Source organism: Pelodiscus sinensis, chromosome 14 (genome assembly GCF_049634645.1).
Source record: "Pelodiscus sinensis isolate JC-2024 chromosome 14, ASM4963464v1, whole genome shotgun sequence".
NCBI lineage: Eukaryota > Metazoa > Chordata > Testudines > Trionychidae > Pelodiscus > Pelodiscus sinensis.
This window is the reverse complement of record NC_134724.1, coordinates 27,374,435-27,435,382: the sequence shown is the minus strand read 5'-3', so window position 1 is coordinate 27,435,382 and position 60,948 is coordinate 27,374,435. Positions and strand designations below refer to the sequence as shown.

Below are 60,948 nucleotides of genomic sequence, written 5' to 3'. Positions count from 1 at the left end.
TTTCACTACCATAGTTTACTTTTGGTAAAAATATTGTACTGCAAAGTCTTTGGTGGCTTCCATGGTTTAAATAGCCTAGATTATAGACTTGGCCAACAAAGCCTGCAACAGACAGGGAATGTTAATTCACAGTGATGGTAAAGGCCTGACTGGTCCTGCACAAGCGAATTCGCCAGACCAAGGGAGGTCCCCTGCCAATCCCAGCAAACTGGCCTTCCAGCTTGCTTCCCCTCCCTGTTGCTGGTTCCTTCTGACTTGGGCTCTGGCCCCAGTGCCACTGCCACAGGCCTGGCCAGGGCTCCCTGGAGCCAGAGCTCCCCAGCCATTTCTGGCCCTGCTAGGTTCCTGGCTGCACCGTGAGGTTCCTGGCCACACCATCAGCCAGACTGAGGGAAGGGCCTGGAATTTCTTAACCTGTGCACATGGCAGAAAAGAACACAGACCGTCTTAAAAATAGGGAATGTCTCTTAGTTGGGGGGGGGGAGTACATACATGCAAGAAAACTGGGCTGAAGAGATCAGGCAGGAGGAACTCAGCCTTGTCCCCTCCATGGGTGCCTGAAGGACTGCAAAAGTGACGAGGAGTGTTGAATCCCATGTTTTAAGGAAGGGCTGAGCCTGGGAGTCTGCTTTAGAGCCCTAGAGATAGGAAGAGTGACTAGACTCAGCAGATGGACTTAGAAGCAGTAGGACCCAACATTTAAGACTACCTACAACATAAAGGTGACCATCCAGAAGGGGGATTGGGCCAGGCTGTAATATACACGTTAGATAATAGCATACTGAGCCATCAGTTTTAAAGCAGAACTCACTTTTGACCATAATGGGGTGTTCTACTTAAAAATCAACAAGCCGCCTGTTATTTCAAAATATTTTTTGAAATAGCGGCCGTGCTATTTCGGCATCCCTGTAACCCTCATTCCCCAAGGGTTAAGGGATGTCTCAAAATAGCGTGTTATTTCGAAATTTGGTGCTGTATAGACGCACCAAATTTCAAAATAAGCTATTTTGAAATAGAATCAAAATAAGTGCAAATAGTTTATCTTATTTTGAGTTTAGGGGGCTGTATAGACACACCCTAAGGTGCCACAGGACTACTCAGTGTTTTTAGTTGTATAATAAAGCACCAAGATTGTACAGATAAGGTGAAGGGAAACATGTGGCACAGAGAAGTGATTTGCTTGAAGTTTCAGAGTATATCAATGGTAGATTTAAAAATGTAACATTATAGTTGTGATTCTTGGGTTCTGAGTCTAAGGGTACATCTAAACTCCATCCTTCTTTAGAAAGAGGGATGTAAACGAGACATCGAAATTGCAAATGAAGCCAGGTTTTGAATTTCCTGTGCTTCATTTGCATAATCGCGTCACGGCATTCTGTTGAAAAACGCTATTTCTAAAGTGAAACTGCGGTCTAGACACAGTTCTTTCAAAAGCGCTTTTCCAAAGAACCGCGTCTAGACCGTGGTTTCCCTTTGGAAATAGCATTTTTTGACAGAACACTGTGATACGATTATGCAAATGAAGTGCGGGAAATTCAAATCACAGCTTCATTTGCAATTTTGATATGTCTAATTTACATCCCTCTTTCGAAACAGGGATGTAGTCTAGACATACCCTAAGAGCTACATATAGTCCTTCTCTTGGCATTATACTGAATTTTTGAATTTAGGGATATTTTCTATTTTACTCAATTTTTCACATTTAAAACAGAAATTTGCAAACACAGTGGCTGTGTCTACATTGGCACCCTTTTCCAGAAAAGGGATGCTAATGAGACACTTCGGAATTGCAAATGCCGCGGGGGATTTAAATATCCCCTGCGGCATTTGCATGAACATGGCTGCCGCTTTTTTCCGGCTCGGGGTTTTGCCGGAGAAAAGCGCCAGTCTAGACGGGATCTTGCAGAAAATAAGCCCTTTTCCGGAAGATCCCAAGTACTTGAAAGGGAATAAGGGATCTTCCAGAAAAGGGTTTATTTTCCGCAAGATCCTGTCTAGACTGGCGCTTTTCTCCGGCAAAACCCCGAGCCGGAAAAAAGCGGCAGCCATGTTGTAAATGCCGTGGGGGATATTTAAATCCCCTGCGGAATTTGCAATTCCGAAGTGTCTCATTAGTATCCCTTTTCCGGAAAAGGGTGCCAATGTAGACACAGTCAGTGAGAATATGTAAAAGCTTCTTTTTGTGGCCTTGATCCATTCTAGATCAGCTAGCTGTGCTTAAAGGAAATAAGGGTCAATCATGTGAAAAAGTGAGGACAAAGCTTATTTTTAGAAATCCGTAGAATGATTTCTTTCTGCATTCTTTGGGAACTAGTCCTGTGTGGAGCAGCCTGAGCTGTTCCCAGCCTTTATCAATACAATTCTCTATTGCAAGGACAGACAGGAGAGAGTGGTTTCATATAATGGAGTAAAATAAGTGAGCAAGCTGCTGACAGTAAGCCTGGCTAGTGGGTAAATGTATTACGTGTTCCTTTGTATTCCTGCTCTTGTAAACACTAGTCAGAGCATGATTTTTTTTGTTTGTTTGTTTTTTAATTATTTGGATGTTACTGCACTAGTCAGCCACCAGGTGGAACTGTCTTAGATGTGAAGCATGTTTTCAGATCTGAAATTGCAAATATATTTGGATGAGAAGAAAATCCTTCTGCCCCAATTTCTCATTTGGGGTTAATAGTCTGTAGCCAGACACGAACCCCATCTTGTTTCCCTCCCCCTGCCCCGAGAGCAAGAGAAAGGCAGTCAGCCTTTGATGCCCTGGGAATGCAGGTGTGGTGCCTGTCCCTGACTATCATAAACAGAAACCAGACAGTAATTGGGCTAGCTGACGACTGGGAGGCCTCCCGTCGCCCTGATGGCTAGTATCAGTAATTGACATGCCTGTACTGTCTCAGGAGAGGAATCTTCGCCCATCACATACCAGAGATGCCCATTGTCTGCATTTTTCCCAGGTGTGAATAATGCTTTGCACCCTTTGTGGGAAACTTGGCATTCAAAGCCATTTTTCCTAATTGGCCACTTGAGATCAGGAAGAAGCCTATGTGACCCAAGGGGTATAAAGAGGGGTTTAGTAGCCCACCCCCTTTGAGCTCCAATCACCTACACCTGCTGGCAGGTATTGATTGTCTCCTGAGGTCCGTGGGACGCCCAACCTTGCCCTACTTCTTCCCGAGGGATTGAGAGAAAGACGCTGGCCGTGCCAAGTCTGGAACGCAGGGGTGAGAATTGTACCTGCAATGTGTTTTCTTTATGTGTACACTTTAATTGTCACTCTGTTGTAAGTTTAGTTACTTTATTATAGTTTTCTTAAGTCAAGCTGCTTCATTTCTATTGTAAACTGCCTTTGGTAAGGTGATTTAGCTTTAAACTTTGGGAATAAGTGGGGTGCTCTCATTCACTTATAAACATATATATACTGAACCAAGTTCTTTATTTCTTTTCTCTTTCTTTCTCCTATAAATAAGCCAGTGCGTGTCAAGCTTCTGACTTGAACCCGTGCTGCTGTACCCGAACTGAACACAAACAAAAGAACTTCAGCCGGTCAGAAGGAACAGGTATAGGAAGAGCTTGGGCGTTTTGGATCGTGTCGCTTCCAGGGGACAGATCCGTTGGGGCACCTCTCAGCCTCCCCAGGCTGCCTGCTGCGAAGGGATTTCTGTATCCTAGCAGCTAAAATCTGAGGTGTAATAAGCTCTTCCTATAAACTCAGGGCATCTGAGAGCCTGTTGGCTACCCTCTGCGACGGGACCCCGGTCCTAGCAGTAAAGTCACAGACGTTAAACTATTTTTTGGGGCGCCCTCCAGCCTCCTAGGCTGCCCACTGCAATGAGACTTTGTATCTCAGCAGTTGAAGACTTGGGTGTAACACACATGCACACACTGCCCTGACCATTTCGGCTGACATAGTCCATGCATGCAAAATAAGATGTGTTGATAGCAATTATAACTGATGCCCTCCTTCAATTTTTACATGAGACTGAACCATTGCATTTTTTCCAAAAGGTTTTGCCGTGACATGGACTTACTCTGCAAGCTAATGGCGATCTTCCAACCCCCAAAAGTAGTGTTTTTAAACACCAGCACAGATCTGTAGTGCGGAAGAATGGCCTTGACAGTTCAGAGAGTTTGTGGCAGTGGTAGACTTTCTGGCATGTGTACCAACATGTATGAAGGTTACTATCTCTTGTTTATGCCAGACAGTGTGGTACTCTCCTGAGCTATGTTAAAATTACAGCCAATACCAACACATTCTCATGATTATGATCTTCTATAAGAAACAACTTCACAGGTATGAGAGAGTCTTCTGTCTCTGGAACTACTGTAATTAAGAGCAACCAGGGTTTGATGGTTCAGCATGGTACATATGACCAGAGGACTTCCTTCTGCAGTATGTCATCCCAGAGTATAGATCTTGGATGATACAGTGACATCCCAAACAACACCATCTGATTACTACCAGTACTGTCCAGCATGGAAAGCTAATGTGCAGATTAAACAAGTTTCAGCTCCTGTATGCTTAAGAAGACTGGAGCATGTAGGGAATTTGTATAAAGACTGACATCCTACATCTTCTGACAGATGAGGGGTAAACAAGAAAGCAATAATAATACCGACCTGAGTAAACTGGGGGTATTAAACATGTGTGGTAATTTAAAACTATGGGCAGCTATGCTGTGTACAGCAAACCTTTGGAGAGAAAGCAACATTTAGGGAACTGTGCAACCTGGCAAGTGAGGGAGCAAGATGCAGGTCTCCACCCAAGAGCAGGGATGGCCGAGGAGCTGAGTCTAAAAGTGGGTGTCCCTGATGGACCACAGGGAAATAAGATGCAGTTTTCAAATGATGCCAACCTCCACAATTGCTTTGCCAGAGCAAATCTATTTCAGAGCACAGTTATCTCAGTGGGATGAAAGGGAAGGGGGAGTTTCATGTAGTGAGGAAGCTCCCAAGGTAAGACAGTCTTTAATGTTTCCTGTTAAGTATGGCAGTGGTCACTGCCAAAGCAGTAGTAGATAAAATCCCTGGTGCAGATGCAGCCATTAGCTCTCAGGAGGAGATACAGACCCCTATTTGCTTTATCACAGGGTACACAACACGTGGCCCATAGGCCGTATGCAGCCCTTGGCCTGTTTATTAGCAGCTCACAGTGCGGTTTGGGTTTACGCAGGGCTCAACATGTGGACCTCAGGTGGGATCCTTTGAACATGGCCTCCACTGGGAACACATTCCACAACAGTGAGTCAATATAATGGTCTTCTGTTGATACACATTTTAGTAGTTAAATTCTTGGACTGTCAAAAGTGCTGTCATATGGGTGGAAATTGGGTAAATATTGCATTTTATTCATATCAGCGGAACTAACTTAAATGGGGCCTGCTTGTTGCATAGTCTTGCCTTAATCTTTGTATTCATGCCTGACAGTGTGACAGAAGCTATTTGCATATGTATGCAACCACACTTAAGTTGCAGCCTTCGGCATGTGCTGTGAGTGTCATTGTGGCCTCTGGGTTCTTCCAAAGTTGAGTAGCCCTGCTTTTACCAGTTTACTTTCTAACATTTTTTGTGTTTTGATTTAAAGAGTGTGTTTCTTTTATTTGTTGCAGTGCATGATTAAAAGGGGCAGTGTGGTTGGACTATGTTGCTGTGTGTCACCTGTGAGGAGTTCAATTATTGTTGCATCTTTGCACCTTGTTTTTTACACAACATTATGAATCTGAGGAAAAACTGGGTTCCAAATAGGGTTGCCAACTCTCCCGGACAGTATGGACTGGATGCCATTGCAAATGATGTCTAGTCTGTCTGGTTGGAAGAGCTGGAAACCCTAGTTCCAAATAACTGTTCTAATAACAACATACAAACATAGAGAAATTAGCTACTTCCATACAGTGCTGCTCTGTTAGGATTCCCATGGCTTCTGCAATAGAAAGGATTTTAAAACTATTAAGGGGATATTATAAAATTCCTACACACAATCACTTTATAAAATTCAGCTCTGGAAAGCTTGTGTTTGAAATGTGTTTCTTTTAACATCATGACTACTATTTGTTGGATATGCAAATAAAGTGACATTTGTTTATATATTTCTTGATGTATTTTTTATTACAGAAGCAATTTATTTCCTCTTATATCCTGAGTGTGTCCTATTTAGTGAGTTCCCCCCAACCAGACATACAGGATAATGGCTTCTCCTGCCAAAGGAAGTAAACTTTTGTTATACTTGTAATATCGGGAATCCAGTTAATATACAATTCTTGTTTATCTTCAACTAAAAGTTTTCATGTAGATTGCAGTAACTCCTAATTATTGTTGGCTATATTATTGGTCACTAAACCTACCATGGCTTACAGTTTTGTATAATTACTCTAAATGTGATAAAACTGTGTATTACCAACACAGTGTCCTTATCACCTCATAAACCATTATTTTTGTGGTCGGTAGCTGACAGTAACTAGCAGACACAACACTCTTGAGAGAGAGAGAAATGTATTTGGGTCAGAACTGATTGACAGACCTCACAATCAGTTACCAGAGAGGCCAAATCATATGCAGCACCTCATTCTGTCCCAGTGGAAATTACAATGTTTTGTAGCGCAAGCAATCCCTTCCATAATAGGTTGTCCTGGGGTAGGAGACAAAACTCCATGAGGGTCTCCCTGTGGAGCTACCTCAGGTCATTCCAGGACCAAGGAAAGGTCTTGCCACACTCTACTTTTCCTTTGCTATGGAATAAGCCACCACTCCATCCCAAAAATCTAGTGGATCTCGGGATGTGCAGGAGGAAAGGACCACACCAGTAAAATGCCGGTATTAAGAGCTCTGCCCCCAAACATGGAATGGTTCTGTAAAAGAAAGCAGTATAGTTTGGAAACTTATTACATTCCCTACTGATCTGTTCCAGGATGGTGGAGAACTATTACCTTTCCTTGGGCAGATTCTGTGGTAGTATGAATTGTGTAATTACTACTGCTATTTGGAGTCCTGTTGATTTCAAGGAAGGACCAGAAGGAACAGACTTACAGGTCTGGCTGTAGACAGCTTGTGGAACTGGAGGTCTTGATTTAAAAAAAAATTAATGAGATGTTAATTTTATCATTTGTTAAATGGTAAAAATCACATTTACAACATTTTCTCACAGGTTTATTAAGCTAAAACTGCATCTCAATTGTTTTGTTGCATTTAAAAAAGGCAGCTGCTTGTTTTAAACTTGTTTTGGCCCTGATCCTACACAGCCTTAAACATGTCAAAGGGGCTATACATGCTTTCCATGATTAGGGCTTTAGACATTATCAATAATCATCACCCTCAATCATCTTAATTACACTAGTGGCAAGGAACCAACCATAATGCTAGGTGCTGAATAAACCCAGAGCAGAAAACAGTTTGTCCCAAATAATTTGCAAACAACATTTTGTTATATTTTATGCCATTAACAGGATTTTTATTTTAGACAGCTAAATTAACCGTTTAATGATTTTAAAAGAGCTCCCTTCTCACTGATGTAGAGGGCAATTCTGTGAATTAAAACAAAGTTAGACCCCGTTCCTTGGTATGTTTGGACAAAGAAATGCAGAGCTAGCACAGAGAATGCCTGATTTCCATTCCACCAGCGCTTGCTGCTTTTCCCTCCACATGCTCCTGCCCTCCTGTCTTTGCTCCGCCGTTGCCCTTTCCTTTTTTTTGCTTGTTTGTGATTAATTTTGTGTTAATTTTCATAAAAGACCCCTTGTACCTTTCATCCCCTTTGATTTTCCATGGCTGGTAACTGATTCCAGTGTGCACTGGACTGAGCCATGGGGCTGGAGGGAGTGTCAGAGCAAGCTGACTGCATTACTCACACAGGCTGCAGAGGGCGCCGTGAGCAGTTCACGTCGCTCTCCCTCAGGGAGGCGACGCTCTATCTAGCAAGGACGCTGTACTTCCGGCCAGGTGCGCGCGATCACTTCCTGCGGCGCGGCGTGGCGAGGCGGCTGGGTGCCGCGAGGGATCAGTCCCCGCCAAGATGCGCATTGAGAAATGTTACTTCTGCTCCGGGCCCATCTATCCGGGCCATGGGCTCATGTTCGTGCGGAACGACTGCAAGGTAGGGGCGGGGCCGCGCTCGCGCTGAGGGGACTCAGGGGGGCCGGGCGCAGCGGCAGGCCCGAGGGGCGGCGCCTCGTCGCACCGGGTGGATCCAGGACCGGCCTGCGTTGGGGCCTGTAGCCTGGCGGCGCGGCTGGAGAGGTCGGCCCGGCCCGGGGTGTCTACGGACCGACTCTGTTCTGGCGACGGGGTCGGGAGACCCGGTTCCAGCGGGTTAAGGGCGGCGCACTCTGACGCCGGCGGGAGCCTCGCTGCCGGCGGGCCGGGGCCGCGGTGTTGGGCGTGTTTCCCCCCATTTCCCGCGGGACTGACGGGAGCTGCCAGGCGCGTAGATATCGGGGGAGCAGCGGGGCCGGGGCTTTACCCTCGGGCTGTCAACTTTTTTCGTTTGCAGACCCCTAAACGTTTCAACTAGCAGCGCGACCCCCTTGGAAATCTGAGACCTAGTCTGTACCTCCCACAGGTTGAAAACCACCGGTTTAGCCATGCCTGGTACTCGCAGGGTCCAGGGCGTTAGTGCTAGGCATGGCTAAACCCTGCTGTCACTGCCTGGGCCACCAGGACTATTGGGGTGTGTCTAGACTACAGGGTTTTGTTGACAAAAGTGGATTTTTGTCGACAAAACTATCCCTGCATCTGCACTGCCACTGAGTTCTGTCAACATAACTTCGACAGAGCTCAGCAGTTTTGCTGACGGCTGTAAACCTCATTCTACAAGGAATAACACCTCTGAAAGCGTTATTGCATCTACACTGTCCTTTGCGTCTACACTGTCATGTCGACAAAGCCCCTTTGTCGACAGAACTGGATGTAGTCTAGATGCTCTTGAAGCTTTGTTGACAGTATCTGTCAACAAAACTTCTGTCAACAAAAGCCTGTAGTCTAGCTGTACCCTTAGTAATTGTGTTAGTTCTTGCCAAGAATCACATAGCCCTTGCTCCTATTGCAGGTGTCGTCCAAAAGTCATCAAAGCAACATCTTTTCTGCTCAACCAAAACTGAAAGTGTTTGTAGCAAAATGTAAATATCAGAATTTACTCCAGTGTAAAAATCATTCTTAGACTAAATATGCTGATTCAGCAAAGTGTGTGTGTGTGTGTGTGTGTGTGTATACACACACACACACACTCTGAACTGGGGCTTTAAAGTTAAAATCCAAGTTCCTTCTTAAAAGTAGTTGTTGAGTATCTTTGTATCTTGCAGAACTTGATGATTTTTATGTGCAGTTAGACTTTAAGACAAGTGCTAGATCTAGGTGACAGATATCGAAAATTCATAGAATAGTGTTAAGGTTTTGTAGTTGCTTTTCTAAGTTGCAATTTAATAATTTTGTCCTGCAGTTTCTTGATTGTTAAATTGTTTAAGGTAATTGCTCTGTAGATGCATGCATGTTCTTGCAGACTGAAGATATTGTGAGAACAGAGTAACATGATTTTTGAAAGTAAAACAAAGCAATAATGATCTAACACTCACAAAAACTATTACAGTAACAATAATACCATCATTGCAGAGTATTATATCTGGTATTGTATCATCTACAAATAGTAGATCAAAGTTTAGATAAAAAATGAAGTTTGTTTATTTATTTTTCAAAATTATGAAGAGAATACTCTGTGAAGCTTAATAATTATATTTAAGTTGAAATTACCCAAACATCCCAGGGCTGTAACACTGAAAATGCAACACCCCACCTCAGGGGTGTGGGTGGTGGCAGGACAGACAGGCTTTGTCTAGGCAGGTGGGAAACAATGATAGTGGCTTTTCTTAAGAATCCTCCTCTTGAGAGGAGCAAGTGCATGGTGATGACCCAGAAGCATCATCTGAACTGATAGGTGGGCCTATGTTGCCTAGGTAAGCCATGGACATCTGCCCAGCCATGAACCGCCTTGTGCCTCCTTTTATGCTCTGATTGTCAATTCCTACCTCTGGCATTAGCAAAGAACCTTTTTATTTGGCCTGGTGTGGTATTGTGCCACCAGGAAGGAATTTTTCCCTTACTGTGAGATTGGCCAGCCTGGAGTGTTTCGTTTTGTGTGTTTTTTGTTTTTTGTTTTTTTTTTCTTGTGGTTGCCAGGCAATGTGTTAGCAGCTGCAGGCAAGGTGTGAGCCCTTTAAATAGAAGCAGTTGAAAGGGCTCACACTTCCCTTTCCACTGCTAACACTTGTTTGGAAACTGCCTTTCAACTTCTGCTATTTAAAGGCCCTGTCCCTTCCATCTGAAGCCCCACCCCTTCTGGGGATGCCTGCAACACCTTCTCAAACTTTTCGAGTGCCCCCCCTTCAAAAATTATTGCTCATTCCTGATTTAGTGGGTCTGGTGAAGACATTCTGAATTGATCTCCTGTTGATTTTGTGTACTCTACTTCCCTGAGAAGTATAAGGGAAGTTTATGGGAGAGATTCTTCTATTCACACAATGCTGTATAGCCAGTGTGGTAAGTGAATCTAACAATGTTGAGTTCAGTTACGTTACACGCTTAAGTTGCACAAATTAGATCAATTTACTGTGGTAGTATAGCCCAGCACTAATGCTCATTGACTGTTTGGTGTGATGCAACTTCCATGAAAACTAAAAATTCTCTCCTAAACATCCTTCATAACTTTAGTTGGTTGGTACTTTTCATTTTAAGGAAAAAATAGTGGGAATGGTGGTAATCTTTTAAATTGACAGCGAATAGTGCCAGTAGAGTAAAAACACTAAGCTTAGCATCAGACTTATTTTGAATGGAGTGGGCAAGAACAAACATCCTTTGTTTACAGACATTTGTATTTAATCTTTCTTTAGATGTTTAGATTCTGCAGATCAAAATGCCATAAAAACTTTAAAAAGAAACGAAATCCCAGAAAGGTCAGATGGACCAAAGCCTTCCGAAAAGCAGCTGGTAAAGAACTGACAGTGGTAAGTAATTGGTATTATTCTATGATATTAAATTACTGCTGCTACTAGTGAATTTAAGTCCTGGCCCAGGATAAAAACAAAATATGAACGTAACACATGCAGTACTCCAAGTTCCATAGCCAGGCAAGACATGGTATACTAAGTGGTTCTGTGATTCTAGAACAGGAGTGGCCAACCTAAACCTGTGAGAAGGAGTTAGAATTTACCAATGCACATTGCCAAAGAGCCACAGTTCTATGTCACCAGCCCTGATCTTCTCCCCCCCACCACTTAGCACATCCTGTCCATAGGCAGTCCCTCCTTTTCCTCCTGCCCACTGTGATCAGCTCTTTCTCAGTGGGAGACATTGGAGGGGGGAAGTATGGATATGACAGGCTCAGTGGAGAGGGTAGAAAGCGGCAGGATCCTAGGGGGAAAGGGCCTAGGGCAGAGCTAGGGGTTGAACCCAAGGGGTGAGCACCTTCCAGCTCAGGAAAGAGTTGGCATCTGTAGCTCCAGCCCTGGATTTGATACCTATGCAAGGAGCCGCATGTGGCTCTGGAGCCACAGGTTGGCCACCCCTGTCCTAGAGACAGGGAAAGCAGAATTAGTGGTTTAAAAATTGCAGTAGATCTTTCTACTTTTTTGAAAAGCAAGCAGAAATATGCAGCATGCTTTCCTTTGAAAGTTTAAAACTAGCCATTCTTTAAGGTTGGTATTGTGCCAAAATTTTCCCTTTTGATTAGGCTTCTGTACTGTCAATTTAAATGTGTTGTGCCCTGTTTTTGCTCGCTAGCATTAAGTTACCGTGGAAGTACATTCTTTGTATTTTTCTTGGCACTTTTAATCATTTAGAAGTCCAAAAGGGTTGTCTTACATGTGAAAAAAATGTAGTAGTAGCTGTAGCTTTAAATTTTATGGCCATTAACATTCAGTATCTGTGTTTAAGAATCGATAATCTTATCAGAGCATTGTTACAGTGAAGATAATGATGTCATAAAATTGAAGATAATGATGTCGTGAGGTGGCAAAGAACTGCTCATTTTGTTTGAATTACTTTTAATCCTTGTAATGTATGCTACATTCAATTTTGAGATGTTTTCTCAATTTATCAAATAAATTGCAGGGATGTGAAGGTTTAACCAGTAAGCCTCACCTTTTAACAGGTGAGGTTCACTGATTCAGACTAACCAGTGTAGCTGGAGCACTCCCCCATCCAACGTTGGATGTTGGACCAGCACCTACCTGTGAGGTGCCCTCCTGGCCGGTGCAGCCTCTGCCTGCAGCAGGCCAGGGACGGGGTGGGAGGAAGAAGGCAGGGACTGCTCTGGCCAGGCTGGAGCAATCCCTTGCCTGCAGCAGGTGGGGAGTTGCTCCAGCCTCACCGGTTAACTGTAACCAGTAAGCCTCACAATTGACATGGGATTTTACATTCCTTATCCAGATATCTCGCAACAGCTGGAGGGTAAGGGGTGCTCGGGTCGTGGTCCTGCCGCTGGGGGAGGAGGGCTGGTTGGGCTGGCTGGGGTCCCGCCATGTCCCAGGCCAGGTGGAGGAGAGAGGACTGCTCTGGCCGGCCCTTTGGTTAACTGGTTACTGAGTAAGCCTGTTGGTAATGCTAATGCTTACTGTGTAACCAGCTAACCTTTTACATCCCTAATGCAGAGACACAGGCATGCAGGGATTACTTTGTGAGGGTGAAAGGGGCCTGCTGGAAAGTAACCGCTAAGAAAAAGGTCATGATTATGATGAGTAGGACATAGTGTTATGCTTAAACAAAGCACATGAGATCTTTTATAGGGAAAAAGGCAATACACCACATTTATTGAGAATACAACAGCATATGCTTTTCAGTCACTCACACACACAGACCTCATACACACACAGTCCCGCCAGACGATGTTATGGTTACCAGTCCAGAGTCTGGATCAATCTAGTGGCCAGTCTGATCAATCACAGAGGGGGAACTGGGCTCTGTTGGTCTCGTGATCCGATGCTCCTGGAGTTTAGTGGCAAGACGAACCCAAGGTTCCATAGCAAAGCACCCTGCTTTTGTAATCCTTTTCTCTGCTGAAGTGTATGGATTTCGCTGTGTCAGTCTGTGTGTTATCTTATTGTTATCAATTATTCCCAAAAATCTCGAAAGGCTCATCCTGTAATCAATCGTTTTTTACGGGTGCCAGTTCCACTTTCGGGCCGTCAGTCTGCCAGTCTGATCATTCTTTGACCATGGGCATGCACTGATGGTCCCTCTGACGCTGATAAGTCTGTTTTCACCACGCTTCGTCCCTCCTTTATGGCCATCTGGCTCCAAGGATAACCTGTGCACCTTTATCTCAACACATACATACCACTTTCACACACACAGAGTCCTCTACAAGGACTTTCAAAGAAAACCATAATACAACAGTATCCCATATTGGGCAAAGCAAAAAGGTCTTGTAAATCAAACAATTAAGACTTCAGCCTTCAACATTCCTCCAATCTCAGTAACATAGACACAATACCAAAACTCTGTCTCTTTACTTACTAAACTCACTAAGCTTTAAAACAAAGGAATATATATCTTACTAAAGGGTTTAGTTTAATAAAATATTAAATGTGATAATGTGTTACCTTACATTACTACATTATTAATCCTAAAATATAAATATAAAAACAATAAAACTTTCAATCCCAACAATAGTAGAGCCAGGTGTACCAAGTCAGACAGTCTGAGTTGGCTGTTCTTCCCTCCTCTTGCAGCCAGTATCACTTTGAAGCATAGCAGATGATGTCTGCATAGTTCAACTCATAGAAGGAATCCTTTGCTCATCTGAAGACAGAGGTAGTTGATTCAAGATGCTGTATCTCCAAAATGGGGATGTTCTATTGCAGTGGAGTAGTCAGTGGTGGTATTTTTAATTAGATGAAGGGAGCAGAATGGATAAGAGCATAGAGATCCACCTGTCAGTGGTTCTCTAGCTCTCTGCCAGCAACTCTGTGGTGATTAACATAATAGTGTTAGTGCCCACCTAGAACCTACTGCAACATGTTCTCATTGTTAACGCATCTCGGAGGCCACTTGGTCACTTTCCTGCTTCCTGTGAAGTTGGTGTTTCTTTCAGTTCTATCCTTTCTCCCCACCCATCTTCTCTTATGTTAACAGAATACATAATTCTACCACTTAGCATTACTGCCTACTGCTGATGCTATGCGTGTGTGTGTGTATTCATGTACAGGCATTGTTGCCCCCTTCCCAGTTGCTGCCTCCCATGAGGCAGAAGGGTGTGTGTTTGTGTGTGGGGGTGGTGGTACAGAAGCCAGTTTTAATGGGGAGCCGGCTTAAAAGTTGGTTCCCCATGTGTACTGGCTCCTGCCTGCCTTTCTGCACCCTCCCCACTGCTACCTCTGTATCAGAGACAGCAGCATGGGTTGGAGGCAGGTAGCTCCACAGAACCTGGTGCTCTTTGCGAGCACCAGCTTCCACCTGCCCTCTCTTGTATAAACATCTAACTGCTGAAAAATGAAAAAATTCAAGAAGATATATTATCATATTGTCAAATAAAATGAAGGGAATTTTATGTTGATATCCTTTAGATTTCTCTTCACAGATGTAAATTGTGGATAATAACTTTATTTATTCAGCCATTTGATCCTAAACTACATATTGCCACATTGTATATAAGTAAACTGTATTCATTTTCCTCTTTTATACAGGATAATTCATTTGAGTTTGAAAAACGTAGAAATGAGCCACTGAAATACCAGAGAGAATTGTGGAGCAAAACTGGTAAGTCAGCTCTAGCAGGCTAGTTGCATTCTTAACCATACTTGAGTGATTCCCTATCTCCAGCTGTCTTTTTTTTAAAGCTCTGCTGTCCTGTTCCTTTGCTTCCATTGATTCTATACCAGTTTGTTATATTTTGTTTCACATGATGACTTTTGTGGCATCATTCTTTATTTTTAAGTTGTAGAGAAGACTACAACTGGGGTGAAGGGACTGGAGGGAAGGGCTGGCTTGGGGATGAGGCGGGGGCAGTGCAGGGGCAGGAAGAGGCCGGTCTGGTGTTGGAGGGAAGGACTGGAGTGAAGGTGGAAGGGTACTAATTTTTCCCAGACCCACTAGGGACAAGCCCTATTTCTGCCTATAGAATAGTATCCATCAGTGCTACGTTGCAAAGAGACAACTTCTCTGGTATAATTGTTAGATGTTTCTTTTATTCTAGATGTTGTGCATATTAAGGAACAGTAGTAAAATAGTACTAGTTAAATTGTTTCATGATGTTAATTAGATTATCAAACAACACACATGTTAAATACACTTAAAAACTTGTTTGTTTCAGTTGATGCAATGAAGAGAGTGGAAGAGATCAAACAAAAACGCCAAGCTAAATTTATCATGAACAGGTGAGTAGGATTTGCAGCTGCCCAGTAACTCCTCTCCTCAGTGCTGTGCAGCCCTATCCCTTGGCTCTCCTAGGCAGCAGCTCCCGGGGAGCATCCTGCTTATTGTGCGGAGTGAGTGGGTACACTGAAGCTAGGGTCTCCCCCTTCTCCTTTACAAGGGGAGTGGGGTTGAGGAGGATGGACATGACAGAGCTCAAGAGTGGAACATAGGGCAGCTTGTTGACAACTGCTACTGTGTCTGAACATGCAGGCTTCAGATGGGTGAGTGTTGATTTAATTAAATGGGCAGCACAAGACACTCTCTCTCTTACACTCAGCTCCCAACACACACTTAAGTTGTTGTTTTACTTCTTGATACTTCCTGCAATGTACACCTATTCTTTGTAATTTTATTCTTTCAAAGTGTAGTTGTTTTAGTTTTTGGCTGATCTATGCGTTGCATAATTTTTATTTCTCTCTTAAGCCTAAATTTGATTATAAAATGCCTGGAGTAATGATTCCTATGGTAATGTTCTTAAAATAGATATAATACCTGTTTTTGGTTTCTACTGACGGCACATATCCTCCCCTTAGCTTCATTTTGATGCACATAACATAATGCATCCCTCACATGGATGGAAACAATTAGAAGGAACATTGATTTGCAGCAGCACTTAGAAATCCCAGTCAGGTTCTGGGTTGTGTCATGCAATGAGGCTTACACTGAAGAGATGGTCCTTTGTCCATGGAGATGATGCTCACAAATTTTAAATGGTTATTTGCTCCTGACACATGAATGGTAGCGCAAGTATTATTAATTAATTTATTATGTGCATCACATAATAAGGGCTGTAGAGGCGATCCTGGCAATTACAGTCCGGTAAGTCTAACTTCAGTATCGGGCAAATTAGTCAAAACAATAGTAAAGAATAAAATTGTGAAGCATATAGAAGAACATAATTTGTTGGACAAAAGTCAACATGGTTTCTGTAAAGGGAAATCCTGTCTTACTAATCTATTAGAGTTCTTTGAAGGGGTTAACAAACATGCAGATAGGGGGGATCCAGTAGATATAGTATACTTGGATTTTCAGAAAGCCTTTGACAAGGTCCCTCACCAAAGGCTCTTGTGTAAATTACATGGCCATCGGATAAGAGGGAAGGTCCTTTCTTGGATTGAGAACTGGTTAAAAGACAGGAAACAAAGGGTAGGAATAAATGGTAAATTTTCAGATTGGAGAGGGGTAACTAGTGGTGTACCCCAAGAGTCAGTCCTGGGACCAATCCTTTTCAACTTATTCATAAATGATCTGGAACAAGGGGTAAGCAGTGAGGTAGTAAAGTTTGCAGATGATACAAAACTGTTTAGGATAGTCAAGACAGAAGCAGACTGTGAGGTACTCCAAGAAGATCTCACCAAACTGAGTGATTGGGCAACAAAATGGCAAATGAAATTTAATGTGGATAAGTGTAAAGTAATGCACATCGGGAAAAATAACCCCAACTATACATACAGTATGATGGGGGCTAATTTGGCTATGACAAATCAGGAAAGAGATCTTGGAGTTATCATGGACAGTTCTCTGAAAACGTCCACACAGTGTGCAGCGGTGGTCAAAAAGGCAAATAGGATGCTAGGAACTATTAGGAAAGGGATAGAAAATAAGACCCAGAATATCTTATTGCCCCTGTATAAAACTATGGTACGCCCACATCTTGAATACTGTGTACAGATGTGGTCTCCTCACCTCAAAAAAGATATTTTGGCCTTGGAAAAGGTTCAGAAAAGGGCAACTAAAATGATTAGGGGTTTGGAACGGGTCCCATATGAGGAGAGGTTAAAGTGACTGGGACTTTTCAGTTTAGAAAAGAGGAGACTGAGGGGGGATATGATAGAGGTCTATAAAATCATGAGTGGTGTGGAGAGGGCTGATAAAGAAAAGTTATTTATTAGTTCCCATAATAGAAGAACTAGAGGACACCAAATGAAATTAATGGGTAGCAGGTTTAAAACTAATAAAAGAAAGTTCTTCTTCACACAGCGTGTAGTCAACCTGTGGAACTCCTTGCCAGAGGAGGCTGTGAAGGCTAGGACTATAATAGAGTTTAAAGAGAAGCTAGATAATTTCATGGAGGTTAGGTCCATAAAAGGCTATTAGGCCAAGGACACCATTTTATCCCCTGGCTCTATCTGTCAGAGGCTGGAGAGGGATGGCAGGAGACAAATTGCTTGATCATTGTCTTCGGTCCACCCTCTCTGGGGCACCTGGTGCTGGCCACTGTTGGTAGACAGGATACTGGGCTAGATGGACCTTTGGTCTGACCCAGTACAGCCGTTCTTATGTTCTTATCACCATAGCATACATGAGAGTCATGGACCAGTCTTTGCTAATGTGCTAGGCTTGGGCAGCTTCTGGGACCACTAAACCTTCCGCTGTCAGGAGTTGACACACTGTAGCTGCTCCTGTTGCCCCTGGGATGATTACACAGGAGGTTCCTGGCCCAGCTGCATTGGCTGTTGCATGGGCTGTCCCTGGGGCCAGCTGTCAAAAAGATTAAAGCGTCAATATACAATTTCCCTTATTTTTCTCAGACTAAAGAAGAGCAAAGAGCTACAGAAGGCACAAGACATAAAAGAAGTCAAGCAAAATATACACCTAATTCGGGCTCCACATGCAGGTAAGAACTGGGTTTATTTAATCCTTGGTCGGGTTGTTCACTTATAATTATTTTGAGCAACATTCATCATTAAGTGAGCCACTTAAAATACTATTCAGATGAGGAGACACAATTAGTATTTTTTAGTTATGAGTTTGATTCACTTATTAAGTTTATTTTGAGGAACATTTTCAGAAATAGTTCAGCTTCTGTATCTGTCCCAGCTGTTCTCAGCTTTTTCATTCTGCGTTACCTCTGATTGATTTAACAATAAGGAAAAGATGAATTGATGATATCCTTGGTACCTAATCACTTTCTCCCTGAAATTTCTAGGCTGAGAGCTCTTGCTCTAATCAAGCCACTTAGCCAGAGCCATAGTATTTCAAATTAGATTCCATAAATCAGTTTGGATATTGAATCCTGAAAATAGCTGCTCCCATGTGTGTATCTGCTCCTTCCTGCTAGCCAGACCAGGCTTCCTTCCATTACCCTCTTTGACATCTGTACTGGATCACCACGAGATGGGCATCTTTCATAATCTACTCCCAGATACAATTCCCTTCCTTCTCCTTCCCCCATAAGAACAATCTCCCCCATCCATCTTCCACCCTGGCGGGCAGAATTCCAACAATGCGTGTTACCTAGTCACATTCTATAGTATCAGAAAATCATCTGAACTTGTTATGTCTGTGGTCTAGGAGGGACTGGGCTAAAGTAAAATAAGGATTAATTTACTAGTCGAATAGTCGTTGGAATTTTAGGGTCTCTTGTACATTTCAAAATTGGAACTCCGTGTGCAGCCCGGGACCAGCGGCAAGTCCCGCTGACTCTGGGCTCCATGTGGGCACTTCCACTTTGAAATGCACAAGTGCCTGTAAGAAATGCTGCGGCGGCGTTTCAAAGCAGCAGTGCCACACAGAACCTGGGGTACAGGCTCTATGCAGCACTGCTGCTTTGAAGTACCCCCTTGCAGAAAGTGAGGGGTGGGGGGGAATTGACTAGTTGACTTGGCTACGTATTGGATAGTCAACTAGTCCTTAACATCCTTAGTCTGGTGTTGAGGGGGCATTCGGGGGAAGAGGCAGGGTGGATATGGAACCACAGGAGCACAGCTGCATGGGAGTGAACTGAGCCCCACAGCAGCTAGGCTGTACTCCCAGCACCCGCTGCAGGGCTGCACAGCCACTCTGCCTCTTCTCCCAACTGTCCCTGGTCCCTTCTCTTCCCCTCTCTGAGCTTGAGTGCTGCAAATGAGCTATTTGTGGTGCTCCAAAAGCTCTAGGAGGGCAAGGGTGGAGTTGCTGAACACAAGGCCTGGCTTTTCCCCATGAGTACTCCAGCCTGGGAGCACCCATGAGGATGCCAAACTACAGATGTTACCAGACTATGGAAATGAGGAGCATAGAGGTGGAACATGTACATCAGTGCAGTGTCAAATTCCTTGAAATATTGGACTCAATAGCAAATGATCCCTTTTGAGAAAATGACATTTTTGGAATTTATCGTAGCCATGTTTATCCCAGGACATGAGAGACAAGGTGGGTGAGGTATTTTCTTTTATTGAACCTCACTCATCTTGAGTTCTTCATTCTGTAACTGAGTGTAATATGACTTTTCTGAAATGGAAATGTTTATTAAACGTAATGTGAGACAGCTAAGTAGACAATTCAGAAGTAGGTCATTAATACTAACCAAAATGTATCTGAAGAATGCACATCTAGGAATTTATATTCTCCATTATGAAGCAAAGTTTCCATTTTTCTTGTACCAATTGAGCTAGTTGGAAAAATCTGTTCCTCCCATATGTTTTTGGTGATCTATAATTGTTACTACACATGCTATATTAAAAGATGTTGGTAAAATAGATAGTGTAGATATTAGCTTATTTGTGAATTTTGTTTTATTCTTAAATATGTTCTTTGTAGGACACGTTTTCAAACAATCTCCATCTTTTGCATACAGTTGCATGCAAATTAGGTAGTTAGGCACACAACTATCTGTATGTGTGGTACACGTACACAAAGTGGAGAGCAGCTGAAAATTTGTCTGTGCCTTGGAAAAATGATTAGTGAATTGATATTGGTGGAAGTTGATTGGATATAAAATAATGTTTTAAATTTCCTTATTTATTATGGCTATGCTAATATAGTCCATTACAACACATTGTCTATAATATTGTAGATCTCTAATATGTGGTACTAACAGTGTAATGTAAAAGATAGTGCTTTTGCCTATGTTTCACTCCGCTTTAATCCTTCCTTTGGTGTCTTTTTTCTGGGACAGGCCTAAATCTGTGGAAGTGAGCATCAGGTCCCTTTGAGTATTAAGTTGTTTTGCTCCCTTTACCAAGGGGACAGAGTATACTATTGCATGCAGTTCTGATTGATATTGCTACCTGGTGAAAGTATATTATACTAGAGGAGGGCAGATTTTAATTGTTGCAGAAAGTATTGACAGCTCGATCTGGCTAGCAGATGATAAAGGTCATAACAAATACATGACAACTTGGTTACTGTAATTTGAGAAATCCCTTTAGACAAATTTAAATGAAAATATATTCTGCCTAAAATGTTTGCTGGAGGACACACGCATCCTTAAAAAAGAACAGTTGCATAGTTTTTAGTGAGGCCTCTTGAATTTTTTAAATTATCTTAATTTTGTATTTTCTTTTGAAGGCAAAGCAAAACAGCTGGAGGAGAAAATGGTACAGAAATTGCAAGAGGATGTAGCTATGGAAGAAGAATCCTAACACCTTGTCCATTTTTTCTATTTCTGCCTCTTCAACTTGCTTTTTTTTTTTTTTTTAAACTCTTCAACTTCTGGCGTGTGCATTATTGATTCATTTGACATTTGTTCATTGAAATGAAGGGTGGGTAGACATGCTCCAGATGCCCATCTTTCTTTTTTGTGTTCTGTTGTATAGGAAGCATCAGACATTGTAAGCATTTGATTGTATCTTTCAAGGAAAGGTACCATTTTAATTCTTATTTGGAGAAAAAAACCACTTATTGAGCAAAGGATACTTTGCAAGTCATCCAGTACTGTTTGTAATTATAAAAGTGACAAAATTGGTATGAAATGGCTGTCCCATGGAGAGTGGTTTTGGACCACACTTTTTGTAATTCTGTAACTATACAAAACCTTATCAGTGATGCATAACAAAGTCTTTCATTTGAGAAAACGTAAATCTCTTAATTGTGCAGGTAGAGACAGTATAATTACCCTTTTATCTAGCTGCTAATTGGCTTCTGTGTTCATTTTCCTCAATAGACTTTGGCTCAAGGCTTTTTACATGTGGTATGCCATACCCTTTCAGGGGTGGGTAAATTGCATCTTTGCACCTATAAGGGATGCCAGAAACAAACTTTGTCTTTATTTACTGCAGTGGAATCATAGCTTTTTACTCTATCCCACTAAGGAAAGTAGATGGCTTAACATGTAACAGTGGGAAGTGTGTGTATTTTTCCTTCTACATTTAAAATGACTCTCTTTGATTTAGTACAGTCTACTAGAACAGCTAACACCACTGTAAGTTTTATTGTTATTTAGAGAAGTCTGCTTAGAGAATGGTGGCTTCCAGTTTGAAGACTGGCACATCACATGCATCACCATTGGAACTTGAATCTGTGCCACAAAACCAGGCTGTTTCAAACATGTAATAAATCTAACTATTTACCATGTGTAATGTACCTTAGTGCTTGTAATTATGTTGAAGGAAAAGTTGTTTTAAAGTATGGGTATGTTGGATATTCATAGTAGTATTTTCTTCATCCAAAGTATTGCATTCAGATACATAACTTCCAATGGACAGCTTATCAAAAACAATTCAAATATTATTTACTGTCTTGTCACTGCTACTTACAGTGAAAAATCATAATTTGCAGCTTTATTCTGGATACACATAGGAGGTAAAGTCAATTGGAAGACCACCTTCTATCAAAAATATATATATCCATATGCTGGTTTTTTTAATTAAAATAGAATTAGTTTGTACTTTCAAAAAAAAAAAAGACTATGGGGAAAATTGATGTTTATGGATTTAAAAATATAGATCCACTTGAATTAAAGATCAATTTAGAATATTCTAAACACTTAACACGCTCGGTTTCAACTACTGTTAAAACAAATAAATTAAATTATATTAACAACAATTACAGGAGTTTATTACATGAAGGTAAAGTTTACTTGTAAGATCTGCTAGATGTGATACATAGTGGCTGCATAAACCTGATGATCAATGCCTTGGCTGACTGATATTAATTGCATTTGCTATGTAAATGCTGATTTTTAATGCTGCCTCAAAATAATTTGAGACACAGCCAAGAAATATATGCTTATGGGGGGAATAAGTTAGATGGTAAAGTACACCGCCGAGTGAAGCTATGTGCTCGGACTCCACCAAGGCAGAGGATATTTTCCTTTTGAAAGGTACCAGTGTATCCATTTTTGAGGATTATTCATATGCACATTAAGTATCCCTTTATATATGTATAGGTTATTTAAAATTCAGCATTTCTGATATTTTTGCCTTATATCAAATAAGAAATTAAGCAGTTTGTGTATGTTTGAGGCAACAAAGCAGTGAACATAATCAAATATGTTGAAATACTGTTGTAAGATGTAATTTGATGCCTGATATAAAGTATATAAAAATAAAGGGATTTCAATTATGCAAAAATATACTGACCCTGTACTCACATTTTTGGAACATCTTGTTAGAAACTACCAGAAAAAGACTGAAAAACCTGGGTGCTATTGTTTTGAGAGAAGAAGTTCTGCTTTGTGTTGCTTTTATTGTACATTTGGCCTTGTTAAAGCTATTGTTTTTAGTCATTTATTTTCCTCTTAGAAATTTTGCTTTAGTGACTGAATCAGGAGAAGGGTAATTTATTTTAATTCTGGGCTGAAGATGATGGAAGTGCTCCCCGACATGACAGATACTGCAAGAGCCCCAAGGGCCATCATGAGTTCTAGTTATAAACTAGGAAAGGATTTATACCCTATCTTCTTTGGTACAACAACATTTAAAGCCTAGATTCATTTTATTGGTTTACAGATGTGTGGCTTTCTATACTGTTTAAAAAAAAAAAGGAAATTGAGACTTCTTTTTAGATATACAAACTAGTCTAGTTTTCTGTTGGCCAGAGTTTAGTTTTACAGTTTAATATCTGCCATAACAGTGAACTTGCACTAGAAGAGAATTAATGGAAAAAAGACATCATGGGTTAGATGTAATACTTCAGTTACTGAAAAGCTTAGTTTTTTGGAGCATTTCAGAGTGCATCAGTCCATATTGGTGACATGTGGGCTGGACCTAATTCATGACAGGTGATGGATAGTATGGAGTTTTTTCAGGGTGTATTTAAGCTCAGATTTTATTTCCTTCCTTTGTGGGTATGAAGAGCATCTGAAAATAAAACTAATGTAATCGTGCACTGGGAGTCAGGTGTTAGGAGCCTCTGCTGGTGCATAGGAGTTCCCAACATAGCAGTTTTGGGGCAGTTCAACCTCATATATGCTGTAGCGCAGAGGAGTTTTTTAGACTTTGGATTCTGCTTTAGCTTTGTGCACTGGGGAATTGATTCTCCCCACCCCTTTTCACTTTCAGATGCATTAGGGTGAAATTGGATTGAATAAAATTCAATTTTATTGAATAAAATTTAGATTCTTAAAGTCACTTCCTCCAATACAAAACTTAAAAGGACCTTGTCTTCCAACTCCAGATATTGGAACATACGGGTGTAAGTTCATTAAATAATGGGATTGCCAGGGTTCTGTAGGCAAACATAATGTGTATTTGGAAATAGCCCACACAGCTTGCAATGTTAGAGCCTGCTTTAATAAGAATATAATGTAGAACACCACACTCAATATTTTTCATGTTTTTATGGGTCTGTGTCCAGGATAATCTTCCACATATTGAATAATGCCTTGTGAAATATAGCACTTGTTTTGCCACTTTTAAGTTTACCCAATTTTTTTTCATTCATGTTAAATCAGCAATCACATTCTCTTTTGGAATTCAGGCATGTGTTTCTCAAAGTCCTTCGTCAGTCAGTTGTAGTCCTATTGTCCCTAAAATAGTGGTAGGTGATCTAATCATACTAGTATAAATATAGCCAATTTCTTATGCAATAATTCTTAAGATAGTTTTAAAATATATGGTATGATATTAAATTATCTGTACAAGATTTTTTCTCTAGAGAGCTTGGATGTATTAAATTCAAATTTTTTATCCAATAAACCGTCAATAAAGTAGATTTACAGCTCAAGCCTATGCCTTAATGCTGCTGTGTAGAATGAAAGAAACAAGTTTCAAAATGTTTAATAGGTTAGGAATAAATTATTTTTTTCCTAGTAATACAAAACTAGTTCCTGACTGCAGTGTTACGTTATATCAATTATAACAAAATAATCATTTAATTTTTGCATGTTCTTATGGTGTAATATATATTTGAGAGTGTCTGTCTGTATCTGTCTGTTCAAGAACTCCTAAACGGTAAGAGCTAGGATAAGGATGTGCCTGGAATGGGATTGCTTTTTATAAAACCATACAGAAAACAGACTTACCAGGCAGGTGAAAGGTGCTGGCTGCCTGATGGCACCCCTCCCTCATCCAAGACTTCCCTAGCCCCAAGCCTCTCACTCCCAGGTACTCTTTAGGACGGCAAAGAAAGGGCTGAAGCCCTCACTCCCTTTCATATTGGAACGTTGCTGGCTGTTCCTAGGGAAAAGCTACTGTGGGGTGGTGGTCTCTTTCCCAGAGTAACCTGCATACTCCCAGCCCTGCTATTAATTTTTGTTTTTAGGACTCTAGCAAAACTGGGTAACTCTTCTAGCTTATAAATAAAGGACAAAGTATTTAAATGGGAACATGCAGAAGTCAGTGTGCGCTATTTTTGCATGTTCCAATTTAGATACACAAAAAGCCTAATTTGTGCTTGTCAGTTTATGCATTGAAAAGTTATTGGCAAATCTGGTAACTGCTACTGGGAACAAATTTTGTGTACACATTTTAGAATATTTAATCCTAAAAGGATTAAATTAAGCAAAGAGTGGAAATTACCCTGGCACTGGGAATCATGAATTCTAATTCTGAATCTATCACAAAGGGTATGTCTGCACAGCAAAGTTATTTTGAAATAACTTTACTAGTGTCTAGACAGCCAAACTGTTATTTCGAAATTAATTTGAAATAGCGGAGCCCTTATTTCGAATTTGGTAAACCTCATTCCATGAGGAATAACACCAAATTTGAAATAGCTATTTCGAAATAAGTGCTGTGTAGACACTTATATTGAAATAGGGGGCCTCATACCTTCCCAGGATGCCCTGCTGGCCACTCCAGCCTGAACCAAGAAGACTCCCCACCCTCCCCGGAGACCTTAAAGGGATTGACTCTGGCCACAGACCTGTGCCAGCTCCAAGCCTGCCAGCCCAGAGCCAGTAGTCACTGCCCTGACCCAGTGGCCCTAAAACATGAGCCAGCAAGCCACTGGCAGCCAGCCCTCCATCGCTCCCCAGAAGCAGTCTGCCACCTCCCAGGAGCCTGCCATGGCCCGGAGAAGGCAGGCGCCTTCCTGGTCCAGGGTGGAGATCATAGACCTTATTCGGGTTTGGGGAGGATGCCCCCAAGGTCCATGATCTCTGCACTAGATGGAGAAACACGGCCATCTATGGCAGGATAGCTGCCAGCCTGGCCACCAAAGGCCACATGCGAACCCAGGAGCAGGTTTGCATGAAAATCAAGTTGGTCTGGTGAGACACTCAACCCTGAACTTCCTCTCACCCTTCTTCCCCCTTTCAGCTCCCTCCTCCCAGGTTTCCCCCTCCCCCTCCCACCCTCTCTTCTCTCCCACCTCCTTTCCCAGTCTCACCAGAGTTCCATTCTTCCCCCCTTTCCCCCCAGTTTTGTTAAATAAAGAGAGTTTGTGTTCATGAAAATACATGTATTTTATTTTATATCAGGAAGGGGAGTTAGGGAGGGGTAAGTGGAAGGATGTGGGGGAGGAATGAGGCACAAGCCCCTAGTGGGGCAGACCAGCAAGGCTCTTAGTGCTCCTCAGGATGGAAGCTCTCCCGCAGGGCCTTCTGGATACTGACAGCCCCCCGATAGATCTCCTAGATGGCTGCCTGCAGTACAGCCAGGCTCACAGCAACGCGTCCACGAGAAGCAGCAGAGTGCCCAGGAGCAGCTCTGGCTCCATGTTGCAGAGTGCTGTGGTGTCCCAAGTGAGGGCAACCAGAGCATGTAGAGACAAAATGCTTTGCTGTCCCTCAGCAAGGTAGGCAAGCAAGCTGAGAATCGGCTGTCTGGGGGGATCCCTTTAAGCACAGGCCTCAGCTAGCCTCACACAGTAGCCACACAAAGTAACTCCTGACCTGATGCCCTGCCAGACCTGGTTCCGGCCGGCCTTAAATGCAATTCAGCATCCACTCAGTGTGGACGCGCTATTTCGAAATAGCAAAAAGCTATTTTGAAATGCATTTTGTGTGTACACGTGTTATTTTGAAATAACTTATTTTGAATTAACTATTTTGAAATAAGATATTTCGAAATAACGCTGTAGTGTAGACAGACTCTAACTTTGGGCAAAATATTAAATTGAGTTTTATTGTAAATTTATCTACAACTGAGACTAGGTACCTATGGACATTAAACACTGAGGTAATTGGGTTGTTTGTACTTGTATTTTTTTGTGCAGTAATTTTCATCCGTGATTATTAAAATCTAGATATTTGAGAGTCTCTGTTCAAGAACTCCTCTTAAATAGTAAGAGCTAGCATCACCAAATTTGGTTTACAACTTTCTCTTATAACTTAAAGCAAGGTAAGGGTTGGATTGTGACAGGAAAATGGGATGTGCCTGGAATGGGATTCTCTTTTCTGTATGATTTTATGCAGCCCATGCAGATTGCCCCAGCACCAAATCTCCTAATCCCCAGGCACCTTTTAGAGAGCACAGGGGAAGAGGAAGGACTGAAGCTCCCCTCTCCTCCCATTCTTATGGGAACATGGCTAGCTGTTCCCCTTTGTCAGACAGCAACAAGGAAAATGCAGTTTGTTGCACTCTTTACTCTGGAGAGTGCAGGGAGGCAGATGAAACTGAATCTGCCCCAGCTGGGGGGGGCGAACATGTACCCCTTCCCCAGCTGTGCCCTTTGGAGCTGCAGTGGCCGTTGACAGGTGCTTCTCACCTGGCCTTAAGATGTGGTGAGAGAGGACTAGGATAATCCTGGGTCAGCCTGCATACTGAACCCCTCATCCCTGTCCCTACCCCAGATTGATTTAAAAAATGATGCATGTAACATTTTCATTTTATTTTCCAAAAAACCAAACATTGAGTCAAGGACCAGAGCAATGCTGGATAAATCATCTAGTCCTCTGTCTGTGAAGAAGATCCAAAGTGGGAGTCAGGAGATACGGATTCTATTCCTGATTCTGCCGTTCTTTTGCTTTGTCTCCTTGTGCAAGTCACTTAACTTCTGTGCCTCAGTATCCCATCTGTAAAATAGGGGTAATTATATCCACCATTATAAAGCACTCTTGAAATATACAAATGAAAAATGCTACTCAGTGTTGTAGAACTAGCCTGTTCTTTAGTGGTTCCACCTACCATACCTCTGACTTTCAGAATCATGACAGTATTGCATTGCCTTTCATTAAAAGACTGAAAGTCTTTTCATTAATGGTTTGTCTACTTGGTTGGGTAATGCACTCACATTAACTGACCTGTGTAGACTTGCTAGTGCACAGTAAAGGCTCCCTAGTGCACTTTAATATAGTACTGTCTAAACGCTATGTTAAAACTTACCAGTATGGTCTGCACAGACCTATTAATGTGCAACACATTTGTAGGTAAGGAATATTTCAAGATTGATGTAGCTACTATTTTACCGTATATCGTGACATTAAATGACAGTACTGAACAGGAAAGGAATAATATTCTAGCTAATACAAGAGCATTTTGGGTAGGCAGAATGTAATTGCAGTTAGAATTTGGACAAAGTTATGCTAATCCCCACACTCTTTGGCTGTGTCTAGACTGGTCGCTTGAATTTCTGCAAGAACACTGATGATATCATATAAGAAATCAGTGCTTCTTGCAGAAATACTATGCTGCTCCCATTCGGGCAAAAGTCCTTTTTGAACAATCCTATGTTTTTTTAATGGCCACATGCTCAGTTTCTGTCATCCAAAATGCAGCACCTGTGTTCACATGGGCTACGTCTAGACTGGCATGATTTTCCACAAATGCTTTTAACGGAAAAGTTTTTCTGTTAAAAGCATTTGCGGAAAAGAGCATCTAGATTGGCACAGACTCTTTTCCGCAAAAGCACTTTTTGCAGAAAAGCGTCCGTGCCAATCTAGACGTGGTTTTGCGCAAAAAAGCCCTGATCGCCATTTTCGCCATCGGGGCTTTTTTGCGCAAAACAGTTTTCAGCTGTTTACACTGGCCCTTTTGCGCAAAAGCATTTCTGGAAAAGGACTTTTGCCCGAACTGGAACGTCAAAGCATTTGCACAAGAAGCACTGATTTCGGACAGTAGAACATCAGTGCTTTTGCACAAAATCAAGCGGCCAGTGTAGACAGCTGGCAAGTTTTTCTGCAAAAGCAGTCTAGACGCAGCCACCGAGTATTTAACATATGAGTGGTCCAGTTCTGTCTCCTCCTACCCTCCAAACAAACGTTCCATTGAGGTGAAATAAATAAGCCATAAGGGACTGTTGGAAATTTGCCTTATGAAGGAGCAGTGTAGAACTGATAAAAGCAGCCCTATGGTGCACATTTTTGTAAATCTGTATGGTGTCCAAGGCAGGAGGAGTTCAGACCCTGAGGAGGCTGGGTGTAGTGCAGAACAAATGGCTTTTTCCATCAAAACAGAAGTTTCTGCAGAAAAAATTCTTTTTCAGTGTCTTCTTGGGGAAGGGATTATTGAGGGAGAAAATCGTATTGCTTGAAAACAAAGTGGGTTTTGTGTTTTAATAGAAACATGAAGAATTGTATAGAAAAATATTGATTTTTTGGGGGGTTGTCAAAATGTTGTCAGGAAGAAATATTTCCAAATCAGGTATTTCTGTAGGTTAGAGAAGTCTCAAGAATAATTTAATATAGATCGCTGGGGGGAAATTTTGGGCCCCTTAATAGCTTACGGTATAAGTGGTATAAAGTCATTTTTTTGCCTTTCTGCCATCCCTTCCTCTATGCTCTCCTGTGCACAGAATCTGGCCCTAGATTATAAACGTAGTGCTGAATTAGAGGAAAGGATTCTGTTTAATGAATTGCACAACTTTCTTCTACATGTATTTTTTTCAAGTTCTCCCATCCACATTACTGACCTTGCTTATGGAGAGTTGAAGAAGTGGGTTATGCCCACAAAGGCTCATGATACTATCTACTATGTTAGGGTATGTCTACACTTGATTCCTCCTTCGAGGGAGGAATGCAAATGTAGACATCCGAAATTGCAAATGAAGTGGGGATTTAAATATCCTGAACTTCATTTGCATAATTGCGGACTGCCACTTTTCCGCAATAGCGCTATTTCGGGACATCAAACTCAGTCCCCGGGGGGTTATTTCTGGAGAAAACCCTTCCCTCAAAATAACCCTTACTCCTCCAAAAATGTGTTTTAAGGTTATTTTGAGGGAAGGGTTTTCTCTCAAAATAAGCCCGCGGGGACCAAGTTTGATGTCCCAAAATAGCAGTATTGCAGAGAAGCGGCAGTCTTCAATTATGCAAATGAAGCGTGGGATATTTAAATCCCTGCTTCATTTGCAGTTTTGGATATCTACATTTACATTCCTCCCTCGAAAGAGGAATCAAATGTAGACATACCCTTCATCTTTAAGGTGCTACTAGATCATTTGTGGTTTTTAAAATTTTTTCCTGTTACAGACTAACTTGGTTACCCCTATGAAGTTATTGCATAAGGTACTAGGAGTTAAGTGTGGTACAAGTTAGATATTACTGCCATTTGGTTAAATGTGATACAGTGGAAAAATCAATTATGCATGAACAGCAGATTAGGCATACCCTCAGTAAGCAGTCCATCTTGATATTTATTTACAAGAATCTAATACTTAATTTGTTTATTTCTTACAGTATGTGGGTGGGTAGCTATGCCTTCCAAACAAAGCGTAGCAGAATGAACAGAAGAAATGTTTAAGTAACTTTAGAAAATATTTTTTTAAGTTTCATTAGTTATCAATCTCTATTTTTACCAGCATGGCTTTGCCTAACTTCTCCAGACTTCTTGTGAAGAACACGAGAGTAGGGATTTTAATAAAAAAGTTGTATACATATGTTACATAGCTTTTTACACTTCTCTTTAAAAATATGTTTATAATATAGATTTAAATTAAAAAGACATGAGATAAAAATTGCCTATTGACACCATTTATTAGTAACATTCCCATCATATAATGTACTGCATACTGAAAGCAAATTTCAGGGCTCTATATCTTTGACATTTATAATGTTCATAGAAAGGTCTAATGATTTTATGGATAATGCATCTGTAAACTTAATATTCAAACATGCTTTTTTAGTTTTTCATTCATTTTTCATATTAATGATATAATGGTGGGTAGGAGAACTGCAAATATAGTAATCCCTAAATTGGATTTAATGGGTGACATCCCTAACTGTAATAAAGAAGGATGTGAAAGCTGTTCACTTTTAACAGAGGACCAGTATAAATTATTTTGCTTCTAACTGCTGATTTGGTCTTTCCATACCTACTACTCAGGATGCTCTTTATCTGACATCTTCTCCAGTGTCCCTGTGGATAAAGATGGTACAGAGTAGCATAGGAGCTGGAGCAGCATCTTCAGGCAAAAGTATTTCTATTGAATGGTGGTGGTTGATGGAAATGAAAGCCCATCCATCTGATGTTTTAATTAAGTGGAATCCGATGTGTGTGTGTGTGTGTGTGTGTGTGTGTGTGTGTTAAATGCAATCATGGCCACTTATTTATGGAACCATATAATGCACCTTAAAAATCCCTGATACTCCTGCTTTGAGGTGCTTTCCCCCCACTCTCTTTTATTTCTGTGAGAAAAGCTGATTTTCGTAAATCAGTGGTTTTCATGCTATCATCTGTGGAGCTGCTTCAATCACCATTGGGAAATAAGTTGGTCTCTAAGCAGAGAATCTTGCTTCAAATATTAGAGTAACCAGAATTTGTTTAGGGTGTTTATTTGGTCCAACTTATTTTTTTTTAAATAGCTCTGTTCTCTGTGTGTCTGTTTCATGTGGGGTTTTTTTTTGGGGGGGGGGGGGGGCGTCGGGTGTGTCTACAAGCAAATTTATCAGCAATGCAATTTTACAGATATCAACAAAAAATGGGATAGAACCAAAATGCAGAATGACTTTCAGAGATTGGTGGTGGAGACTGGGCAGAGATTTGGCATTAGTAAGTGTAAACTTCCACCCTTCCCTGGAAATGAAATAAATAGATGGATACATTACTGAAAATACATAATCAAGCACATCTGCACCTATGATGTTAAATTAACTTTGTTTTAAACTGTTGACATTATTTTTGCACAAATACTATACTTTTATATATCTCAGCATGACAGTCGACAGGAAAAACAAGTTTGAAATTTAGTTGTCCACAAGAGCATCTGTATTTTAAAGATGACCAGCAACTTTTTATACTATGTCTCTTTAGTCTTTCAGAAATAATCAAACGTTGAGACTGCCTCCTCCCCATTCTTGCTGTATCACTCATTGAGAATGTCATGTTCTGATGAGTATGAGGAGTGCTTGCCAACATTAGGTGACTAAAGGATTAAACTCAGGTAGCTAGGGAGTGTTGGAAGGGAGCCAGGAGAGCCAAGGGGCAGGGGAGGGGGGGTGTTGAAATTTGAATTGAAAAGATATACCTGCCTGTTGTTCTCTTGTGTGTGTGAGTTTTTAAGCTAGGACCTGGGGAAAATGAGATGAATTGAACCAGCAGAACTACCATTCCTACAAGAGATACTGGGCATGAAAATAGACTGGACCTTAAAGCAGATCATGAGTAAATAGGAAAAATTTATATTTTGTTGCAATCAGGTTATTTTCCTTGTTTTGTTGTTTGGTTAAACTTCTCTGTGCTACGTCCATGTGTCCCCCACCATTCACCGTATCTAAGCTGCATCCAGAGATACCATTTTTCTCTGTGTTTTAATCTGTTCTTTTCTCAGTTGCTCTGTAACTCCTAGCAGCCAAGGGTTTTATCAATTATGTCTTTTTGTTCTGTTAATAAATCAACACCTTAAAAAGGTGGTTTTGGTTCTTGTATCCTGGAAGGTAGAAGGAGTCTGTGTGTGCATGCCTGAGACTGAGAGGTCAGCTATCAGAGATGGCAGTTTGTCTTCTCTATTTTTTTCTTCAAGCTCTCTTGTGGTAAAAGAGCTTGGGAGGGGGGATATCACTCTGGAAAAAGTTCAAGTGCTTCCTGCTGGGTTTAAGAAGAGTGGGTTTTTTTACTTGATGGTGGCAGCTATCTCACAAGGCCAGGGAATCTGTGACTTTGGAATTTTTTTTAAAGCAGAAGCCTATAGAGGCAAAGTATTTAAAGTCTCTTGAATGCCCCCACCTGCTGCGGTCAGAGTGCCATGGCGGGGAACAGCCTTCACACACATCTATGAGTTGGAGAATGTGTCTGTATAAAGTCTTTAGACTTGACAGCTTTCTCCAAGTGTTTTAGTCAATAGGACTTCACACAAACAAACAAAAGAATGTTAAGCAGTTGAAAGGAAAATCATTTCCCACTCAGTCAGGTTTTCTTTTTTCATCCTTATTTTGTTGTTGCCATATTGTTGTCCATGCAGCCCTCTGGCATTAGATGAGACCCAAATTCCTACATGTAAAATAGACAACTTGTGGAATTTTTTAAGCTTCCTGGTCTGTCTGTCTGTCTGTCTATAAGAGATTTTTTGCATCTGTCTGTGAGTCCATCTATGTGTCTGTGAGTCTGTTCAAGAACTCCTCCTGAACAGTAAGAGCTAGGACCACCAAATTTGATATGCAGTTTCCTCTTACGCTAACTGAAAGTAAAGCCTGGGGTGGGTTGTGCTAGGAAAATAGGAAGTGTCAGTAATGGGACTGTTTTACATAACATGGAAAGGGAGGGATGCAGTACTGAGAGGGGCCACTGGGGGCAGCGAACACGGGGAGCTATATGCAGAGAGACCCTACACTCCCTGCCATGAGCTATCAGCCTCCTGCCCTCACTCTAGCACCCTCCCCCCCTGCCACGAGCCCCCAACCCTCCCAGTCCCCTGCCCTCAATCCTGCACACCCACCCCTTTTTATTCTAGCATAAGACAAAAAAACTGCAAATGTCCACCAACAAGCTCAATCTATTGTTTGAATCACTTTCCTTCTTTTATTAATACAAACTTCTTTTCCCTTCATTTTTGAAAAATACAATTATTTAACTAAAACTTGCATTTATTCCACCCCCCCCCCCAAGCCATTACTTCACTTAAAGACTCGAGCAGTGCAGGGTACATCCGCTAGTACTTTATAGAAGGAACAAACCTGAGTTTTATTTTCCTATAGAAGTACTGATGAAAACATTATGAAAGAAATGTGAGAATTACTAATTCATGTGTAATGGAATGCTGTTACCGTATATACCGGTGTACAAGATGACTTTTGATGTTAAAAAACATCCCCCCAAAATCGGGGGTCGTCTTATACGCCGGTTATACAGGCGGCGGGGCAGCCCAGGCGCGCCTGGGATGCCCCGCCGCCGGCTTCCCCCGAGGCTTTGCAAAGCCGCGGAGGGGCTCCGGCGTTGGGGCAGCCCAGGTGCGCCGGGGCTGTCCTGCTGCCGGGGTGTCCTCAGAGGCTTTGCTCCCGGTGTCCCTGGTCTGCTGGAGACGGTCCCCAGCAGACCAGAGGCACCGGGAGCAAAGCCGAAGCGGCGGCGGGGTGCTGCGCTTCTGAGGCTTTGCTCTGGCAAACCCTCAGAGGCGCGGGACCCCGCCGCTGCTGCGGCTTTGCTCCCGGTGCCTTTGGTCTGCTGGGGACCGTCTCCAGCAGACTAGGGACACCGGGAGCAAAGGAGGCGGAGGGGCGCTGGGGTATAAGACGAAACCCTATCTTTTACCTAAAAAATTAGGGGGTCGTCTTATACGCCCAGTCGCCTTATACGCCGGAAAATACGGTAGTTACTTTCTACAGGAAATCATTTTCTTTTGCATGGTTATGAAAGAGCTGCATCTTCTAATACTGGAGAAAGTAAGAGTCTCAAAATCTGGGACTCTCTGGTCTGGCAACATCTGGACCATGGAGGATCCTGGAGCAGAGAGCCTGGGAGCCTAAGGACAGGAGAGCCAGTTGGGTGGGACATCAGGGTCAGCAGCCTGGCTGGGAGCAGCACAGAAGCAGGTCTGGAGCTCTCCAGCAGCTCCCATGGCTTCCCCCATCTGCATGGGAACAGGGCTGGAGCCCTGTGGCTTTCCCTGGCTGTGCAGGGCCAGGGCTACGGCTGCACAGGGCTAGGGCTGGAGTCCTAGCCCAGCAGCTTCTCCCCGGCTGCACAGGAACAGAGCTCCATAGCAGGAGCCAGAGCCTGGGCCTCCCAGGGAGCCACTAGCAGCTCAGCAAGCAGCCTGGCAAGGTTGCCTGTTGGGGCAGCCTGCTAGCAGCGGGTGACGGGCTTGGGTGTTGGTGGAAGGAGGCCTCCCCTGGTCCAGCAAATTCTCTTGTTCTGGACTGGTCAGGTACCGATGATGCCAGACCAGAGAGGTCCAACCTGTAGTATTAATGCAGCAGTAATTGAATAATGTTGCCTAGAACATGCATTTGATCTCTATGCTTTTGTGAAATAAAAGAACCTAAAACAGTTAAATGTGTTGACATGCTCAGATGGGCCTAACAAGACTCAAAAAGGAATATAGACAGCTGATAATAGGGCCAACTGCTTGTATCCTAAGGGTTATTTCAAGCTCATCTGTTCAATTCCTCTTAATTACTACTGTAGTTTCAGAAAATTCAATCTCCTCCACCTGCCTACATTTGTTATAGATTGCTCTGAAATGCAGCTAGAGTGGGCACAAGGCAGAAATAAATCAACTACTGACATTTTTGTTTAAATCTTAGTCTACACATTCTTTAAATAATGTGGCTTTAAGAAAAAAGAGAAACACATATGAACTTTTATTTTTTCCTTAATATAAGTAGCAATTAGTCTGAAATAAAATTGAAAATATCATTCATCATGAATTCAATTGCTTAAATCAAGGAGAATGGATGATTTACTGTTGGTTGCCAAGTTCAGTAAAATTAGTTTATTTTAACCTTATGTATTGAATGTATCCTGACCAAAATCACGATTTGAACAAATAAGGGACCAGGACTACTTAAAGGAGAGTACTAAAACCATAGCTAGTGACTTGGAAGGCAGGCTGGAAGTGGAGTTTCAGGACATTTTGTCCCTAAAAATCTTGTTTGGGCCTTGCTGCCTTATACTATTTAGCTCATTGAAGTCTCCCTATATTGTATGAAGCATCATTTGTTAAAATGGTTTCAGAGTACTCTTCAAGGTCAAGCAACAGACATTTTATTACTTTTCGAGGTAGCACTCACTCATTTATGTGGCAGTGGAGCTGTAGATTCCTGTATATATGAGATTCAGCTCTTAATTGCAGCATGATTTATTCAGGAAAGCACGGGTGTATAGGAAACAAACTGGCACACAAAAGTAGATGCGGGTTATGTGTGTTATTAGGAACTTCCATGGCTTTTCAGTATAGTTATTTACTAGCATCTAGAATCAGTGTAGGCTCTCTGTAGAGCTGACAAATATTCTTATTTACTCAGTCCTGTCATCTGCTTTTTGGTGTAAACTAAACTTGCAGGCCTACACAAGGCCTCTTTGTCATTGCGCCTAACAGTGGTTTCTTGGTAGGACATTTGTGAAAAATTCTAGTTTCTACTTATTGGTCACAAAATAAGTTGTTACAAATTCCCACCAGTGTGGAATTACAATCCCTGTGCTTGTGTAAAATATTGTCAGATGAACATTGTAGCGACCCTTTATTAGTGCTGGACCATGGAGGATCCTGGAGCAGAGAGCCTGGGAGCCTAAGGACAGGAGAGCCAGTTGGGTGGGATACTTGTAGGATGATACTTGTAGGATGAGTGGAAACTTCCCAAGTTAATTTTATACAACAGGCAGCTGCCTATTTCAGGTATATATTCCCAGCCATAGATGCTTTTTAGGTTGCTTCTTAAGACCTCAAACACTTGTATTTCTCAAGCTCTCTGAGAGAGAACTCAGTAATAGAGCTGTACAGACCGGGCTGGATATAGTTCAGCCCACAAGAGGCTGACAAATCAACTCTTGCAGGCTTGCTTTCATGGTAGTCTGGTCTCTGTCTTGAAAGTTAGCTTCTAAGAGGAATTTCTACCTGTGCCCATTTTTAATCATTTTTCTCCAATAAGCTTTAGGTACCAATATGTAGCTTATATGTCAAGTGGAACAGTGGTCTGCTTCTGTGTTTCTGCTTCTTTCTCTGGCATTTGGATGGACTTTTATCCAGGATATGTGCTAGTGCCCAGCATTTGAGGTTTATTGCAAATAGTTCACTTAGCACTACCTGGCATGTAATACATGAGTACCCTCTGGACCATGGAAACTGAGTCTCATTCATTCAGGACTATTGACTTTAAGAAATCTGTGGCAGTTGAGGCAGTGGCTGTTACCGGGTCAGGACCAGATTAGAACAATCTTAAGGCCCTAATCACAGCCTAGCATAAGGGTGGACAGTAATTTTCACCGGGGGGGGGGGGGGGGGGGGGAGGGGAGTGGGGAGGCACTTAATGAATTTTGGTACGTGGTTACCGGCCAGCTCCCTCCCTGGAAAGGGCAAGGTTTGGGCAGAAGGGGAGGGGCTGGAGACTAGCCTCCCCTAGTGTTTCTGGAGTCAGAGCCTTTGAATTAAAAACACAGCAAAGGGCTCATGGCTTCCAGCCCCGTTGCTACCACATTGCTAGGCAGCGCCCAGGATTGCTGCAGCTAGTTAAAGGGCTCGTGGCTCCAGCCCTTCCTGAGATAGTGCCATGATTGTGAGCCAGTTAAATAGGATCCTGTTGCCTGAGCAACGCCTGGAAATTCTGTTGCACAGGCAGCAGGATATAAATAGAAAGTGACCAGATGCAGTCCACGGGCCAGATCAAAGTGTTAGGCAGGCTGGGTCTGGCTTCCAGGCTTCATCTTGCCCAGCCCTGGCCTAACATGACCTTGCTGCTAGATGGGACCCGTGTTATTTTGTGGGAAATCCACTGCTGCTCTTTTTGGTCTGGCTGGTACTTTGTATTCTCTCTAGAAATCATTTCCTTGTCCTCAGGTGGGCAAGGGTTGAGAAAGGAGGAGGGAGGACTTTGTGTGTGATGGTCTTTGTCATCATCAATATCATTTCAGTAAACCCATGATACAGTAGTGGCAGCAAGGGCTTTTCCCTCCTCATAGTTTTATGCTCAGGCCACACTCATGACTTGAGAGGTAAATGGAGTAACTCCCATCTCTTAGAGCTCTTGCTTCTGGTATGCAGAGTTGCTGCAGTTCACATTGTCTGGCTTTCCTTCAGGCATGAAGGCTATGAATGCAGCATCTAACAAATGAAAGCTGAGATTTTGATGTCAAATGACCCCCAGCACATGGGAGCTAAGGCACCTTTTGTGCTTATGCCTGGAATCTTTCCCTGTAATTTTGTGTGTGTCTGGATTTTAAGTCTGATCTTGTGAAGTCCAGAGCTTGAATGAAAAGCATTTTATTGGTCAAGCTTGAAGTGGTTTGGCAGAGTTGAATGAAAAGTTTTAAACATTTGATTTAGTAAAATTAACATTTTTTTCTCTTTTTTTGGATTACTCACAAACTCATCTGAATATTGAAGACCTTGGATGTGGTTTTCATACTCGGTGACCTACATCATGCAGTGGTTATTTCCTGATAGGATGTCCCAATCTTCATTAAATTATCTTTGTCCTTCACATGAATCAAAGTAATCATGATTCTAATTTTACTGTATGATTAAATTAATTTTGGGAACTAGCCCCAAATTTATTCTCCATTAAAATTTGTTTTAAATTGTTCATTCAGCTCTGCCAAGCCACCTTATGCCTGACCTATAAAGTCCTTTTTAGGTAAGATGGTAGCTTGCCAGAATATACACAAAAAGTGAATAAAAAGAGTTGTGGACATAGAGTATTTGACTTGGAATTTGCTGAAATGTTAATGACGATTTTTCTTGCTGTTTCTTCTGGTTTGGTGAGAAGTTGATCCTGTAGCTGGATTGCCCGAGACAATGTGATTAGGCCATTGCTTTTAAGAGCATTAAGAAAAACCTCAACATTTTAAACAAAATAAACATTGAAGAAAAAAACTGCAGTGGGAGTAAGCGCTGTCAAACTGGATCTCAGTAGATGGGCTTCTGCTGCTCGCAGCAGGCCAAGCATATCACCTTGTGTGCCCTTAGTACAGGAGAGCTGTAAATTGGAAATGAGTGATTTTGCTGTTCTAAGTGTTTGAGAGGCTACACATGTGATCACAGATAGAGACAAGTGTTCTCTGGGACAGAGTTTTATGCATTTTACCTTTTAAATATAAATGTTGTGAATGTCAGGACTTACACTTGAAATAGAAAATAGCATTTCCCTTCCTGAGTGTTACATGTAATGGACTTTGAGCTATGCGGAGAACTAGGAGTCAGTACACAACATGACCTGTGTTCTAGGCTCTGTTCACGGGCATCCTGAGTGACCTTAAGAAAGTTGCTCAACTTCTGTCTCTATAAAATGGGGGACATATTGCTCTGGTCACCCAGAACCATGTTTCTGCTCTGCCTCAGCATGAGCGAGCTTTGCTACTGCTAAGCTGTCTCTACATTCCCTGATATACCTTGCCTGCAGTCCCTTCAGGGCTCTGCCTTCTACACCTTGCCTTGCAGGCAACAGTCAATTAATCCCAGCTGCTGAGTTCCCCAAAGACATCCTACAGTGTTCAGTTCCTCACACTGGACACTTAGGGCATATCTACACTACAGAGAAGGTTGACCCTCTGGAGGTCGATATTTTAGTGTTCAATTTAGCAGGTTTAATGTAGGCCTCTAAATTGAATGCTGAGGGAAGACCTTGCCGGTGTCCAGTACTCCTCATTCTGCAAGGAGCAAGGAAAGCTGGTTGGGAGTGTGTGCTCCTATCGGCCTCCTGCAGTGTGGATGCTGCAGCGGCTCAGCTTAAGGTAAGCTGAATCCAGCTACATGTTATGAGTAGCTGCATGGTGTACCTTTAGCCAATCTGCCTGTATAGACCAGGCCTCACTGAGTTAACTTCTCTGCCCCCTAAGGAAACATCAGCATGTTAGGTTAGCCGAGGTCCCACATTTCACTCCAAGGGTATGTCTACACTACCACCCTAGTTCGAACTAGGGTGGTAATGTAGGCAACCGGAGTTGCAAATGAAGCCCGGGATTTGAATTTCCCAGGCTTCATTTGCATATTGCCGGGCGCCGCCATTTTTAAATGTCCGCTAGTGTGGACTCCGTGCCGCGCGGCTACACTATGCTGCTCCCGGGAAAAACTATGCTGCTCCCGTCTGGGCAAAAGTCTTTTTCCAAAAGACTTTTGCGCAAAAGGGCCAGTGTAGACAGCATAGTACTGTTTTCCGCAAAAAAGCCCCAATTGTGAAAAAGGCGATCGGGGCTTTTTTGCGGAAAACCGCGTCTAGATTGGCCACGGATGCTTTTCCGCAAAAAAGTGCTTTTGCGGAAAAGCATCCTGCCAATCTAGACGCACTTTTCCAAAAATGCTTTTAATGGAAAACTTTTCCGTTAAAAGCATTTTCAGAAATTCATGCCAGTGTAGACGTAGCCCTAGGGTGTAAAGCATCGTACAAATCCAAACATTATATTTGTGGTATGATGGATGGCCTATTGGAAGTATCCTTAATAATTATTATTTTAAACCGAGAGTATTCTTAGCCTGTTATTAAAAGGAAAAAATAAGATGCATCTGAACATGAATTCATCACAGCTAATGCAGCACTATTTTTCTAGTTAGGCTTTTATCATCCTGAGCCTTCACCAGGTGGAGGCCACACCTTAGCTAACCCCGTGCTTAACACATAACTGCTGCAAATATTGCTCAGTAACTGTTTGTCTTGAATTTCTTCCTAATTTTCGTGCTTGGAGCCATGAGCATGCCTCCCTACCTTCACTGCCTCTGTGTTAGCTAAGACAGACTAAATGGAACTCCTTTGGGGTCCACTCCAATGCAAATCTAAGTGGGAGGTATTTTTAATTTAATTGACCCCTTGGAGCCTGTGTCACGTCTCGGAACAGTCTCTCCCTCTCCAATCACTTCTTGGTACACACTTGAGAGAGGATGATTTTCTGGTTAATGGAATAAAATAGGAGACCTGGGTTTAATTCCCAGCTCTCCCTCAAAAGCCCTTGTAATTTTGGGCAGGTCGCATGGATTTCTGTGCGTATTAATTTCCTAGTTGTGAAATGTGTTAAATAATGCTTCCTGTCTCCCACCCTGCCTATCTTGTCTAGTTAAATGATAAGATCCTTGGAGCAGGGGATGTCTCTCATGATGTGTTTGTTCGCTGCCTTGTCTGAGAGAGCTCCAATCGTGGATGGTATTTCTAATTCTCCTTCAAATAATGCTAGTAGTTATAACCATGTTAATTTCTCTGGGAGCAATAGACTAGGTCTCTCATATTGGACTTCCAGAGTGGTATGTCTCGCTAGTTCTGATGCCAGAGGAACAACAAATTCTAATGAAATGGAAGGCAGCTGTTAATCTTTTTTAAAATATTGGGGTTTTCATAGCAATGCAAATTGCATTTGGAAATAATATGAAAAGAGACTAAAGTCATTGAAGAAGAAGATCTAAGAGTTGCTATGGATGTGATATTTTAATGATAAACTTCAGAAAATCCATAAAGGGAGAAATGAGTTACAATAAAACAGGCATTTTTAAAAAGAAATGTACAGATCTAAATGAACAAATCCAGGAGGGGCTTTCTTCATAAAGATGTGCCTATGTGAGATCATTCAGTTCTCCTTGGCACCTAGTCTGTAACATCTAGAAGTGGAACATCTGGCCGTGAATGTATTCAATCACCAGGAAATAGTTACCAGTTACTAGGTATAAGAGAAATAATGTACTAAATGTTTGAGGTAAGGAAAATATTTAATTCTGTTCTTCACCTTTTTCAGTGTGACATTGAGTCTTATTTACAATGACCTACTGGAGCTTAGCAAAATAGGTTCTCTCTGGTTTGTGTAGTGAAACTGGATAATCAGAGATTCTTCTTAGTTTTTGCAGTTAGTATCAATACACATGATTGTTGTCCTTTAGGCTAAGCTTCAGAAACCCTTAGCATATGTAATTGGAAATCCTAGTGGACCAACATACATTTAATGAGTAATCAATCTTAGCACAGAGATCTCTGCAGATATTAACATTGGTGAAATAGTGTTAGAGGGGTAGCAGTGTTAGTCGGTATCTGCAAGAAAAATGAGGAGTTCTGTAACACCCTAAAGACTAAGGATATGTCTACACTGCCACCCTAGTTCGAACTAGGGTGGCTAATGTAGGCATTCGAACTTACAAATGAAGCCCGGGATTTAAATATCCCGGGCTTTATTTGCATGTTCCCAGGTGCCGCCATTTTAAAATGCCCCGAAATTCAAACTACCTGCCCACGGCTACATGTGGCACGGACCAGGTAGTTTGAATTAAAGCTCCTAATTTGAACTACCATTACTCCTCCTGCAATGAGGAGTAATGCAGGAGGAGTAGTGGTAGTTCAAATTAGGAGCTTTAATTCGAACTACCTAATCCATGCTGCGTGTAGCCGCAGGCAGGTAGCTCGAACTACGGGACATTTAAAAATGGTGGCACCCAGAAACATGCAAATAAAGCCCAGGATATTTAAATCCCGGGCTTCATTTGCAAGTTCGAATGCCTACATTAGCCACCCTAGTTCGAACTAGGGTGGCAGTGTAGACATACCCTAAAAGATTTATCTGGGCATAAGCTTTTGTGAGTAAAAACCACTTGAGTGAATCACATCTGATGAAGTGAGTTTTTACCCAGGTAAGCTTATTCCCAAATAAATCTGTTACTTGTTAAGGTGCCACAGGACTCCTCGTTTTTACTGGTGAAAGAGGGTAGTGGAATATTCCCATGTGTATCTATTTCACTAATACCCTTTATTTTATAATTTTCCAGGGCTGCAGATTTGCTATCCCTTGGCACAAAATTGTATTCTAGTATCTAAACTTTCATTGAAAGCATTCTTTTCTTAGTCATCAGAGAGTTGCAGAATATTTTTAAAATTATGCTTTCCTGGGTCAGCATGCAACTTGACGTAATACCTGATAGGTGAGAATGGCTCCCATTCTTCTCAATCTTCCAGCATCCCTGGGAGTTTCTATGGGGCTATTGTCATATAAAAATCTGTGGCATATTGAAAACTGACAAGGAAGGAGCAGCATAAACTAAACTAAATTTAATGTCATAATAAACACGGGCTGCAGTGCTGACTATATTATACATTCATAGAAAATTCATTAAAAATCTTACCTTTCATCATTGAAATGAAGCTGCTTTGGGATTTCTAGTCTTCTGCATTAGAAAGCTGGAGGATATAAGTCCAGTTTACCACTGATCATTCAGGCTTTTGATTTAGGTATTAATGATCACATTTATGATAGTACTCTGTAAAACATACGCTGCTTTTTGTGAGGATTAATTTAAGAAAAATACTGATGCTAAGACAAAAGATTAAAGAGTGGAAGAAGCTTTTCCTTTGTTTATTTTTAGTTTCAGAAAATCAAGGCTGAATATTTTAATATCGCAAAGAGAATGTGGTTCTCCGTATATTGCAAACTTAATCTGTTGAGTCATTTAGTGCCTGAGGGAAATAATTGTCTTCCTGAAAGTTTGTCTTAGTGATTATATCCCAGGAAATCAGTAAAGATGCAGAAAACCCTTATACTATTAAGAGCTTTCCCTTCTGAAAGGGGAAGACTTAAAACACATCTGAGCATCCAGGCATTACTGGATCATCAGCATTTGGAATCACTGCCAGTCATGAAATGATTTTACTCTTCTCTGCTCCCCACCCCATTAATGTCATCTCCAAAGTATCAGAATTGGAAGAAATGGTGGAAATTCAATATAGAAACCAGAATTTAGGGAAAATATTGATTAAAATGTGATTCAATTAATTGGCAAATAGATTTTACTGAAGATCACCTTGTAAAATATTGCTGTGAGAGGAGACCTTTCCTCTCAGCTCTTCAGCAGACAATTCACTTTTTCGTATCTGCTCTGGCTAAAATGTATTTTGCAAACAGGATGTCACCTTTTGCTGTATTAACTTCAGAATAATACTGAAACTCCAGTCGTTCATGAGGATTTAGTGCCAGCCTTCTTTGTCCAGGAACGAGATACTATATTGCTGTCGTGTTGCTTTTCGGAATTTGATTAAGGCTAAATTCTTATTTTGCTCACAGACATATCAAAGATCATCAGTGGAGCAATTCCCATATGATAAACAAGATTTTGTTTTCTGTGTTCAGAAATAAAGGCAAATATTGCCAAAAGTTCATTTTTTTTATATTATTTTCCAACTTTTTGTCACCCTTATCTCTTCAATTAATTAGATACCATCTGCCTTGGGCTATGTTTGTTCCTTAAAGTACCATAAGAGAAGAGGGAAGGGATGTTTGTGTTCCATTCAGCAAAGCACTTACATGCTTAAAGGTGCTTTGGTGATCAGGGGCTTAAATGAAAGAACTCAACCCTTCCTTTTGCCTGGCATTGATGTATGTTTTTCAGTTTTATTTATTCCATATAGTCTATAAAATGGCCATCACATATAGGATGCTGTACTTTCTTATACAATATTAAATCACAATTGACCCCCAAGCTCCAAAAAAGTCCACTTTCAAAAGGACTCAGTCTGGGCTGATAGGGTCAGGATAAAAGGAGATACCAAAACGGAAGAATTGGTATAGATGGGAGAGAAAAAAAAGATCATTTTCCAGTTTTCTCAGCTCAGTTTCATTTTTTGGTGAGAGTCTAAAGAGAACATTCACATTCCATTTGTTCACATCTATATTTTGATGCTAAATTACTGACATTCATAATGTTACTGTCAAATGTTAATATGATGACAAGCTTAAAAGAGTAAAGATTCAGTTTTATAAAATGCACATAAATAAGGGCACTTTGAGTATATCCACACATTCAAATGTATTTTTTTAAATAAACCTGAATGTCAGGTCTGCTGGAGTTAATATATGATGGGTTTGCCCCTGAATTCCCTGTTCAGCCAGAACACCTATTTGTCCCAGTGGGACTCTAGACTGCAGCTTTTCCAAAAGAAATTTTCCGAAAAAACTTCTTCTGAAAGAGAGTGTCCACACTTCCAAAGTGCAGCAAAAAAAGCGATCTGCTTTTCTGAAAGATAGCGTCCACACTCGCATTTAAGCTGTGATTACTATGGACAGAGTGACCACCAGGGCACCTGTGCTTTTTCCTCTTTCCTCTTCTTTTGAAAGAACTCCCTCTTCCCTGTTCACACATGCCTTTTTTTGAACCAGCTCTTTCAGAAAAAGGCTTCTTCCCCATAGAATGAAAATTACCAATGTCGGAAAACCCCCACTGTTCTTTCGATTTTTTTTGTCCCGAAAGAACACGAGTGCAGTGTGGACGTAAGTGAATTTTTTTCAGAAAAACGTTGGTTTTTCTGAAAAAACTCTAGTGTAGACATAGCCCGGGAGTTCTGAGTGCACAAAGAGTGATTCTTGGCTTAGCCACAGGTTTCCTGGGCAAGTCACTTAATCCACCCAGTACCTCTGAAAAATGAGGCTAATATTTTCCTACCTTGGAAGACTGTTGTGATGAAAGAATCCAGTGACTGTGAGGGACCTATAACTACCTAAAATGGCAGATGGCAAGATTGGTGCCATAGTCTGCATTTAATGTGCAGGAGTTCATGTGGGCAAGACAAGTTTGACAGAACTGCATTATGATTTCTTTGCATTTCTGCAAATGTAGTCAGTTCTAATAGATAATTTGAGGGGTATGCTTGTTTGTAACAAATAGTGCATATAAACGGTTTTTTTAGCCTTCAGAGAATCTGACCTTAATCTTACAAGAAATCATGAATGACTTTTAGACCACACTGTGCCAATCACTTTATCACATTAGTGATAGTTCCTCCCAGTGTAAAAACTATTTCCTGCTGCACTACAAATGATCTACTGTATCAGCAACTCCCAACTATGAAAGTGATCAGGAATGCAGTTGATATAATACAAAGTAGCAATAAATAATCTTTCCTGTGCATGCTTTTGTTTAAACTGAACATAAAAGGTGATGTAGTTAAACTGTATTGAAATGTGTGTTCAAAGGAGTTTTATTAATTGGCTAGAAGGATGAATACAGCAAAGCAGAAGCCTCCCCTTGCAGCAAAGACTATCTGCTCCACTTGTCAGAGCCTCTACATCTATCATCTTCTTCAATTGTTCCACTTATTAGCAGCCTAGGGCTCCTTATTTGGATGTACATAATGAGTCCTAAGTGATGAAACATGCAACAATTGTAAGAATTTTAATTGGGTGAATGCTACTGTGGGGGGGGGGGGGGTTAGTTAATCTTCAGAAAAACATTGAATCCTGTATGCTTGATGAGAAATCATAGCAAGGAACCACAGTAATTTTCTTTTAATTTTAAGGAGAGAGCAACTTAATATATAATTTAAGTAAGGAAGTAGTAGGTGATGTGATTTCAGTGTCTCTATGAGCAGATTTCATATTACATAAGAGTCTCAGATTTTATGTTATGCTAAAATGGTTGCTAGCCAAATACAGAAGAAAGAAGAGCAGACTGATATTCCTGTAAGTTCAGGCAGGTCAATATAAGACAGTTGCAGTGTATGTCAGGTACCATACTGTAACTCTTTAACTTATAGGTAACACTGACATACAAATATGAGAGGAATTACAAAAATTTTTTGCAAAGGACCTTTCCTTTATGTTTGTCCTGATTTGACCTTAGAGAGTCTGCCTACTCCTCATTTCAGATTCAAAGCCCTTCTTCTCTAAGTACTGATATTGATAAATTAAAATATAGGATGCCTTTGTTTAATCTGTATGCATGTGCTTTTTCATTTAGCAAGGCACCACGCTGTGCACTCAATACTCAATTAAAACTAGAAGTTCTGGTTAGCTATATTTTGTAATGCTGGTATGTTCGCTGCAGTGCAAGTTGTTCCAGGAAGTATGCATGTTGTGATGGAAAACAAGTAATTCACTGTAGACAATGTTTATCGTACATCTCATTTAAGTATTCCCATGATTCTGCTGGCCCATAGCACCACTGAATAACTCCAGAAGAAAAATGGGAAACACAAGAGGAATTTCCAACCACATACTGCAATGTAGAAACAAGCACCAGAAAGGCAGGCTAATTGCCTTGGCTTTGTAACAGATCACATCTAGTCCCCATCCTGCATTTGGGATGCATCTTGAATTTACTTTTCACTAGTGTCTTATTGATCCAGGAGTTACAGAACATTGTGTTTTTTGTGGAGCTCAATCTACTTCAGAATCCGATGTTGCTGGAAAACATTAGCTTGTGAGTAGCACCATCAATCTTTCCAAATGTTAAAGCCCTTAGGGGCAGTGCTCCAGGAATAATTAGTGTGGCATATACTTAGATCGCTTGTTAAGTCAGAATTGGTGCAAGGTTCCTCATTAATTCATTAGTGTGGGGGGTGGTGGTACCTTGAACAGTGAATGCTGTGCTGTCAGGATATTAGGGCAGCTATGCATCTTTCTCAAACAGCCAGCCTGCCAACTGTACATCAAGGCAGCCGCATAGCAGAATGGTGTTGATCTCAACCCAGTGGGCCATTACTTGCACCACTGGTACACATTCTTCAAGTCACTCCGTACTTGTGGGGAGTGCAAACAGGCCAACGCCTGTACTGTACTACCATACTCCAGGAGCAGGGGCGGCCCTAGACTAGCTGCCAGCAACTGGCACCCTAGGCGAACCATGCAATCTGCACCCCCACCTCCAAACCCCTCAATGATATTGCGTCACCATTTGGTGCCCCATTTAACTTGGCGCCCTAGGCGACCGCCTAGTTCGCCTATATGGACAGGCCGCCCCTGTCCAGGAGTTAACAAACCACTGTCCAAAACCCCACACTTGCTAATGGGACAACATAATGTGCTGTAGTTACACAGGTGAAAAATCCTGACAAAGTTCCATGTTGGACAACAAAGGCAGTTCCACTCTTTGCGTTGAATCAGGACTGTCTTGCTCATATATGTTCATTTAGTGTTCAAATTGGGTGGGCCAGTAGTGATGCTGCACAGCAGCTATTGCATGGGAACTGTGGGCCAGAGGCTAATACTGCATGGGGAAAACAGATGGGCTATGTCTATACTCGCGGCTTCTTGCATGAGAAATATGCAAATGAGGCTAAGTATGGAATATTGCCGAGCCTCATTTGTATACCTAATGAGCCGCCATTTTTGAAGAAGAGTCTCTTGCACCAGAGGGAGCTGTCTACACTGCCCCTTCTTGCACAAGAAAAACCCTATTGCGCAATGCCGCTACACTGATTATTTTCAGGAATAACGGCATTGCGCAAGAGGGTTGTTTTGCGCAAGAAGGGACAGTGTAGACAGCTCCTTCGGGCACAAGAGCCTCTTCTGAAAAAATGGCGGCTCATTAGGTATGCAAATGAGGCTTGGCGATATTCCACACTTAGCCTTATTTGCATATTTCTCGCGCCAGAAGCCACGAGTGTAGACATAGCCATGGAGATCAGTCAGGATGTTCTTTTTGTATTATGTAACTGGGAAGTTCTATTGAATGTCCCACTACAATCCATACTATGCACATGCTCAAGTGTAAGAAGTTACCCCTTACTAAGATTACAGTGTTGGGTTTTCAACTTGAAATATTTGCACCTGTTGGAACCACTCTCATGAGAGAGTGAGAAGCTCCAGCACTCATGCTATTTTCTGCTTGACCCAGAGGAAGTTCCCTTCTGATTATCTGCCTCCCCGCATGGGAAGACTAGACCCTCAGAGGTGCTGCAGGAGGCAGGTGAGCTCTGCCCCTTCCCCCCGTGTTGGGAGAGAAGCCCATACACCATTCTTACCAAGAGTGGGGGAGGAGGTTGCATAGAGGACCAGCACCTCAAGGCATCTCAGCTTCTAACTTCCTCTCTGAAAAATGGGTCAAGCTGTATTTTACTCCCTTCCTCCATCCCTGCCCCACTGAGCTTGGGAAAGAAAAGGGGGGCAAACAACCCCTGGAACTGCAGGAGGAGGGAAGGTGCATTAAGGGGCAGAGGCAGAGTTGATGCAGGTACTAAGTTTGGGTGCAGAATTAATTGCTGTTCTGCTGGATAGCCAGGTATGGGGCTCTAGACGAATGAGTTGGTGTGAGGGTTGGGGATGGCGCTGCACAGGATTAATTAAGTTTGGGGAGAAGCTGGAAGCTCCACACCATCAGGCAGCCAATCAAAAGCACCTTACAATATGCATTGGAGAGAAATGATAGCATTGTAACTGCTCTGCACATATTGAGATGGGCAGGGGAGACCAAAAACCACAGTGACCTTTGGACTAGTCATAATTATTTTGGAGTCTGACTTATAAGAGGGGAAAAAAACCACCCCAGGAAAAGCATAAGCAGGTATTTCCAATTATCTGAGTGGCCCCAGAGGAAGCTGTGTGAAGTTATATCAACTCCACCTGCATGGTGGCTCATAGGATTCCTGATTGTGTCTGCTTGCTTCAAGCAGGTATTCATTGCTGGCATCACCCTGTGCCCTAAAATGTTAATGATTCTCTCTGTAAAGGGATATTTTAAGATAAGAGAAATGTGTCTCAAAGGTAAGAGAATGTTCAGATTTTTTTTACAAGGGCAGGAGGAAGGTTGTAGTGTGCACCCTGAAGCTAGTTCCCTCTCTTGTCTGTGTTCAAGGCCTTTTTACTAGACTTTTATGGGAAAGAACTTTGTTACTAATAGGATACTCTTCTAGATTATCTTCTTCACTGGTTTTCTCTGCTGTGAATGGTAGCTCCCCAGTGTATCCCAATAATGAACATTTTCCAGAGTGAATATTTTGCAAGAGAGCTGACTGAGAGAACATGCAAATGGAGGTATGAAAAACTCAGTCGTTTGGGCTCTCAAGTATTTTGTAAATGTTTTACTCACTTTTCGTTCACATGGCATTTACAACTTGAGTGATAAAGTCAAGTTCATCAAGTTTTGCCTGGTTTCCACATACAATAACTTAGCCCAGGTGGGGATTGGTTTGAAAAGTGTTCAAAAGCCTTAGCAAGCCTGGGCTGATAGCAGTATATATCATTAGGACAGCTAAGTTTCATATGTTTTTTAACTTTAGTGTTCAGTGCTAAACCCATAAACACATAGATACTACCATTTGTAAACAAAACAATCCTTTCCACCAAAACCCCTCCTTTTTGCACTTGAACAGTGAAGCAACACATTTGCTCTTTGTGGGATGTAGCAAGACAAAATATGGATCACTTACTAGACATTTCTGCAATATTTTATTCTTTAATGATTTAAAAAATGAGCCTTGCCTTTTTGTCCTTAAAGTTAACTGAGCCAAGAAACCATTTCCCCAGAAAAAATAAATAGCCGTGGTCATTGCTCTTATGTCTGCTAGTGTAAAGGTCAGTACTATGACATGTTTATGGGGCTTGCTATTCATAGCTGTTAGGATGATTGGAGGGCTGTTACAAATCACTATCTGTCTTGTCTTGTAAACTTAAGATGGGGAAATCATAAGTATTCTGTGTGCATCATCAGCTTACTTCAATAAACTCCAAAATTCATCCTGTTCCCTTCATATTTACCTTAGTCAAATGAGTAGTTTTTGCCTGCAAAGTCCTTAATATTCCAGCTTAATTTAGGACAGTTCTTCTAAGATACATGTTTTATCTAGCATATAAATCTGTTCTCTACTACATTAGAACAAATGCTTTTTAATTAATTCATTAAATACAGCACAATTAATTCATTAGTGAAGGGTTCATCTGGGAAGTGCAACTTCATGAGTTTGTTACCAGTGCTTTTACTGCATTCGATTATATTCCGATATAAATAAGATTTAAATTGAATGGGATAAAGAAGAATAAAACACTTTAGTTTCGGGTAATGAAAATGGAAGAAATTTGAAATATATGGCTATGCTATTACTATGCATGCTCATTTGTTGAGTGGCTATCGCAGGACTATACTGATAATCTGTGTTACAGCAGAGTGGGTGGGAAGATGTGGAGTAAAATATTTCATAAAATAAGCTGTCGGTGTGTATTAATAGTTTCAATGCTTGGGTGCACAAGGGGATTCATGAGAAGGGCCATGCTCATGCTGCTACGGTGTCTGTGCAGGTAACCAGGGCCAAAAAGGGGGCAAAAAGACTGTTTTCCATTGATCTCAAGCAAGCGAGGAGGGAGTAGAAGAGCACATTATGGGACACTGAAGACATGACCCTGGAACCACCTGCTGCATAGTTTTGGTCCCCATGTGCACTCGAAGCATAACCCAGAATGCAAAATGGCACAAGCACTGAGGGATAACTACCCACAGTGCATTGCTGTCAAAGTCGATAGCAGTCTGTCTAGTAAACATGCTACTTTGAGCTATGTTGAATTCTTGTGCACAGTGGGGACATGGACCTTCAACTTTACAAAATCAGGTGATAGAACTGACCTTCATATCTGGTAGTATTGACATGGCCTTAGTAAAGTTTTCTTTCCTTTCTTGCAAAATGGTCCTGAGATTTTAGCTAGGGAAAGAATAGCTGTCTAGTGGTCGCCAGAGGATCACTTTGAGAAAACAAACTTTTTCTGCTGGCTGAAATCAGTGGTGGAGGGCCTTGAGGAAGGAGAGTGGTTGTTCTCAACATTGACGGGCAGCAGTATTTGCTGATGAGTATTTGTGAGATTGCATTCAGCCTGAGCTTTCAAATATCTTAGTCCCATCCTGATGAAAGGCAGCATGTGATGAATGTTTGATCCCCAAGTGCAAGAACTGTAGTTCATCTGATGCCATCAGTGAGGCTATTTATCTGTGCCAAACTCACGTGTTTTACTTTACCTGGTATGTTCCGCAGATCCTTGGCTTTGTGGTTGATGAGATTAACCGTGATCAATCACCAACTCTTGCTATGGTATCTTGAGCTCTGCAATGCTAGTTCCAGTAATACATGTCTCCAAGTACAGCTTCCAGGGTTGTCTTAAAATGCTGGTAGAAATGAGGAATAATAGAAACAAAAGATATTTATAAAAACTGTTTTATTTCAGTAGGAGCTGGAGTAATTTGTATAGGATGAGGGACTGAGACTGTTTCAGGTACAACTGTAAACGTATGTGGACCATGTTCTGTCTCCTTCATGGATCCAGTATCCAGTTACCTGGCTTTAATCACTGGGATTTTATAAAGGGTCCAGACCAAAGTGACTTTTGGGGAGATCAGAATTCAGGGAAAGCACTTTTGCTCTCCCCTATGGCCATAGCTTTTTTTATGCTGCACAGCACAGTGCCACTGAGAAAATCTGGCCTTCATATTTAAAGCATCAGAGTACAGAGTTCTCTAAAGTAACAGAGAAAGCACACGTCAGAAGGAATATTGATGAATGGTCCTGAAGGAGCAGAGATAAATGCTGAATCTCTTTGGCTGACCCAGCAGAGTCAATTAGGATGAAAGTTAAGGATAATGAAAGTAATCAGTGGACTTTTGGATGCTATACATCTCTGTGGCAGTGATAGAAACTAGATCAGGATTTTTTTTCCACAGGCAGGAGAACAGAAAATTGTTTATGTAGGATTTTAATTATATAGTTGTTGTTTGGAAAAACCTTAAAATATGCACAGAAGTGACTAAGGACTGTTTGTTAACTCCCCACTCCCCGCCCGCCCCCCCCCCCCCAACAAATGAACTCAGACTTTCCATCTGTTGAGCAGCTAGAAACTATTTTTGGTTTAACTCTATGTCGGTGTAGTTATGTCACTCGGGGGTTTGAAAAATCCATATCCTTGAGCAAGATAGCTATTGGGACCCAATCCCCAGTATAGACACAAGCAGGTTGATGGAAGAATGGGTTCATTGCCTAGCTATCATAACCTTTCTTTTGGTCTCAAAGTGGTAGTGCAGGGTGAACTGAGAGTAAACAAAGACATTAACTCAGGCTCCAGCCCACCAAGCCACCATATCGCCCGCCCGCTCCCTGCTTGCTCCGCTCCACCCACATGCCGCTCAGAACTGCGGCTGTGGGACGTCTTTTCTTTAAACACTGAGTCCGTAGGAGAGCAGGGAAAGCTTTAGGAGCTGCTCCTGCCTCCAGCACAATTTCATTGGCCGGTTTCTGGCCAGAAACGAGCCAATGGGAGCTGCCCTTTTCAATAATAGGTAGCCATGAAGCACAAAGGACTCCAAAGCACATGGCTGCTGCCTGTGCAGGGGTGAGACAGGCAGCAGTGTTCCCTCTAAACTGCACTGCAGCACAACTTCACAGGTGATTAATTAGCCCCGCCCAGGGCTCCCTGCAGGGAGCTGACTGGCTGGGTGGGGCTGATTAATCACCTGTGAAGCTGTGCTGGTTGGCAGCTTAGAGGGAACACTTGTAGACAGGGAGGCTGATTCAGGAATGGCTGCTGGCTGGTAAGTCTCTCAGGCATAGCCTGCCTCCAGCACCCTAGTGCCTCCTTTCCCCAACCCTCTGTCCCCCACTCTTGCCCCCTGCTCCACATACCCAAATCCTCTGCCCCCTCCTGTACCCATATCCCCTCCCAGATCCAGCATCCCAATCGCCTGCCCCAGATCACAGTCCCTTCCTGCTCTAGCTCACAATCCAAATCCCTGCACCCCCTCCTGTTCCCCAATTCCCTGCCGTAGGTCACAATCCAACCCCCTGCATCCTCAATCCAGTGCACCACGTCACAGCTGCCTCCTTCACCCAAAGTCCCTCCCTTAACCAAGGTCCCTTCTGCACTCAACTTCCAACCTAGACCCTGCACCTCCTCCATTAATATCCTGGAAGACTGCAGCCCTCAACCACTTTCCAAATTCTTGGAGTAGCCCCCCATCAAAAATTATTGTCCACCCCTGCATTAACTGGATGTTGCATTATAAAGCCAGCCTTCCCTGCATTTAATACCTAATTTTTACATCAAAAGCTAAGTATGGGACACTTCTAGTCTACTTAATTAGCCTCATTAGCATTGGTCCTACAATTGACAGGTACTTCCCCCCTTATTTTTCTGTTATTCCTCTCCAGCTCATCTGATGAAGTGGGTCTAGCCCATGAAAGCTCATGATACTTTCTTTAGGTGTAGGCCATGTCTATGTTATGCTGGCATAGCAAAGGCACCATAGCTAGGCAGGTATAATTCTTGTAGATTTCACTTATAGATTCAGTCTACACTACAACTTAATCTACTCCTGGTTAAGTCAAAACAGAGAAAGCTATTAGAGACTGAATACAAGTAGGAATATAAAGCAGGGGTGGCCAACCCAAACGTGAGATTTACCAATGCATGTTGCCAAAGAGCATCAGCACTGATCATCTCCCCAGCACCACTCTCCGCACATCCTGCCCACTGGCAGCCCTATTGGTCAGTGCCGCCTCCTTTTCCTCCTGCCCACTGTGACCAGCTCTTTCCCAGTGGGAGACACTGCAGGGGGGAAGCATGGGTGTGACAGGCTCAGTGGAGAGGGTAGGAAGTGGCAGGATACTAGGGGGAAGGGCGGCTGGGGACAACGCTTAGGGCAGAACTGGGGGTTGAACAGTGAGCACCCTCCAGCCTAATGGGACGCTGGCACTTGTAGTTCTCGCCCTGGATTTGGTACCTATGCAAGGAGCCGCATATTAACTTCTGAAGAGCCGCATGTGGCTCTGGAGCCACAGGTTGGCCACCCCTGATCTAAAACATAGAGTTAGTATTAAACAGAATGCTTTTAAACATATAACCCATTGGATAAGGTTTGTGAGATATACAAATTGTAAAAGAAATTAATAGAAAGGTAATTGTCACTTAATTACAATATAGGCCAGAAAACACAGAGGGGGCAGATTGCTATTGTAAAACCTGTTGCAACAGTGAATGAATGACAGGAGATGTGAGTAGAGAACAGGTCTTCTGCAAAGTAGATAGAACGGAACCAGAAATGTGCTGTAAAGAAATGCTGCTTGGGTTGAATATATTGCTTCTGCCTTTAAGAGGGCCCTGCTTCATGCTCCTTTTAGAGACAGAACTTGCATTGACTTGATTGGGAGGCCTGCCTACATAAGAAGTGATATGTAATACAGGCAGTCCCCGGGTTACGTCCAAGATAGGGACTGTAGGTTTGTTCTTAAGTTGAATTTGTATGTAAGTCGGAACTGGTACATATTGTAGGGGAAACTCTAGCCAAACATTTCTCCAGAGCTCAGTTTTATTCTCCCATGCCTCACTTCCCTCAGTCCTTTATTCTCAAGCTGAGGTGTCTGCTGAGAAAAGCCGCTCCGCGTATCCCTGGTCTGCTGGCGGGGGGGCGCTAGCTTCGCGTCTCCCTGGTCTGCTGGGAGGAAGCAGCTAATGCAGGGTTGCCTCACCCCATTTGTAAGTAGGGATCTGATGTAAGTCGGATCCATGTAACCCAGGGACTGCCTGTACGTCAGGAGTGATGTGTAACTTGTTTGTACCTATATATCAAAAAGTACCCCAAGGGAGTTGTATTTGTTTGACTTAGGCGGCCATTGCAAATCCCATGCTACTAAGTAAAGGTCATTGTCTTGGGCACAGTCTTAGCCTAATTGTAAATATCTGATCCTGGGAAGCTATTATTGTGCTTTGTTTACTAGTGCCTTCAAACCTTATCTAATGTTGTGGTCTTTGGGGAGTCTCTTGGAGTCATCTATGCATACAGCTGAATAGTTATCATCTTTGAACAGAGCAAAATACCCATCAAGACACCACATGGGTAACTTCTGAGAACCACAATGGTGATCTCAACTGCTAACTTAGTAAGCAAGCAGAGTGCTTAGGGAAAGGATGACATTCTTGCTAAAGAAAGTAAAATGAAAGGCACAACCAGGATAATATAAGGAAAGAGAGGGACCTTTTCATGGATGTGGAACTGAAGGCTACAGAATCTGCCGTTTTTCAACATAAGTCCTTAAGCTTCTGTACACGGAAGATTTTTATTCTGCCATGTGTCTGTAATGCCCTCTTAAAGTGGGCCTAATTATGTAGCAGAATTTAAAGCACTATGATAAATTTAGGAAGACATTTGCTTCCCTGTGACTGTGATCCAGCTGTGTTCAAAGTAAACACACCATTGCACACATCTAGTTTTCTCTGCCTTGGATTTGAATTAAGATAAATTACAGTGGAATTTCCTCTTTGCTTTGTGAATCTTGTTAGTGGAGCAGGATAAAAGTCAATGCTATGAGAAACAGAAAGCTTGGCCTTGATGCTGGAGAGAGAGAGCATCTTTTCTCTATTTATGTTTTTGGGACTGTAAAGGTCAGACAAGTGAAATCTTCAGTGCAGTTCTGTGTCTGACATCACAAATGGACTCCTGGGTATCCTCAGAGGAGGTATACTCCACTCAGCACAGAGACTCCCGTGGGAATGAAAAAATGTCATTAGCTTATCTAGGCCATTCTCATGGAAGAAGAAAATCAGCAGCATGTCCATATTCCTTAGGTAGACTGCTGTATAAACTCCTTGCTTTCCCAGTTCTCACCTGTTACTAGGGCAAATACCAAATGGCTCCCATTGCCCTGTTCGTCTTCCAGCAGCTCTTTGATGGATCATGTGCATTGTATTGCTGTTAGTAAAACTAGTTTAGCAATGCCATTAACACAGATTGTATGTCAGATCCTTGGCTAATATGCCAGCTGATGGTCTATCCGATTAGCCTTAACCTGGGAATGGCTTTGTTAGCTCCCCAGGTGACTTATACTATTATTTCTTTCACTGTTCTATATTGAATCTATTAATGACAAGACATTTGGAGGAAAACTTTATCATGCTTCTTGGAAATGTATGAAAGTGTGATGAAAACAGCTTGTGCTGTTGAAATGGTTTTCACATTTGGCATGTTAACCACATATACTGGAAGCGGATTATATAGCACAATTCTTGCAGTATTGCTTAATCAAAATATCTGAGTAGGCTGTGAGCTTTTTTTCTCTTCTGCTGACGACAGCACTCAACTTTCATCCATCACAGTAGTGAAAGTTCTTGGGCTGGAATGTTTTACTCTGTTGTGTGCCCTGTCTTCCCAGAGATCCAATGGGAAAGATCTCCATAGGGAGAATATGGGTTCTTGGCAAAACAAACCCTCTGCATCCCGAGCTTTCCTCTTTGTTGAAAGATTGCAGTGCTAAACACAGAGCGTTGATCTTAATGATCTGAACAGCTTCTGTAATTTTTATTCATAGACATTTGTATGACACTCACCATTGTGGAGTCCTTGTGTCTCTCAAACATCAGTGAATTAATGCTCTCAATATCCTTGTTGTACAGATGGAAAGTAAGGCATGATGAATAAGAGACTTGGCAAGAAATCAGTAATAGAGCTGGGACATAATGTTTATTAAGTACCTACTGAATAACAGAAGTCAGGCTACTTATCAGTAACTTGGTAGTTAAAAGGCTAAAATTGCTCTAATTCCTTGCTATCCTTTTATTGTTATTTGGTATGGAGTTGCCTAAGGGGATGTCTTCATTAGAAACTCTGCAGTGGGATAGCTATAGGTAGACAGTGATGGAAGGGGTTGTAGTAAATCTACCTGTCTGAGAGCCAGTAACTAGACTGACAGAGGAATTGTTCCATTGATCTAGCAGTCGCTAGGGCTTAACTATGTACCTCAGAGTATACATTTTTCACACTCTCTGAATGACATAGCTAACGCAACCTAATTTTGTCATGTAGACCGCCTTGACGTGGGAACAAGATGGAGGCTAAAGTCACTATCCACTGTGATAGTTAAATAAAACATTCAAGAATGGGACCTATTATTAAAGCTATAAATCACAATTCAATGGCTTAAATGCTAATTTTGCTATTGATTCAGCTATATTGCCAAGCATGCATGACAAACAGGGTTTAATGACAGAACCAAGAGATCAAAATTAATGGCAAAATAAATTATCAGGATATTGAACTGAACTATCTCCTAAAGGTGGGAAAGAGGAAGAAAAACAATTGCAGAATTTATTTGGGGCGAGCTGGCCCAAAATTGCACACTACATTTTATTTACGAATTAACATGACTTGAGTCAATGTAATTGGCAAACGAATCAGCTTACAATTCCAGATTTGCAAAGAGTTGTTTGTAAACCTGGGTTAGCCTGTGCTGTTCACCTGCTGTCTCTAGGCATTCAAGCCATTCAGCTGCAGACCTTGATGTCACTTCTCTTCCCCTCCCCCCAAACAGAGTACAAAATCATGAAGTTGCACCTTCCTCACAGTAGGTCCGGGATTAACATAAAAAACCCATTTGCATACAGAGCAGATTATTTACAATATGATAGTTTACAAAGCTGAGTTCCATTACGGAATGGTTCAGGAGAAGCCAAGTCTGATGATCTGAACACAGGGCTAGGGCCAGACGTGCCAGTGTTCTGATCCTCCCTGTTCCTCCAGGCTAGAGAAAGTCACTTAAATTCTCTGCTAGTTTCATGTAAATAATGGGGGTAAATGCTTTGTCATAGTCCTCAGAAGATGCTGTGAAGATTAATAATGTTTTGCACTTACTGTTTGTTTTTTCCCTCAAGGGCTCAAAATCTGGCACTGGAGTGAATACATTTCACTCTCCATTACTAATGGACAACTGAGACACAGGCATGTTATCACTATTAATATTATTTTGGTCCTTGAGTGAACCCCTCTCAAGGAGGCCAGAAACTTCAGCATTCCCAAGGGAAATCATCACTCCCCCACCTTCTGGGAAAGAGCAGCAAATCAGGGTTGCTGCAAAAGGGAGATTTCTTTGAGTAAGAGAGTGAACAGGTTGAATAAGCAGTGACCTACAAACTAGTTGATTTCAGTAGAAGAGGAAACAGATATGTGAAACCTATATTTGGGTAGGTTTACACTAGCCACCCTAGTTCAGACTAGGGTGGCTAATGTAGTCATTCGAACTTGCAAATGAAGCCCAGGATTTAAATATCCCAGGCTTCATTTACATGTTCCTGGGAGCTGCCATTTTAAATGCCCGGTAGTTCGAACTACCTGCCTGCAGCTACACTCCTCCTGCAATGAGGAGTAACAGTAGTTTGAATTAGGAGCTTTAGTTCGAACTACCTAGCCCGTGCCGCGTGTAGCTGCGGGCAGGTAGTTTGAACTACCGGGCATTTAAAAATGGCGGTGCCCGGGAACATGCAAATGAAGCCTGGGATATTTAAATCCCGGGCTTCATTTGCAAGTTCGAATGACTACATTAGCCACCCTAGTCCGAACTAGGGTGGCTAGTGTAGACATACCCTTTCTTACAAGCCAAGAGGAAGGGCTGCAATTCTTGTATAAGGTTTCCCTGCACAATCGCTGTCCTTGGACACTGTACGTCCAATAGTACAGTTGCTCAAAGGTTCAGTCATCAACAGAATTTCTGCTCCAAAAACTAAGGTTTCTATCCCCTGCAAATATCTTTTATACAGTAGAACTCCAGAGTTCCAAACTGGTCAACCACATACCACTTTTTAAACTGGAAATACACAATCAGGTAGCAGCAGAGGAATACAAAAATATAGAAGTGTGTTAAATGTAAACTACTAGAAAAATAAAGGGATTTAAAAGAAAAAGATTTAACAAGATAAAGAAATTTTGTGTTAGCTTTGTTTAAATTAAAATGGTTAAAAAATGGCATTTTCTTCCACATAGCAAAGTTTCAAAGCTGAATTAAGACAATGTTCAGTTGTCAGCTTCTGAAAGAACAGCCATAATGTTTTATTCAGAGTTATGAACATTTCAGAGTTATAAAAAGAAGAAATGGAATCCACATAACAAAGAGAGGAAGGAGCATCTTCGCGGGCAGGCTTGCAAACCTAGTGAGGAGGGCTTTAAACTAGGTTCGTTGGGGGATGGTGACCAAAACCCTTAGGAGTGTGGGGAAGTCAGATACCGGGAAGTAATGCAAAGAGGAACGAGCAACAAAGGTGGACCCCTGATTCGAATGCAGAGGGTAGGGTGATCTAAAGTGTTTGTACATCAATGCGAGAAGCCTGGGTAACAAACAGGAAGAATTGGAGGCCCTGGCCCAGTCCAAGAACTACGATTTGATTGGGATAACAGAGACTTGGTGGGATGACTCGCATGACTGGAGCACTGTCATGGAAGGGTATAAACTGTTCAGGAAGAACAGGCAGGGGAGAAAAGGAGGAGGAGTTGCATTGTATGTAAGGGTATGTCTATACCACGAGGCGTACAGCTAGTTCGGATAGGAAACCTAATCCGAACTAGCTAGTCCATGCTGCGTGTAGCCGCGCGGCATGGGGTCCGACCTAGCCGGCATTTAAAAATGGCGCCGGCCGGCTTTATGCAAATGAAGCCCGGGAAATTCAAATCCCGGGCTTCATTTGCAACTCCGTATGACTACATTACCCCCCCCAGTTCGAACTAGGGGGGTAGTGTAGACATACCCTAAGAGAGCACTATGATTGCTCAGAACTCCAATATATAGAGGGAGAAAAGCCTGTTGAGAATCTATGGGTCAAGTTTAGAGTTGTAAGCAACAGCAGTGATGCTGTGGTTGGTGTCTGCTACAGGCTGCCGAATCAGGTGGATGAAGTAGATGAGACTTTTTTCGGACAACTGAGAGAAGTTTCCAGATCACAGGCCCTGGTTCTTATGGGGGACTTTAATCACCCTGGGTATGTCTACACGACAGCGCTAATTCGAACTAACTTAGTTCGAATTAGTTAATTCGAACTAAGCTAATTCGAACTAACGCGTCTAGAACTAAAAACTAGTTCGAATTAGCGTTTTGCTAATTCAAACTAGCGCGTCCACACTGATTGGACGCAGGGGGGCATTTAAGGGCAGCTGAAACCGGTTCTGGCAGGGCATCAGGTCAGTAGTTGCTTTGTGTGGCTGCTGTCTGAGGCTATCTCTGAGGCTCGAGCTTAAAGGGACCCCCCCTGGACAGCCGGTTCTCAGCTTTTCCTGCTTGCTTGCCAACCTTGCCGAGGGACAGCAAAGCGTTGGTCTCTGTGCCCGTCTGTGTCGGTGCTTCCCTTCAGGGGGGCTGCCGCAGGTGGCAACATGGAGCCACAGCTCGCCCTGCACCTTCTGGTGCACTTTCTGGACTTGCTGCTGCAAGCCTGCCAGCAATGGCTCGAGGCTGCCTGGCACCACCTGGTGAACGTCAGCCCCCTGCCTCTCCGCCTGGCTGCCCTGGGGGCCGTGGAGGAGCCGCGGCGGCGCCCCAGCACCGGCGTGCCCCGCCGCGTCTGGCGTCTGGACACCAGCACTGACTGGTGGGACCGCATCGTCCTGGAGCGCTGGGAGGACCGACAGTGGACCCAGAACTTCAGGATGAGGAGGGACACCTTCCTGGAGCTCTGCGAGTGGCTCGCCCCTGCCCTGCGCAGAAGGGACACTCGCATGAGGCCCGCCATCCCCCTCCAGAAGCGGGTGGCCATCGCCCTATGGAAGCTCTCCACGCCGGACAGCTACCGATCCGTCGGGAACCAGTTCGGCGTGGGGAGATCCACCATCAGAGCGGTGCTCATGCAGGTATGGCACTCGTCGGCCACCGAGACGAGGGGGAGGGGAGCTGCGAGGAGGGGATGGGCCGCCCCAGGGACAAAGGGGGGGTGGGAGGAGGCGAAAGCGCCCCGCACCGGAGGGGTCAGGCTGTCCCGGCCGTACTACATGCCGCCAGGG

The 60,948-nt window shown here is 42.4% G+C and overlaps 1 protein-coding gene across 2 annotated transcripts; it reads left to right on the top strand.

Moving 5' to 3' along the window:
* The first annotated feature begins 7,917 nt into the window (after positions 1-7,917).
* On the top strand, positions 7,918-22,660 carry RSL24D1 (ribosomal L24 domain containing 1). Of its 2 annotated transcripts, none has more exons than XM_006112766.3 (6): positions 7,918-8,077; positions 10,863-10,976; positions 14,655-14,727; positions 15,281-15,344; positions 17,916-18,001; positions 20,656-22,660. In XM_006112766.3, exons 1-6 carry the CDS (start codon positions 7,997-7,999, stop codon positions 20,727-20,729), a joined length of 492 nt encoding a protein of 163 aa, XP_006112828.1. In that variant the 5' UTR covers positions 7,918-7,996; the 3' UTR covers positions 20,730-22,660. The 2 variants fall into 2 exon arrangements, with proteins under 2 accessions (XP_006112828.1, XP_075753388.1); XM_075897273.1 differs by lacking the exon at positions 7,918-8,077 and adding an exon at positions 8,172-8,403.
* The last annotated feature ends 38,288 nt before the right edge of the window (positions 22,661-60,948 follow it).

Excerpts from the sequence above, each read along its gene's own strand:
- RSL24D1 (XM_006112766.3), top strand. The coding sequence starts at position 7,997 with ATGCGCATTGAGAAATGTTACTTCTGCTCCGGGCCCATCTATCCGGGC. Across the intron at positions 10,977-14,654 it reads CTGGTAAAGAACTGACAGTG|GATAATTCATTTGAGTTTGA; the intron begins GTAAGTAATTGG and ends TCTTTTATACAG. Across the intron at positions 14,728-15,280 it reads AGAATTGTGGAGCAAAACTG|TTGATGCAATGAAGAGAGTG; the intron begins GTAAGTCAGCTC and ends TGTTTGTTTCAG.